Consider the following 69278-nt stretch of genomic DNA (forward strand, 5'->3'; position numbering starts at 1 on the left):
CTAATATAAGTACATTACTAAATCAGAATACCGCAAAGTCTTTATTATTTATTATTAATTTTTCATTCTATTAAGAATGTAGAGCTAATTAAATGATCTTAAAGTGGTTCCAGTTTCACTCGATGGCCAACCTGCTGAAACTGTGGCAGATTTTAAATACCTTGGCTCGTTCCTGGACAGTCAGCTCAACTTTGCTGAAAACACTGACTATATCTTTAAGGTAACGGTTCTCAGACTCTACCTTTTAAGAAGACCCAGTGATCTTGGGGTGACCCAACTAGACTCTAGTTGGGTCTAGTTGGGTCCCAACTAGACCCAACTAGTCTAGTTGGGTCTAGTTGGTGAACTAGACTCACCAACTAGAGTCTAGTTGGTGACCCAACTAGACTCTAGTTGGTGACCCAACTAGAGTCTAGTTGGTGACCCAACTAGACTCTAGTTGGGTCACCCCAATGTCGGTGACCCAACTAGACTCTAGTTGGGTCACCCCAATGTCGGTGACCCAACTAGACTCTAGTTGGGTCACCCCAATGTCGGTGACCCAACTAGACTCTAGTTGGGTCACCCCAATGTCGGTGACCCAACTAGACTCTAGTTGGGTCACCCCAATGTCTTGAATTTGGGGGGGAAAAATCATATTTTATTTATCACTACAGAAGGGTTCAGTGAACGCGCATATGAAACTGGTGGGTTCGGTACCTAAAAAAGGTTAAGAACCACTGATCTAAACATTTAATTTCCTGTAATATTGTCAATTTATTTTCAAGCAGCATAGGGTTTATTAGTTACACTTATTAGTTTTTTTGTTTTGTTTTTAATTTTTCAGGTTTGCTTCGCAACACCTCATGATGTGTTTCTGAGCCATGATTGAGCCGCTGTGCCGATTACCTTTCCATTGGATCCAAGCACCTGGACCTGCTGACCAGTACGGCGTCCATCAGTCCACAGTCTGCCAGATCATCACAACATGGACTAACTTTTTATTTACAGTACTCAGTTAGATTAGGATCTGGAAACCGGAGCACCAGATATGCAGAAATCTACCTGCAGACTTTGTTGGCTACCCTGACTGACATCCTGGACGGGGCTGCCGCTCTTCCTCTCTCCTCTTCCTCTCCTCCAGAGTGACGAGTTTTCATCACTAGTAAAGACAAACAAGTCTGATGTCTGATTAGCTGCTAGGAGGTATTCACTGTTCATTTTGTTATCCTGTTTGTACCAACAATAAAATGTTATCTCATTTGTAATAATCTACATTTCACAAACCTTTTTTCCCCATTTCTCAGTGTTTACATTATATCAAGTATTTGAATGTAGATCAGAAATTCAAGTGGGATATTAAAATGCAACACTTCTATGTAATACCAGCAAAGTAATGTGGATTTCAAGTAACATGCAGTTAGTCACATAATTCAATATACTGAATAAGGCTGGATGATATGACTTACAAGATTTTTTTTCATACCAGATTTGATTTTGATCGATTCCTCTCGTCCTCAATTTCTATTATAAAAGTATGGAAAATACTTTCAAAAAGTGCCTTTATTTTAATCAGCTCTTCTGTAAATAGTATAAGGGAGTGTTATGGCCAGGCTACAAGAATTTTTAATTACAAGAATGGATTCATCGTTACAGCAGAATAAAGACGCAATTTTACAACAAAGTCTTAATCATCAGTGCGAGCACTCAACAGTACACCCCCAGGCTGAGAATCAGTCACTGAACCATGGTGGTGGACCAGGGCGTCCTCAGCCCAGCACATCAGGCCTGCTTCTGGCTGGGAACAGATCCAGCCTGGATGAACTTGCAGGCGACGTGTTACTGGTTACACAGCAGAACGCTGGGTCCAAACCGACGGGCACACGTTAGGCAGGCCCCTTTTAAATTGCTTCAGGAATTTAATATGTCTAGTATTACAAATAAAATCTATTGCTTTAAAAGAAATTATGAAAGTATTGAATTATAAAACATAAATCTAAAAAACAATGTAGTCGAATATCTTAGAACAAAAAGCTTTTTTTAAATAATCAGATTAAAAGGTTCAAAACAAAATGCTCAAAAACATGTAATACAAGAGAAAAAAAATAAGCTCCTTAAATTTAATTGAATTGAGCCCCGATTATATGGTGGCAGGAAACTGACTGGATTAGAACCAAGAACAAACACAGCCGAAGTCCAAATATTTGATGAAGTCCTGTTGATCCAGACAGTTTTAACTGATCACACAAAATAAAATGAGACTGAATTGGGGGTTTGAAAAGATTAATTAGTTTATAAATAAAAGTCAATATCTGTGTGTATATCTGAGATACTCAACCAGTGACAAAAAGCCATTAGCTGAAATGTTCGTAGAATAAAATCAGTTTAATTTGATGTGTTCTTTATTCATTTGTGTACTTTAGTATTTTATGTCCGCTCAGTCTGTAATTTGAACTACTTTAACAAGTATGATTTAAATTTTCCCTTACTAAACAGTCTGGATATTTTTTACTTTTGTGTGAATCTGTATTCTAGTGGTACGTTTAGCCCGGCTCTGGGTCACCCAGATTTCCACAATAAAAACCTAAATAATAATCATAATAAAAAGTCTGACTCCGTCCAGCCGGTGGCAGTGCAGCACCGGAAACATTCGAACATCCGAGAGAAGCGGAACAGGAGCCGCTGCGCCTCCTACTGGCTGGCAGCGGAGATGAAGATCAAACGGAATAAATGGAGTCAACAAACTGCACGTGAGGCGTTATTTCGGCGCAACTGAGTTGTCAACAGGTAATAGCGATACACCTGTACCCTCCTGACACGTCACATCATCTGCACAACTCACCTGGGAGCGCGCTGGAACTTAAGCTGGGAGTTAGCAACAGTTGGATCAGGCTAGCATTATCTGCTAGCACTGAGCTAGTTAGCTCTGAGCTAACAGCTGCGTTCAAACATATTGGAGAACCGTTAGCTGGTTGGGTTAGCACCCCGTTCATTTTCAATGGTTAGTCGCTAACCCTGAGCTAGCAGCAGTTCTACGTTAGGTATGAAGGTCCACAGAGCGGGTCACAGAGTTCGGTTCGGTCCGCTGCAGCTGCTCCAGGTTCTGCCTGCAGCTGGCAGAAACTGTCCGTCTGTTAGCAGATGAATCCAAACACCGGTTCTGTCAGGCTGGACCGTCGGCTCCGAACAATAACAAACCGGCCGGTTCGACTCAGGTTTGTTCCGACCGTTTTCAGACTCCAGTTACCCTGGGTTCCTCAGCTGTGTACAGAAGAACTCGGAGTGGTTCCTTCGGTCTGGCGAACGGGTACTGACCCGAACCCGGTCAGGCTTACCCAGAACCGGTTTTTAAAGTTCACACTATTTAAAAGGAAATAGTTCATGTTCATAGTTCAGCAGCTACATTCACAGTCCCAATATAAATCGGTTCTTGTTAATTTATATATAACATAATTAATGATTGGTTCTAGCTCCCTCAGGTGTGTTGGCTGTGGTGAGGGTCTCATTCCTGACCTTTGACCTGTCTGTGTTACAGTGGCGGTGGGTGGAGCCTCTTGGCAGCCATGATGACGGACCCTCAGGACGACCTTTCCCCTGCCCGCTCTGAGCAGAACAGCCCCTCCCTCTCCGTTTGCTCCTCCCCTTCCCAGTCCCTGCCCTCCACCCCCTCCTCATGCTGCCCCCCCCGCCCCGCCTCGCCACCTTTGGGCGTCATCAACGAGGGGGGCGGCGAGCTGAGCCTGGTCATAGACCCCGAGGTGGCGCAGCGGGCGTGTCACGAGGTCCTACAGAAGGTGAAGCTGCGTCAGGTGGACGCCTCTGCCGGTCCCGCCCCCGGCTCGCAGCACAATGGACCGTCCCCGGACCGCGGCGTCCCCGCCATCAAACCGCCGCAGATCCGTGAAGAGGACGACCCAGAGGGCCCGGCGCCCAGCTCGGTTAAGAGCGCCCGGCGGCACCAGAGACACAACCCGTCCAAGCAGTCGTGGCTGCTGCGGCTGTTTGAGTCGAAGCTGTTCGACGTCTCCATGGCGATCTCCTACCTGCACAGCTCCAAGGAGCCGGGCGTGCAGGCGTACATCGGGAACCGGCTGTTCAGCTTCCCGCACGATGACGTGGACTTCTACCTGCCGCAGCTGCTCAACATGTACATCCACATGGACGAGGACGTCGGCGACGCCATCAAGCCTTACCTGGTGGGTGTGGCCTGCAGTCAGCTGACCTGCTTGGGGCCAGGCTGCTTACTGTGGTGGTTGCCATGGCGAAGGTCAGAGTTCAGCCTTTGTCCATGAGGAAGTGATGGTTGTCATGGAAAACAGCTTGAGCTGCACAAACCGGACACAGGAAGTTTACCTTTTATGGATAAAATCAAAATTTTTGCTATGATTGCCATGGATACAGCTGGACAATATTTAGCAAATAAATCTTGGTTGTAATCTCAGTTTAGACAATTTTCCTGTTTGTTGGTTATATTCCACATTAAGGTGGTGCAAAGTTACTCTATCGGATCAAAATCTGTTCAGAACATGAAAGCACACCCAGCAGTGGATAGGTTCTGAGGCCTAGAATGGACCCAGCCCAGTTCTGATGAGCGTTGACAAATTGCTGCCCAACTAGCAGGATGACCAGCAGTATGCTAATGGGCTAGCTGCAGTACAAGCAGCATGCTAATGGGCTAGCTGCAGTACCTGCAGCATGCTAATGGGCTAGCTGCAGTACCAGCAGCATGCTAATGGGCTAGCTGCAGTACCAGCAGCATGCTAATGGGTTAGCTGCAGTACCAGCAGCATGCTAATGGGCTAGCTGCAGGACCAGCAGTATGCTAATGGGCTAGCTACAGGACCAACAGTATGCTAATGGGCTAGCTGCAAGACCAACAGTATGGTAATGGGCTACCTGCAGGACCAACAGTATGCTAATGGGCTAGCTGCAGGACCAACAGTATGCTAATGGGCTAGCTGCAGGACCAACAGTATGCTAATGGGCTAGCTGCAGGACCAGCAGTATGCTAATGCTAATGGGCTGGCTGCAGTACCAGCAGCATGCTAATGGGCTAGCTGCAGTACCAGCAGCATCCTAATGGGCTAGCTGCAGTACCAGCAGCATCCTAATGGGCTAGCTGCAGTACCAGCAGCATCCTAATGGGCTAGCTGCAGTACCAGCAGCATCCTAATGGGCTAGCTGCAGTACCAGCAGCATGCTAATGGCTAGCTGCAGTACCAGCAGCATGCTAATGGGCTACCTGTTACAGGATGAAAGATCAGCAGGAAAAATAGATCCTGCAAGGTTCTGACAGGAACACACCAGTTCTTTACCAGTTTAAACACAGCAGCAGATTCTGAGATGATGTTTAAATGAATCCGTTTGCTGATCTACTCTCGTCAGATTATAATTACAGATATTTTCTGGTAATTTAAATAATTGGTGATATTTGGTATTCTGATGTTATTCTCACAATTAAAACAGAAAATCTCAAACTGGCCCTGATTCTCCATCGTACTCGCTTTACTGGCGCCATTTTTCTTTTTACAAACTCTCTTCTGTCAGTTCTGTTTATTGCAGAGTGTGTGTGTGTGTGTGTGTGTGTGTGTGTGTGTGTGTGTGTGAGCGTGTCATACCTTGTGGGGACCATTTTCCTGGTCCCCCTACATTGTGGGGACCCGCTGCTCTTTGTGGTCCCCACAAGGGGAAATGTTGGTTTTGGGTCGGGGGTCAGATTTAGGACTAAGGTGAGAATTTAGTTTTGGTTAGAGAAAGGGTTAGGGCTGGCTGTAAAAATGAATGAAAGTCAATGGAAAGTCCCCACAAAGACAGCCACACAAATGTGCGTGTGTGTGTGCGGTTCCTCTAGTACAGAAGTCTTCAGGTGAGTGAGGTGCTCAGCAGCAGCAGGCGCCTCACCTGGCCAGGTGATGCAGTGAGATGCTGCGGCTCTCACTGCATCACCTGGGTTAGTACTGTGGCCTGTGTGTGGACTCCCTGCGGCCATGTTAGTGATCTGTTCCTGTGGGTTAATGTGCCCTGTGTGTGACCTTGCAGGTGCACCGCTGCAGACAGAGCATCTCCTTCAGCCTGCAGTGCGCCTGGCTGCTGGGCGCCTACTCCTCCGATATGCACATCTCCACGCAGCGCCACTCCCGGGGCTCTAAGCTCAGGAAGCTCATCCTGTCCGACGAGCTGAAGCCGTCGGGCCCGCGGGCGCGCAGGGAGCTGACGCTGACGCCGTTCTGCCTAGCAGCGGCCCCTGGGGGCCCAGCGGCGGACCACGGCCTGTCTCCGTCCAAACGGACCCATCAGCGCTCCAAATCAGACGCCACGGTCAGCATTAGCCTGAGCAGCAACCTGAAGAGAACGGCCAGCAACCCCAAGGTGGAGAGCAGCCAGGACGAGGTGAGGTCACTGTGGGGTCATTGTAGGGTCAATCCATCTCAGGGAGCTTCGAGAAAATGTTCTCATGGGTCCTAGAGAGTCTGGGTCACTGGGATTAGAACCAGTGTGTGTTCTTATGATGAACAACAGACAGGAAGTAGATTTCCTTCCAGACAGGAAGTGGTTTTTCCTCCTTTGTTCAGAGATTTGGAGTCAGTCAGAAAGGAAAACCTGTAAGAGTGGAACCGGTATCTGGGTCTGAACACTGTGGCTCCTTCCTCACAACCTCGGATGTTGATCTGGTCGTTTGGGACGCTGTAAAAGCAGCTCAGGTTTCCCAGCAGGGCCATGAAGGCATCGTGAGGTGTTCAATGAATCCAGAACCTGCAGGAACTTTCTGAATGAAACCAACCAGAAGTTCTGCTCTGACCCCCAGGACAGCGGCTCCAGCTCCGACAGTCTGGAGTTGGATTCTGGTCCCGTAAGTTCAGCCCAAAACTCTTCCAGCCTGCGGGCAATTCTGGGAAAGGCACTCTGCCAGGGAGTCTCTGGTTTCTGGTTCTGGTTCTGGTTCGGTCCATGCATCGCCCTGACCTGTGGACTCGGACTGTGTGATTGTGTCTCTATGTTCTGTTGATGCTTCTGGGTTAACCAATCAGAATCTGACCTGTCCTCATGTCTCCTTCTGCTGGTCCCTCAGCCAATTGGTGGGTTGGTTCTGTGCGTCAGGTTTTCCTCAGTGGAACTATGAATAGTTGTGGTTCTGATCCAGATGTTTAAACCTGACCCACAGACAGACTGTGCTGGCTCACCTGAGCCCAGGCTCTGGCCCTGTGTCACCTGTCCTGTGTGCCTGCAGCCGGTGCGCCTGGCTCCGCAGCGGGAGTTCATGAAGTCCCTGATGGGCATCGGGAAGCGTCTGGCCACGCTGCCCACCAAGGAGCAGAAGACGCAGCGGCTGATCTCAGAGCTGTCGCTGCTCAACCACAAGCTGCCGGCGCGCGTCTGGCTGCCCACCGCCGCCTTCGACCACCACGTGGTCCGCGTGCCGCACACCCAGGCCGTGGTGCTCAACTCCAAGGACAAGGTGAGGCCCCGCAGCCCCCAGGGCTACATGGGGACGCAGAGGTCCTGACTTCATCCTGCTGGCCCCCCAGGCTCCCTACCTGATCTACGTGGAGGTTCTGGAGTGTGAGAACTTTGAGACGTCCAGCGTTCCGATGCGGATCCCAGAGAACCGGATCAGGAGCACGCGGTCGGTGGAGAACCTGCCGGACTGTGGCATGATGGCGGAGCAGCGAGCCGGGAGCTTCTCTGTCGTCCCGAACTACGACAACGACGACGAAGCCTGGTCTGTGGACGACATCGGAGAGCTGCAGGTGGAGGTGAGGCCACGCCCACAGGAAGTGATGTGACATTGGAAATGTTTGATCCAGTCAGAATGAGGACCAATCAGGAGGGTGAGGTCGCTCTCAGGAGCTAATACACATTATCAGCTGCTAATATCCATTAGCAAGAGGTAGTGTGATAGCAGGAGCTACCGTCCTTTATCTAAAGCTAACTCCACTAGCTGGAGCTAATGTACCTTAGCTAGAGCTAACATCATTTCAAGGCGTTGTTCCAGATGGAGCTAGCGCTGTAGCATCTGGCTACTATTATTAAGCTACTAATATTTAACCTCTGCTGCTCTGACCGAACCCCCAGCTCCCAGAAGGCCACACCAACAGCTGCGATAACATCAGCCAGTTTTCGGTGGACAGCATCACCAGCCTGGACAGCAAGGAGCCCGTCTTCATCGCCGCCGGGGACATCAGGTCAGGACACGTTCTGACACTCTCTGGCCGTCCAGACGACCTCTGACCCTGTCCCCTCTGATTCCAGGCGGCGCCTATCGGAGCAGCTGGCGCAGGCCCCCACCACCTTCAGGCGGGACCCGGAGGACCCGTCTGCCGTGGCCCTCAAGGAGCCCTGGGAGGAGAAAGTCCGGTAGGCTAATCCCCGTGTCCGGACCGCCGGGCCGTCCCGCCTGGTGCTGAGCCGTCTCTGTCTCCGTCCCCCAGGAGGATCAGGGAGGGCTCGCCCTACGGACACTTCCCCACCTGGAGGCTGCTGTCCGTCATCGTCAAGTGTGGAGACGACCTGCGACAGGAGCTGCTGGCCTTCCAGGTGCTGCAGCAGCTCAAGGTAACGCCATGATGTCACCGACTGGCCGTCCTCCCTGCAGGCATGTTAGCCAGCATTTTATTTAGCATGTTAGCCAATATCTTAACCAGTATGCTGTCCAGCATGTTAAGATGGGAATTTCAAAGGCGATTTGCTCTTTAAATGCTTGCTAATTGATGGCTGGTCTTGACCTTTGACCTGTTGCTGCCAGAGCCAGCGCCATTCTAAAGGAACAGTGAGGGCAGATGTGAATTTAACTAGACCTTCACATCAGCCTTGATCTGGAAGCTGATTAGGTGAAGCTGGGAGTTTGTTCCCCACCAGCGGCGCTCACACCGGTTTCCTTCCCATCATGCATCTCTCTGTCCCCCAGTCGATCTGGGAGCAGGAGCGTGTGCCACTGTGGATCCGGCCCTACAAGATCGTGGTTCTGTCGGCGGACAGTGGGATGATCGAGCCGGTGGTCAACGCCGTGTCCATCCACCAGGTGAAGAAGCAGAGCCAGCTGTCGCTGCTGGACTACTTCCTGCAGGAGCACGGCACCCCCACCACCGAGAACTTCCTGTCCGCTCAGAGGAACTTTGTTCGCAGCTGCGCTGGCTACAGCCTCATCTGCTACCTGCTGCAGGTCAAGGACAGGTGAGGCCCCGCCCCCAAACGCTCCACGCGCTCACCCCGCCCTGCTGACGCTGCTTCCCCCCCAGGCACAACGGGAACATCCTGCTGGACGCTGACGGACACATCATCCACATCGACTTCGGCTTCATCCTGTCCAGCTCGCCCAGGAACCTCGGCTTCGAGACGTCCGCCTTCAAACTCACCGCAGAGTTCGTGGAGGTGGGTTGGTTCTGGTTCTGGTTCTGGTTCTGGGTGCAGTTCAGGTTAAGACCTGTTTCCTGTTTATAAGGTTTCCACTTTCATTCAGGAAGGCGAGATGAAGTTTGTTAAAGCTGAGGGTTAAATTCACCCCGTGTCTTACCTGAAAGGAGGAGATCATGTTAGCTCCTTTGGCAGGGTGTTTTGTTGAACCCTGTGCGTTGTCTGCCAGGTGATGGGCGGTCCAGATGGAGACATGTTTAACTACTACAGGATGCTGATGCTTCAGGGTCTGATTGCAGCCAGGAAGCACATGGACCGGGTTCTGCAGATAGTGGAGATCATGCAGCAAGGTGAGTGAGAGTCCTGCCCACAGCGCCCCCCTCTGGCCGCTGACTGACCGCCCGTGTCCCCCTGTACCCCCCAGGCTCCCAGCTGCCCTGCTTCCACGGCTCCAGCACCATGCGGGGCCTGAAGGAGCGTTTCCACATGAGCCTGACGGAGGAGCAGCTGCAGCTGCTGGTGGACCAGCTGGTGGACGGCTCCATGCGCTCGCTCACCACCAAGCTGTACGACGGCTTCCAGTACCTCACCAACGGCATCATGTGACCCCGTGTGACCCCGGCATCATGTGACCCCGGCCACCCTTCTTTGTCTTCTGTTTTTTCAGATTTTTGTTCGTGTTTCCTTTAAAAGTTTTCTTTCCTCCTCATCATCTGTGTGTCTTCCTCTTCCTCCTTGTTTCCATATTTGGGCAGAGGCTCCTCATTGGCTGTTCAGCAGGACTTTTAGCCAATCACAGAGCAGCCCAGTTTTAGTTGAACTGTGAAATGTGAGCAGGTGGTTTCCAGGTATGAAGGTCAATAAAAGCAGACGGTGTCCACCTGCAGCGCTGCCGCGTCCTGATTCACCTGGACGCACCGGGACCAGGTGACCTCTGACCTCCAGAGTAAATGAACTTCCTGTCGTCTCGGCTGGATGGAGGAAATGATTCATTCATGAACTGGAATCATCTGAACTGCAGAAGAGAATCAAAGCACTGAATCAGTTCACTGATCCGGTTCATGACTGAGCAAACAGTTCTGGTGTCGATTTTGTTAGTAACCGGGTTAGCAGAATAAAGGTTTCCATAGCAACGCATCCTTAGTGAAGTGGCTCCACCTTTTCCTCATTGGAATAAGGTCATTTCCTCCTCAGCCTCACCTGTTCAGGTATGCTGGGTTCAGACTGACCCGCAGCATGATACCATCACAACCAAACCACCTGCAGCTGATGGACCCAAAAGGACCGGTTCTGGTTCCATGAGCCCCGATCCATCGGATCGCTGGGCTTCATTCTGGTTCTGGTTCTGATTATAAATTGCTTCCTGCTCTGCTCAAGCTGCAACCCGATTCTGATGTGACCCAGTTGTTGATGGGTCAAGCGGAACCAGCACCGTTCAGGTCCAGGCTCCTGGTTCTGGTTGTTCTGACTCCACGAAATGATTCTCCATCCAGAGCCGAACTCTGACGGTTCTGGTTCCTGTTGCTGCTCTTCCGGTTTGGACCACCGGGTGGCAGCAGAGCGTCACCACGCAGCGCTGAGACTCAATTACCCAGAGTTCCCCGGGGCTGGAAGGGGCGGAGCCTACCTGTCCACACCTGCAGAGAATCTGAAGACTGAAGGAAGAAACGGCGGACCGCGGGAGGAGGCGGCATGCTGAGAGGGAACTGAACTGAACCGAGCAGAACCGAACCGAACCGGAGGGTTCCGACCCGCAGCGAGCCGGTCCAAGTCCTGCCTGGTTCCACCTGAAACCACCTGGACCCTCCAAGATCCAGTCGGATCCCTCTGGACCCAGATTTCTCAATTCTGATCTGAAGCAGGAAGTGGAGAAGCAGAAACATGGTGAGTTCACGGACCAAAGGCAGATCCAGGAAAATAGAACCTCAAAGAGGTTCTGGTTCTGACTCCAGTTGGCTTGGATGAACTGATCCTTGATCAGAACCAAACAAATTTCCAGAAAAAAGATTATTCTGTTGGTTCTGGAAAACAACTGGATTCTGGAAAGAAATTTTTTTAATGAAGATTAAAATAAAGTTTAAATAATTCATATCAGAAACTGGGCTGAATAAAATATGTTTACAGTTTGAATTGTAAACTAGTTTTATATCCAAACTGACCAATCAGAGAGCAGCTGGCAGGCGGTGGGCGTCGGCTTATCGGCCAGGTTCATTTGGGAAGATTTGAGAAAAATGTCTGCTGCTGATTGTCCCTGTAAACATGATGGTTTACCTGGGCAGTAAACATGTAAACAATCAGGCCTCACATTTCCTGCTTAATCTCAGCTGATCCTGTGTTATTTCTCACACACACACACACACACACACGCAGCAGCTCTGCATGTCCTCGCAGGACGCTGGAATGCTGGAATGCAGCAGGGATGTGTCTGCAGCCTGCGGGGCCCTGGGGACGTCTGAGGCCCCGGGGCAGGCGGGGCTGGTGACATCACGCTTTACTTGCATATTAAGCAGTCAGAGAGTGATGGTTGTGGACAGGTGGCTCATCTCCATGGAAACGGGTCACAGCAACGCTGCAGAGGAATAGAAACTAAAACCGAACCTGTCCATGTGACTCTCAGCTAATCAGAGTCTAGATCCTCCGGAAGCACCAGGTTTCTTATTGGTGACATCATCAGTCAGCCTCAGGAGGCCGGCTGCGTGTGGATGCTGCTGAACCCGTTGCTTGGACCGCTCAGCACCAGAACCTTTAGCTGAGCTCCTTGATCTCTGGATGTTTCTGTCCTCCAGAGAACAAGGCAAACAAAGACAAACAAAAATGAAATCCTGAGAGTCTCAGCATCACCAGGGCACACGGTGGGTATCATGGTTCAGCTCGGCGCATTAGCTTTAGCTTCCCCTAAATACTGTGTTGGTGTTAGCAATGCTAAAGTTTATGATTAGAACCTCCTGGTTGGTAAAGCTAATGGCGCCCTCCTCTGCATTCCTGGTAAAGTTTTGCTGACCTTTGACCCATCCAGGGCAGCAAAGAGCGGTACCACTGGCAGGCCCAGAACGTGAAGGTGAGCGGAGTGGACGACATGGTTCTGCTGTCCAAGATCAGTGAGGACGCCATCACCGACAACTTGAAGAAGAGATACATGGACGACTACATCTTCGTATCCTCCGTCCACACACACACACACACACACACATTTGTGTTGCTATCTTTGTGGGGACTTCCCATTGACTTCCATTCATTTCTACTCATTTCTACAGCCTAAACCTGACTGACCTTTACCCTTTTCCTAACCCTAACCACCCAAAACTCAATTCATACCTTAGCCCTAACTCTGACCCCTGACCCTAAAACAGGGTTTCCCCTCGTGGGGATCAGGCTCCGGTCCCCACGAGGAGCAATTGGTCCCCACAACGTAGTATATGTCAGGAACATCGTCCCCACAAGGTATTACAAACAAACGCACACACACACACACACATACACACACACACTCTAACAGGTTCTGGTTCAGGTCCTTGACCCAGCTGTGTCAGACTTACATCGGGCCGGTTCTGATCTCAGTGAACCCGTTCAAACAGCTGCCATACTTCACAGAGAGAGAAGTGGAGATGTACCAGGGAGCGGTGAGACAGAGAGAGACATGGAGACACGGAGACACGGAGACATGGAGCCAGACTGGAAGCCTCTAACCCTCCTCTGTCCACAGGCGCAGTACGAGAATCCGCCCCACATCTACGCCCTGGCCGACTGCATGTACCGGAACATGATGATCGACAGCGAGAACCAGTGTGTCATCATCAGGTGGGCAGAGCCTCTCAAACGGCTCCAACCAGAGAGACGGCTGAATGTGAAACTACTTCCTGTCTCCTCAGCGGCGAGAGTGGAGCTGGGAAAACCGTCGCTGCCAAGTACATCATGAGCTATGTCTCCAAAGTGTCCGGAGGAGGAGAGAAAGTACAGGTGTGTCCTGCTGTTGCCATGGTTACAGTCACTAGAGGCAGGTATGGAGTCCAGACCGAAACCAAATGTTTAGAAGTTTACTTTGGTGCAGCACAGAAAGGAAACATGCCTCATAACTCAGCCAAAGCTCCTCAGGTAGTTTATTCTGATTGTTATTAATTTACTGACTCAGATGATGCAGCAGCGCCGACGGCTGATTGCTGCATTCCTTTGGCTCGGCTTGCTCTGTGTCTGCAAGTGACGATGGAACCAATTTAGGTTTTTATAATTTTCACAAAATCTCTTGAGTCTGGAATCGATCTGGACGGTCAGTCAGATTCCTGGAGGAAACGGGTGCAGACAGGTGCGGTCTGGGTCTCTGTTGCTGCTGTTTAGGCAGGCCGTTACCATGGTAACCATGTTTGCTTGTCACTGCACAGCGGGTCAAAGACATCATCCTGCAGTCCAACCCCCTGCTGGAGGCTTTTGGTAACGCAAAGACAGTCCGCAACAACAACTCCAGCAGATTTGTGAGTACTATACTACTACACGGCAGTACTACACTTTAGCAGTACCACCAGCAGGCCTTTTGTCTGTCCAGGGAAAGTACTTTGAGATCCAGTTCAGCCGGGGCGGAGCACCAGACGGAGGGAAAATCTCCAACTTCCTGCTAGAGAAAAGCCGAGTCGTCTCCCAGAACCCCGGAGAGAGGAACTTCCACATCTACTACCAGGTACTTAATGGTACTTCAGTGTACTGGGACGCGGGGGCGTTTATCTGTTTCCCTGTGATGATGTCAGCTTCTGGGCGGAGCCAGCGGGGAGCAGAGGGAGAACCTGGGGGTCACGACCCCGGACTACTACTTCTACCTGAACCAGTCAGGAACGTACACGGTGGAGGACATGGATGACAGGAAGGACTTCTTGGATACCATGGTAACCACATGGCCCCCTTGGTCCCCAAGTCTGTCTCCCCGTCTCCAGGGTAACCATCCCTCTGTCCCCAGGCCGCCATGTCCGTCGTGGGTCTGTCTCTGGACGATCAGGACTCGGTTCTGCAGCTGGTCGCAGGAATCCTTCACCTGGGGAACATCAGCTTCCGGGAGGAGAATAACTACGCCGTGGTGGAGAGCCAGGACTGTAGGTGGCACAACACAACCAAAAGGAACCAAGTAGAACCCATCAGAACCCAGATTCTCCTGTCCTCAGTTTGCTCTCATATTGCCGTTTCTCTTCCTCCTCTGTCCCCTCCAGTCCTGGCGTTCCCATCCTTCCTGCTGGGAATCCCTCAGGACGGACTCTGCAACAAGCTCACCAGCCGGGTCATGGACAGCAAGTGGGGCGGCAAGACTGAGTCCATCTCCGTCACCCTGAACACGGAGCAGGCCTGCTTCTCCAGGGACGCCCTGTCCAAAGCGCTCTACACCCGCCTCTTTGACTACCTGGTGGACGTGAGTCCCAGCATCTGTCCCCGTCTCTGGTTGTCCCTGTCCGTCTCAGCTGGTGTCTCCTGTGTCTCAGTGCGTGAACAAGGCCATGCAGAAGGAGACAGAGGAGCTCAATGTTGGAGTCCTGGATATCTACGGCTTTGAGATCTTCCAGGTAAACCCATGGGACAAATGTTCCGGATTCGTCAGGTGAGCAGGTGTTCTGGAAGAACAATTAACCCCACCCCCCTCCAAGTCGCAGAGCATCCCATGCTAATCCCATCGGCCATTTTTGTAGTTCTAACAGCAGAGATACCATTAGCCAGCGGTACAGAAATGTTTTATTCCCAAATGTTCCAGCCACAGTATGAAAGAACTCGTTTCCCAACTAAAGCCTCAACACAGTTAGTGAGCTAGCTGATGCTAGTGCCAAGAATGTTACTGAAAGTGTTAGGATCATGTGTTCCCCAAAAAGAAGGAGTGACGCTGAGCTGTTGATCAATATTCTGAATAACAGCGAGGCCGTCGCATCGTTAGCAGCTTAGCGCTGTGCTGTCCGTCTTTTCCGTAGAGAAGGAACCGACCATCGGTCAGACTTTCTTGGTGCTACCAGAGGCTGTTGCAGCGCTCATCCTTTAACAGAACTTTCCCCTCTAATGTGAAAAATCAGCAGCTCAATCAGGTGCTGCTTCTTCTTCTGCTTTCAGAAAAACGGTTTTGAGCAATTCTGTATCAACTTTGTGAACGAGAAGCTGCAGCAGATCTTCATCGAGCTGACGCTGAAGGCCGAGCAGGTGAGCTAGAGAGCCGGGCACAACCGGGCACAGCCGGGCCCGATTCAGGTTCTGATCCCGGTTCTGGTTCTGCAGGAGGAGTACGTCCAGGAGGGGATCCGTTGGACCCCCATCGAGTATTTCAACAACAAGGTGGTCTGTGACCTCATCGAGTCCAAACTGGTGAGTGGACTGACCCACGGGCCAGCTGGGGGCGGAGCTTCCCACGCATCACTCCCTCTGTCCGTCTGGTCATTTCCCAGAATCCTCCTGGGGTGATGAGCGTCCTGGACGATGTCTGCGCCACAATGCACGCCAAGGGAGAGGGGGCGGACCAGACGCTGCTGCAGAAGCTGCAGGGACAGATCGGGACGCACGAGCATTTCAGCAGCTGGAACCGCGGCTTCATCATCCACCACTACGCTGGCAAGGTCTGACCTGACCTGACCTCACCTGACCTCACCTGACCTCACCTGACCTCACCTGTTGCTTGCCTATCCCTCTCTCTCTCAGGTGTCGTATGACGTCGGCGGGTTCTGTGAGCGGAACCGGGATGTCCTCTTCAATGACATCATCGAGTTGATGCAGAGCAGCGAGTTGTGAGTGTTCGGCTCCGTCTTTCTGAGGACATTTCAGGTTTACACCACAGCGCCTCCAGATGGACAACTGCTGTAACTGCAGGTCCAAGTGCTTTGGTTACAGGTCTTAGTTCTGTCCTGCCTGGTATGAATAGATCTGACCCTCTGTCAGCTGTTGACCCTTTAATGTTTAAATCAACTTCCTGTTCTCTAACTTGGTCAGTGTCACTTTAACCTGTGGTGCAGGAAGCTGTGACCCTTCACAATAAGAGGTAGTTTAACCTGTGATGTGTTCATGGTCAGTCCGTTCATCAGAGCGCTGTTCCCGGAGAACCTGGAGGCGGAAAAACGAGGCCGGCCGACCACGGCCAGCAGCAAGATCAAGGTGAGTTGGGACCTGAGCAGGTTCTTATGATCAGACACCAGACTGGTCCTTGAGCTTTGACCTCCACTCCTCCAGAAACAAGCCAACAGTCTGGTCCAGACCCTGATGAAGTGCACGCCCCATTACATCCGGTGCATCAAACCCAATGAGACCAAGCGGCCACGAGACTGGGAGGACACCCGGGTGCGGCACCAGGTGGAGTACCTGGGCCTGCGGGAGAACATCCGGGTCCGCCGGGCAGGATATGCTTACCGCCGCGTCTTCAACAAGTTCTTGCACAGGTTCTGCATCAAGCCCCACACAATCAGAACCTGCTGCTGACTCGGACACTCTAACGGGTCTGGCGGTCTGCAGGTACGCCATCCTGACCAGAGAGACCTGGCCCGAGTGGCGGGGTGAGCAGCGCCAGGGCGTCCTGCACCTGCTGCGCTCCGTTAATATGGACCAGGACCAGTTCCAGCTGGGGACAGCCAAGGTCTTCATCAAAGCTCCAGAGTCGGTAAGAGACCCCTGGAGGTCCATGGAACGGTTCCTGGGGAGGTTCTGGTTCTGCAGCAGTACTTCCTCATCCAACACCAGCTAAAAGGTTCTGCTCTCTGTGTCTGTGCAGCTCTTCCTGCTGGAGGAAATGCGCGAGAGGAAATTCAATGGCTATGCCCGCGTCATTCAGAAAGCGTGGCGCAAACACATCGCCGTCCGCAAATATGTCAGGATGAGGGAGGAAGGTCAGAAGTTCTACCTCAGACAGAGGAGTCCTGGTCCAGTTTGAGTCCTCACAGATCCTTCTTTTTCCAGCCTCAGACATTCTGCTGAACAAGAAGGAACGCCGCAAGAATAGCATCAACAGGAACTTTGTGGGCGACTACATCGGAACCGACAACCACCCTGAGATCCGGCAGTTTGTGGGCCGCCGAGAGAGGATCGACTTTGCTGACGTGGTCGTCAAGTTCGACCGACGGTTCAAAGTACGAACAGCAAAAACTGAAGGTTCTTCATCTCCTAAGGGTTGTCATGTCCTGCGGGGCGTCATCTGCTAGGAATAATCTTCCCTCTGTTGAGTGATGGACTTCCAGGAGTTCGGAGATGACCTTTGACCTGATTACTGCTGTTGGGTCCGTTCTTGTGGTGTTAAGTCACACCTCTCCTGAAGCTCTCAGGACTTGTGTGGTCCAGATGTGCTGGTTCTGTCCCAGTTCTGCTCTTGGAAACCAGATATTCTCCGACCCATTTTTGTCGCTGCTGTTTTGCAGACGACGAAGCGTGACCTCATCCTGACCCCAAAGTTCCTGTATCTGGTTGGCCGAGAGAAAGTGAAGCAAGGTCCAGATAAGGGTCAGATCCATGAGGTCCTTAAGAGGAAGATCCAGCTCAACCGGATCCAATCAGTTTCTCTCAGGTAAGTGACCAGAACCAGAGGGGGATCCACCCGAGCCCAGCGCCGTTCTGACGGCTCTGGCCCGCCTGTCTGTCCGGCAGCACTCTGCAGGACGACTTCTTCATTGTCCATGAAGAAGAGTACGACAGCGTCCTGCAGAGCGTCTTCAAGACCGAGTTCCTCAGTTTGCTGGTGAAGCGGTACCAGGAGAACACGGATCGCAAGCTGGCGCTGAAGTTCAACAACCTGTGAGTACCAGAACCCCACCTGAACCTGAGTAGAACCCAAACGGAACTTGATCAGAACCCGTCCTGAACCTCTCCTCCATCCAGCCTGGAGTTCAAGGTGAAGAAGGGCCGCCATCTGTTCAGCTCGTCCGGGTCCAGGCAGATCCAGTTCCAGGCAGGCCAGGGAGATGAGGTGGTTCTGAAGCCCAGTGGTAAGGTTCTGCACGTCTCCATCGGGCCGGGCCTCCCAAAGAACTCCAGTAAGTTCTGACCCAGTTCATCCCCCATGACAGAACCTTCATGTCTCCTCCTGATCACTTCCTGTGTCTGACCTGTAGGACCGACCCGGAAGGATAACCGCAAGAGCCGCTACATGGGTGGCCAGGCTCCACCCACATACCAGAACCACTCAGGTATCAGCTGGTCTCACTCTGGACCAGAACCTCTCTGAAATGGGTTCTGGAATGTCTCTGAAGGTTTTGGTTCATCACTTCTATATTCTGCTGCAGTGCCTCACAGCAGAGGGGGCGGGGCTTCCAGAGGAGGCCCCGCCCCCTCCAGAGGGCCCACCCTAAGGCAGCAGTCCAGCATGGACCAACCCACCCTGCCCCGCCTCCAGAACCAGCACCGGCCCAGCAACCAGCCGCCCCAGAACCAGGACATGGGCTTTATGAACGTCCCTGACCAGGGAGCGGCGGGGTGAGGTCCAGAACCCTCGGCGGTCAAAGGTCACCTCCAGGTAGCTGCTCTGGTGCCCCCAGTGGTGACATGTGTCGGTACTCCTGGCCTGCAGGTTCCACAGGCGCCTCTCCAAGGAGGTGAAGCCGGTTCCGGGAGCGGGTCGGCCTAAACCTAAACCTCGGTCCCCCCAGTGCAAAGCTCTGTACGCCTACGACGCCCAGGACACCGACGAGCTGAGCTTCAACGCCAACGACGTCATCGAGATCCTCACTGAAGGTACAGCTGCAACCGGGCTGGGTCCAGTGGAACCCCTGGTACCGGGTCCGGGCCGGGTTTACATGGTTACCTATGATCAGGTCCTGTTGTTTCTAGCCCTCATAAGGCCATGCTTGAATTATGGGTATGACTTCAACCGCGAACCATTTGTTTACATGCTAGCAACGCGCTAACGGCTAGCAGCTAACATCTTTCATCTGAGGCTTTGTAGTACGCCGGAACATCAGCTGCTAACTACAGGGAGGATGACTTGAAGAAGTGGCTCCTACGCGAGCATCATTGGCGTCATTTCTTCAGATGGCGAAGCGTCGAGTCATCAGAAAAGCCATGAAGCTCTTCAGTATCTTCATAGTAATGAGGTTGGCTGCATTTTATTCAGAGAGGTGGAACACAAGTTTGTTGAGCTTAAGGCAGAGCCTAGTCAAAGCCTTAGAATTCCACCTCACTGAGTCTGGGTTTGGGTTTCAGTGCAGGTGAAGTGAACAGCAGGAGACTAAAGCTAGCAGGAGGCTAAAGCTAAAGCTGAGGGTTTAATCTGGAGCCACCAACAGCTGCTTGGTTTCTCTTTTCAAGTGTTTTTGTTTCCTCGATGGAAACGGCTCCGCTCATCACAGGAACTCTCCACAATAACCGAAAACAGAGATTAACGTTGACAATGAATAAAAACCGCAGATTATCCAGAGCAGCTTCCACGGTAGTCGTTTCCATGGTAACCTCCCAGTGCCTGGCTGCGGCTCCCTAAGTGCGTGAAGGAAAGATACCGCAGGTCTTTCCTTCCGGCCGCCGTCAGACTGTACAACACCTGCTGCTCTCAGTAGTTCACTATTCTTTACTATAGGCGATAAACCTGGAATTTATTTTATATTTCAAACAATACTGTTTCAGTACTTTCTATATTCACCCGAATTTACTGTGTATGTATAGATTTTTATATTGGTTCTGCTCTGTCCTTTATACTGCTGGAACAATGTAAATTTCCCCACTGTGGGATTAATAAAGGAATATTTTATCTTAACTCGTAGCTATGAAATGTAATTAAGTTATTGCGGCCTCTAGCGCCCCCACAGTTCCTCAGGGTGTACTACAGCCAGTCGCTGTGGTTCTGTAGATTCTACATAAAGCTGTTCATGGACCCGATGGTACCGACTCTGTGGTTCTGATAGTTCTGGCGAGCTGCCAGGTAGCCACGCCCTTCTGCTGCACCTTTCTGCTGCTTCTCTGTCAGCGGTGAGGACCAGGTGGAATCAATCGGTCAGGGTGTCAAACTGATTTCCGTTTTGGGCCAAATCAAGAGCCTGAAGGCTCTTAAAGGGCCGGTTGTGCCAGAATGTATTGATAAAACCCGCCGTCCACAAACTGCTAACATATCAATGCTTAAATTTAAATCATATTATTGAACATCTTTTCAGACCCTCCAGGATTTAATGATACTTTTAATGTTTTTACACTAAAATCAAAGTGTTTGTGATATTAATTTGGAAATTTGAAAAATTTGCACTTATTTATGACGACTTTTTATTACTCGCCACATAGATCGGGGACTACAATCTGCCTCAACAAAGGCCGAGGCAGCTGTTTAGTACAAGTAAGAAAGTTTTTGACAATTTTTGAGAAAAATCTGCAGTGAATCCTAATTATGTAAAGTTTGGCGATTTGGTGATTTTATGTCAATTTCCACTGTAATTCTCAAGAAACTGGAGGGACTGATTGATATAATTCAGCAGTAAACAGATAAAACCTGCATTGACTTGATTGATAACATAATATTTCAGCACACTTGGAGTTTAGTCCCATAAAAAGCTGCGGGGGGCCGGATTTAGCCCCAGGCCCATCAGTTGAACCACAGCAGCTCATGTAAAATCAGACCTGAAAAGGTTAAAGGTCAAAGGTAAGCCCCCCGCTGATGTTTATTGTTGTAAAATAAAAAGCGAGATAAAAATGAAAAAAACAGAAACAAAAGTTGGACAGAATGTTTTGACTACAAAAATAAAGTTTTGATAAACATGCCAATTTATTTGTGTTGAATTTTATTAAGAAAATATTTGCTATGTATTTATAATATTTTTGGAACATAACTGGTTTAACGGGTGGAATCTGATTATTTCACAGTGTTAGTTTAAGTGTAATGGATCGCTCCTGTTTCTTCTCCACCCAAATGACCGTCGTCCATAAACACAGACGGTCGACTCAGATTAAGGTTCTTCAGTGAATCCAGTTGAAAACTCAGCACAGAGATTTTCCCTGTCAAGCGGGGAACTGCACAAGAAAACAAAACCTACAAACTTGACAGCTGTGCTTCTGATTTTGTTCTGCAATAAATATGAAACTGTGGTTCCGACCCATTCCTCTGGTTCCTGTCTCGTAGATCCGTCAGGTTGGTGGTTCGGCCGGCTGCGGGGCAAAGAGGGGATGTTCCCTGGGAACTACGTGGAGAAGATCTAGACCTGGAGCCGGGGTCAGAGGTCAGCCATCAGGAGACACGTGGAGTCAAACACACGATGTTTTGGTCTGTTTTGTCGGTCTGGGTCGGTTCTGAAGGGTTCCTGGTCTTGATGGAGCGGTTCTGTGAAAGAGTCGTTCTATCAATATTGACATCAGTATTAGTAGCTAGCGCCTCCTTCAGGCCACAAAGGGTTTTATCCTCATCACAGTTTTTCTGTCTGATTAAATCATGAATTTAACTGAACTAAGTTCTGGTTCCGGTCCGGCTGATCCAGCATCAATTTAGAAACATGTTTAACGATCAGATTTATAGTCTCCTCTGTTTCATCCTTCAGTTTCGGTCTGATTTCAGCCATTAATGCAGGCGGAGGTGGCACTACATTACCCAGAGTTCCTGTTGGAAAGAGCGCTGCCTTCAAGTGCTGCTGGAAATTAGACTTCTGATCAGTCCGTGATTTTTATACACTATTTCATATTAGCTCATATGTTGTAAATTAATCCTTTAAAACTCAGAACAGATTTTATAGTAGAATGGGTTTTTCTGCCCAACTAATTAAATGAAATCTGATAAAATTCTATCGACTTCTGTTTTCATTTGTTTCTCTGTGAAACTAAAGAAAAATATTTAACAGAATTTACTGGACGGATGTAGTCCCTGGTGCTGTCCGCAGGGGGCGCTGTGGTTCTGCAGCAGCTGGATTTGATGGTAGTCGGAGCGTTAAGACAAAATATAAGAGTAGACCCCTCATGGAGCGGGTCGGCCTGCTGCTGCGATACGTCACAGCGTCCGCCATATTGAATGTGGAATATGTGCCAGTAAGGTAATACAAGTAAATGGACCGAACTTCACAAAGTGCCGTTCTACAAAGTATTTTAAGTTAATTCCTGCCATTGACACATTTTCTCACACATTAATATTTTTGGCAATCAAAGAAATGACTAAAGAGAGTTTCTAACTTTTGATGTGATTAATTATTTGGGGCATTTCTGAATAAAGAGTACAATGTTTTTATTTGATAGAAATTATTCTGATCATTTTTATATTCACATTGATGAACAGACACTTTTATTAAAGAACATATTTACATAATTCCATAATTTAGTGTACATTTAACGTTTCAAGACAAGAAACAAATTATTTTTTGTATTTATTTTTTATACATTATTGAGAAATGACTTTTTATTTATAAATCAGTCATTGTCAAACATTAAACTACATATTTTTCTTACTTTTTTCCAGAGAACAAATATTTCAGTCAATAGCAGAGTATGTCAACTCTGCTGTTGACAGCAGAGTGAAAATAATTCTAACAGAGTAAATTATTTTTATTTCATTACATAAGCTGCATTAATACACTAATACTTCAGACTGAGATATTTAAAAACACACAAAAAGTGGAAGAATAAAACATTTATTTATTATACTGGGAGCACTGGTCACAGGCTTCAGTCTGCTGGTCACACTGGGAGAACTCAATGACTTCTGAGACGTCCTGGTTCACAGGCTGAAGCCAAGGATAAAAGAGAAATTATCCAAAAGTGAAAATACATATATGTTTCCTTGACATTCATAACAAGCCATTTTCAGCATGTTGGGCTCTGACTCGTAGCATCTTTATAGCTAAATACCGACATGGAGAAGCTGAGCTGGAAACAGACTGAAGAGCAGCAGCTCCAGCTCTGATCCTGACTGATCTTTCCTCACTAAATCCTCTGGTTTCTAATGAACTTCTCCTCTAACAGCGGTTTCTCATCAGCTCTCCCACATCCGTCTTTAGGTCATGAGCTTTGGGTCATGACCTAAAGAACGAGATCACGGATACAAGCGGCTGAAATGGGTTTCCTCCTCAGGGTGGCTGGACTCTCCCTTAGAGAGAGAAGCTCGGTCATCCAGGAGGGACTCAGAGTAGAGCCGCTGCTCCTCCACGTCGAGAGGAGCCAGTTGAGGCTCGGCCATCTGGTCAGGATGCCTCCTGGACGCCTCCCTGGTGAGGAGTTCAGGTCCCACCGGGAGGAGGGGAGACCCAGGACACGCTGAGGGACGATGACTCTCTGCTGGCCTGGGAACGGCTTGGGGTTCCTGGAGGAGCTGGAAGAGGCTGGAGAGGGAAGACTGGGCCTCCCTTCTTAGGCTGCTGACCCCACAACCCGACCCCGGATAAGATGGATGGATGGATGGATGGATGGATGGATGGATGGATGGATGGATCTCCCTCATTATAAAACACAGTATGAAAACTTTAGCTGCTAAGCTAACAATCAGCGGTTACTTTGGGCCGCTTAAGCTACATAGGAAATATTTTTCGGTTGTTTAGAAGCGAATTTCTGGCTGCAAAGTAATTCTGATCTTTCATCCTTACCTGTGAAAGGTAATGCCAATGAATCCAGTTTGTTTCATAAAACGGTTGAAACACACAGCACAGGACTTAAGGAGCTCCGATCCCTGCTTATTTATATTCTTTCACTCTGTCAAAGTAAGATACATCCTAAATCTTCAGTTTTTGTTTTGAAAGTTTCCTAAAGACACGATGTGAGGAAGAAGAGGGAGAAATCTATAAAGAGAGACGGATTCACTGCAGGATGGATCTCACTGGATTTTGGACTCAATCAGCTGCTGAATCTCTGGAGCTGGAAATCAGCCGATGATTAATATATATTAGACTATCCATGTTTATATGAAGACATAAACATGGATCCAATATATATTATTCAGTATTAATCATTATTTGTTTGTATATAAATATATATTGATATTACTAAAAAACTTATTAAATACATTATGAACGGCTGTGTGCTTTGTAATATGCTCTTCATTCATCGATATCAGAATATTCCATTCCTATTCTATTGTTATAGCCACTAAGCAGTGTTGTGTTCAAGACCACCTAACCTGAGACCGAGTCAAGACCAAGACCAGCGCCCCACGCTACATGATACTATAAAATGTGAAATATGATCAAAATTACTTCTCAAATTGATATGAAAGATCCGTATTCACATAAAAACACCTAGATATTAAATACTTAATAAAATTAATCAATATTAATTTTGCTTCCATCTCTGTGCTACAATCCTCGGTGGTCTTGTGCCATCCTTAAAAAGATAACGCCCTGGGTGTTTGTCCATGTTGCTCATGTCAGAAACCACCACTGTCTGCACCATTAAACATAGCAATTGAGGCAATGCCCTGATGGTAAATAACACTCAACTATGAACACTGACCAAGGAGCAACAAGCAAGAAGTAACCATGCACAAGGCGCACATCGTGACTGTTCTCACCCTCTCTCCTACTACATGAAGACAGGTAGTCTGACACCATGGCAGACATTACAGCTGCCACTTTGAACGAAAACAATCAAAGAGCAATGTGCATTCTCTGCATGCTCTTTCATTCTTGTGTTTTATTTATTTGTTAATTTAAAAAAAATATCAATGTACATAATTAAATAAAATAATGATAGCTGCTGCAGTGTACGCAGGGGATTACAATAACAAAGAAGAGTGTTCTGTCAGGTCAGCATATGCTGTCAGATCGTCTTACGCTTGGCACAAACTCACGGCTATATCTGTCAGACACGTCTTTACTATACAATTTTATTTAATTAGCAACATAGAATCATGACGTAGATCATTATACACTTTATTAACAGTTGTATGGCATCTTGACTTAGCGGTTAAGTAGGTTAATGAATTTTACACGGGTGTGTGTTGTAGCTGACTCCAGCTGCAGCCAGACCTGCTTTAAATACAATTTGAAAAAACAATGCATGTATATCTACATAGTTATCATGGAAAACAATTTTTTTTACTTATTTTCATCATAACTTGTTGTGTATGGTGAGCTGACAACTCCTCTGACTGTCGGACTTCTTAATGCGCATGCAGGCCTGGCCTCACTGCATGTATGCTATTCTGACAGCGTATGGTAATCTAATGGGCTCTTTGCACCTACGGTGTTGACGTCACATCTCCAGGAGCTAATGCGGCTCACTTGTTTCCGCTTTGAGTTACCATCACTGGTAGAAAAGACTAAGTTGTATTTCAGATGCAAAAAAACAATACTATTAACATTGTTGTCTTCCTAATGGGCTTTTAAGTTTTCATTAATTTCCAAGCGATCCTGAATTAAGAAGATGGCTGGTAAATATCTGTTGCTACCAGCTAACGCCGCACAGCAAAGTTTGCAGCCTTCACTTCACTCCGGATCAGCCTAAAACTACCGGGGATACGGATGGTAAATAAAGGAGCCTCCCTGAGTTATTTCCATGGAATCACTTCTATATTCAGCCTGAAAGAGTTTATGGGAACCAGAGAGCAGACCAGAGCCAGACAGCCGAGCAACTGATCCGCCTGTACATCCTGCTGTAAACACCGTCCTATCTGAGCTCTTCACAAGAAACATGCAAAGGTAATAAAACGAAATAACACGGAGACATGAAGCAACACGGTCATATTTTTCTAAAAGCAGCAACTTTGAACCTGAACAGCTGAACCAGATCTCTGACACCAGAGCTGCGCTACTGTCAAGCTATGAGGCTTGTTGAGCTCCGTCAGGCTTCGGAAGCTAAAAGCCCGAACCGGAACCGAACCCCGTTAGTCTGTGACACTAACGACAATAAACACACATGATATACTTGAAAATAAGGTAAAAACATTGTCCGTTAGAATGTTTAGATACTTAAATAGCACATTTTACAAGAACAATGTCCGAGAATATTGCCTACTAGCATAAGCTAACGTTAATGTTAGCCACAAAGTTTAAGTAAAACTCACTTTCGTGTCAGTGAATGTATAACGAGGCGAACATCTTAAAACCTTTCTCCAGCTGACTTGTTGGGGCTTCGGATCGATGTACAAACCTTGGCCAAGCCCTGAAAGCACCTAATGTAAATGATATTTGTATTGGATCGGAAACAATCGAGCCGCTTTACCCCGAACGCGGAAGCTGAGGTGCAAAGAGTCCATAGAACGACTCTTAGCGACACTCCAGTCCTATCTAATAAGCACAGAGACGATCAGATGAATCGTACTGTTCCTGAATGTCACATCACTATATTGCAGACTTTTGGACACAGCGTTGTCCCATATTTGCGACAAGTCAGTCAACACCTCCGCACAATAATTCAGTGCAGTGAGTGACAACTTTTTTCATCACAAATGCTTATGTGTCTCTATACAGCTAGCTTTGCTAACATCACGTTAACGGAGCTTACCTTCTTTGAGCTACTTTTCTAATAGAGTATATGCCACGGACTTCCGTTTTAGCACTTCCGCATTTTTTTTCCACATAGCCTGCTTCCGGTGCACAGGTCACTCTGTGTTAGAGATGGAGTTTTTCACTTGGTCCTTGCTGGGTTTGTCCACAGTAACCGTTAACCATTTTAAAAACAAAAAGCAGCAGGAGGATGTAACTTCATAACCTCATTTTCTAAGCAGAATCTCAGAGGGAAAAAAAGAGAAATTACATTGTGTAACGCAAGAACAGATTATAGCAGCCAAGTGGAAAAATTCACTCTAACGTGGATAATAATGATGAAACAGCAAAGGTAGATAATCATATATTAGGGATTCGGGAAATATGTGATTTGCACCATTTGTTCTGTGGGTTTTTTATGTGGGTCGGTGCCACTTAAGGTTTTGGACCTTAATCTGACTGACTTCTTGTGTGGTTTGGAGCATTGCTGCTCTCGGCTGTTTTTAAATTACCGTGCTCGGTATCGCTCCGACTGCATGTTAAATGTATTTTATATATGTCATATAAACAAAAGCTAAGGAGCTGCCTAAGAATAATTTCATACTCCATATAACATAAACGCATCAACACACATATTGACTTACCTTGTGCCGAATCGCTGCCTCTGTTCTCAGCCTGTTCCCGTAGCAGTAGATTTCCTCCGGCATTATTTTCCTCCAACAAATTATTCCACTAAACGAACCACGTACAACTCCCTTTACATCCCCCATCTTCCCATTTCTGACGCTGGATCTTCAATATCCTCAAGCTTTGAAATAGCAGGCAGCTACAAACCGCGTGTTAGCTGTAGTGGCTAAGTTTTGGCTACAGTCCGCTGTCGCCTTGATATCAGCTGGAAAATTAAAAAACTAAGCACAGGATGGTACTGGCTAATTACTGGACACAACGGCACACCACAAAACTCAGTCATTGTACCAGCAGCTCACAGATATTTTAAGTTTTGCGTCTTTTTCATGGTACAGATCTTGCAGCTTCGGCCAAGAACAATAGGAGCAAGCAGGACCCGGAACCAACCTATGTGGAATAAATTCAAACGGAAATACGTCACCACCTCTCGTGGCATATACCCCATTGACGAAAATAGTAAGACGTTGTCCCCACCGTCTGTGAAACTGCCTGGATATTGAGTTGGCTGTGGCCATCGGATGTCTTATTATTTATGCAGCGCTATTACATTACTGATGATTAAACATCTTGTGCCGCTGAGAGGAGACCACTGCGCCTGTCTCAGAGCGCCGCGTACGAGCGAAAAGTGGGGAGGGGAGAGAAACAGAAACACGTATTTGGCAAGTCACGTTATTACTTGGATTTTAATCGGTGCGTTTTGCATCCACTGAAAACAAAGATGTTAACAAATAAACTAGATAGTGTGCTGTATGTTTAGTGATATTTTAACAGTTGCGGTCTCGACTGGTCTTGAAATAAAATGCCGAGTCCTCAGCGTCCGAGTCCGAGACAAGACCGAGACCATCAATAAATGGTCTCGAGACCAAGACCGTTCTCGAGTACTACGACACTGCCACTAAGCATATTTAAATATGATGAACTATGTATTAAAAACATACTTAAAAAAATACAATTGTTTATAAATGTAGCTTTGATAGATGTTTGAATATGGTTTACAGTAACAAAGTGTGTTATGATCATTAAATGCGCTGATACGTCATTGTGCTGCTAAACACATAACGCTGAGTGGAGTGGTGGACCGCTCCAAGATGGCCGCCCTAAATCTCGTCAGCTCCAATAGGCGAGAGCGGTCCATGAGGGTAAGCTTCATGTAGCACCGATGGTTAAATACAATTTCTTAATGTAGTATAGTTAATTATCTTTACGTCTTTCATACTCCTGCTAATTGATATGCATTACTGGACTGGACAGAGCCTATTGGTCGCTATGTGATTCATTGTGTCCAGAAAACAATTTTATCCCAATACAGGACAAGGAGAAATCTGACACGAAAATATTAGTAGCTCCATCATTTGTTATCAGATATATCTATTAAATACGACTTAAAATACTGACTGATGTTTGATAAATTCTCCATGATACAAATCTATAAACAGTTTAGTTTCTGTTAGTTCTGTCAAGATGCAAGAAGGGGCGAATTTCTATTTATATTGGTCAATCGTTTTATTTTAAATGCTGTAGGAGCCGTAGTTTGACGACTGTTATAAATATCTCCACGTTTTGTGAACACAGGGGATTAGCTCAGTTTTTGTCGCTTGTTTTTAGGAATTGCAGTGGCTGCAGGGCGCCACAATAAAGGTACAATAAAACTGATAAACAGGTGAAGAACCAAACTAGACAGAACCACTTATGACTGTTTGCCAAGCCAAGCATCCAATAAAAGTTCCACCAAGCCACTACTGAGGCACTGGGGTCGAGTTTCTCGACACGGGCAGAAGAAGGTTTAATTTCCAAACTTATTGATTGTTCTTGATTATTTATTTTCCTCTTTCACCAAACAATTACAGAGATCAAACTTTCCTCTGTTCTCATGCTACCTCTCTTGCTCTGGTAAAAACCATCGGCCCCAAACCCAAATCCCTGCTGGTCCTTCACCAGGCCCCTGCACTTATAGAAAGTGGACTGACCCACATTACTTCCTGTCTAAATTTAGAAAATACATAAGAAAAATAATAAAACAAAAAATAAATAAAATCAACAATTATCAACCTACAAATAAACTCTGTAAATAATACAAAAAATAGACATTTAAGAATAAAGTAACAAAATTCAAATGGACAAAGAAATAAAGAAAAAATAGCTCCAACAACTTCTATTCCGCCTTTTCTCTGTAGGTCGGCATTACACGACCCGTTGCCATGGCAACCGACAGACAACAGCTCAACGAGCAGATAGAGCAGAGATTACCGATCAGGGGAATCAACACCAAAAACAAACATTTCCCAGACAAAAAATTAGCAAAAACACTAAAACAGAACATCCAGTCTGTTACATTATGTTGTCAGGCTTAATGTCTATATTGTGATTATTAATAAGTTTTCGCCTGAACACCGCGGTGGTTGATTAGCTGATTTAAACAGCTGCTCTACTGATGACTTGGTGGGCGGGTTGTTTAGTGCTAACGGAACCAAAACACACCGAACTGCGCAGCACATGCTAAGGCTATCAATGTCAATAGCAGGCTAACAGTTAGGCTAGTATAACTGACCCACTGCTGACTTGTTCAATGTTTTCTTTAAATTAAAACGTTTTCTTCACCTGTGAAATCTGAAGCCCTTATTACCATTATCTATGGTTGAATTAACTGCTAAACATTGCGTCCATTGTTCTGATTCTTTGCGTGATTGTAGTATTTTCCTGACCACCGATATTCCTGACTCAATGGACAGCAATGGCGATAAATCACTAATGTCCAGTCCAGTAATATATAAAAAAAAAAAATTCCCTTCTCACCCTCCGCGGGTGGTCTCTTTCATCCTCTGAGCTCGGGTCCTCTACCAGAGGCCTGGGAGCTTCAGGTTCTCCTCCAGTATCTTGGCTGTGCCTAGAACTGCACATTTCAATCCCTACCAACACCATAACAGAAACCAATGAGCCGATATACAACTCAGCATCAGTGATCCTTGAAATGCTCGGCTATAAGAGCAACCATGAGACCCAATATCCATCATGGAAAAGACGGTTAGAGGCTAAGATCAAGATAACAAGGAGGGAAGTGAGCCAACTGTCAGAGCTCCAAAGAGGTGCAATGAAAAGACCAGTACCTAAGAAGTACAGCCAGATGCCCATACCTGAAGCACTCGAAACTGCCAAACAAAGGCTCCAAGCCTTGGCCAGCCGCCTAAAGAGATACACAAGAGAGAATGAAGCCAGGAGGATCAACCGGCTCTTCTCCACCCAACCAGCTAAAGTGTACTCTCAATGGCAGGGTAATAACAACAGAGCAGACCCACCAAGGCTGGAGACTGAACAATACTGGAAAGGCATATGGGAAAGGGAGGCGTCCCACAACAGCAATGCACAGTGGCTAACCTCTCTACGAGAGGACCACAGCAACCTCCCTGAACAAGCCCCGGTAACCATCACTGTGGCAGATGTCCAAGAAAGAGTCTCGGGTATGAAAAACTGGACAGCACCAGGGCCTGACATGATCCATGCCTACTGGCTAAAGAAACTCACTGCCCTCCATGAGCGACTGGCAGCTCAACTGAACCAACTGCTACAGAATGGGACTCACCCTGAATGGCTAACTGAAGGGCGCACAATCCTGATCCAGAAGGATCCCTCACAGGGTTCAGTCCCATCCAACTATCGGCCGATAACCTGTCTCTCTACAACATGGAAGCTCATGTCAGGCATCATAGCGGCTAAGATAAGCGGGCACATGGATAAATACATGAGCACGGCACAGAAGGGCATCGGCATAAATAGCAGAGGAGCCAAACACCAACTCCTTGTAGACCGAGACTGCAAAACCCGACACACCAACCTGTGCACCGATTGATTACAAGAAAGCCTATGACTCAATGCCACACACCTGGATCATTGAATGCTTAGAGATGTACAACATCAACAGGACTCTGAGAGCCTTCATTGCAAACTCGATTTGAAGCCAACTGCAAACCACTTGCACAAGTGTCCATCAAATGTGGCATATACCAAGGAGATGCTCTGTCCCCACTGCTGTTCTGCATAGGCCTGAACCCCCTCAGCCAAATCATCAAAAAGACTGGCTACGGATACCGACTTAAGAATGGGGCCACAATCAGTCACCTCCTCTACATGGATGACATCAAGCTGTACGCCAAGAGCGAGCGAGACATCGACTCACTGATCCACACCACCAGGATCTACAGCACTGACATTGGGATGTCATTCGGACTAGAGAAGTGTGGCCGGATGGTTACAAAGAGAGGGAAGGTCGTCCGCACAGAAGGGGTCTCACTCCCAGAGGGAACAATAGCAGACATAGAGCACAGCTACAAGTACCTGGGAATACCACAAGCAAATGGCAACCTCGATGAGGTCACAAGGAAAGGAGCCACAGCCAAATACCTCCAACGAATAAAGCAAGTCCTGAGAAGCCAGCTCAATGGCAAGAACAAGATCCGTGCAATAAACAGCTATGCCTTACCAGTAATCAGATACCCTGCCGGAATAATTAGCTGGCCAATGGAAGAGATGAAGGCCACGGATGTTAAGACTCGGAAGCTACTAACCATGCATGGAGGGTTCCACCCCAAATCCAGCACCCTGAGACTGTACACAAGCCGTAAGGAAGGAGGCAGAGGACTAGTGAGTGTGAGAGCCACTGTCCAGGATAAAACATCCAAGATCCATAAATACATCAAGGACAAAGCCTCAAAGGACGATGCGCTCAGCGAATGTCTCAGGCAATGGGGAACAGAGGACGAGGTGCTGGAGGAACCATCATGGGAAGACAAGCCCCTACATGGGATGTACCACCGACAAATAACTGAAGTGGCAGATATCAGGAAATCCTACCAATGGCTGGAGAAAGCTGGACTCAAGGACAGCACGGAGGCCCTCATCCTGGCCGCCCAGGAACAGGCCCTAAACACCAGAGCAATAGAGGCTCAGATCTACCACATCAGACAAGACCCAAGGTGTAGGTTGTGCAAGGAGGCCTCTGAGACAGTCCAGCACATAACAGCAGGGTGCAAGATGCTGGCAGGGAAAGTGTACATGGAACGACATAACCAAGTGGCGGGCATAGTGTACAGGAACATCTGTGCCGAATATGGACTGGAAGCCCCGAGGTGAAAGTGGGGAACACCCCCAAAGGTGGTGGAGAATGACCGAGCTAAGATCCTGTGGGACTTCCAGATCCAGACAGACAAGATGGTAATGGAGAACCAACCGGACATTGTGGTGGTGGATAAAGAACAGAGGAAAGCCGTTGTGGTGGATGTAGTGTAACATAGTTAATATTGTATAGAATTCCACTTGTCATTACTTCCCAGTTTGGGTTCATGTGTAAAGGGTGAAACAGCACCCCCTCCTGGTGGTTGGCAGGGTTAAATATAGTGAACACAAACATCTCGTTGCCAGTTCATGAGAGATGGGCGCGAGGTAGGTTCACTGAGTTTAACGCTCCAGTAAAATGCTATGTTAGCTTGTTGCTAACATGAAATGCTATCCCTCGTAAGGTGCTGAACCCGCTGTGATGAACCCGATTCCTGATCAGTCCATATTCTGTTTCGCACAGGTACATGTTGTTTTATTTCTTTGTAGTTTCTGTCCAATATTAATGTGTTAAATACGGCTGTTGGCCAGTTCATGAGAGATGGGCGCGAGGTGCTGAACCCGCTGTGATGAACCCGATTCCTGATCAGTCCATATTCTGTTTCGCACAGATAAACGACGTTTCATCTCATCCTGTCTCCTGGCCCTTTTATTCACACAACGCAGAACTGACTTATGCTGGTCGATCAAAAATTACCGAGGTTACATTGGTGCCGTGACCCGTTCAACTACGCCAGCGCGGGTGGGTGCGTCTACTTCCTGGAACGCGGGCTGCGACTACTTCCCGGCGCCTCGGCGGATTGGTTCGGTTATCAGACACGGTGCTGATAACGTTCCGTGTGGACTCTTTGCCACTTCGGTAGTGTAGCGGTGGTCATTTAGTTTTTAAAAAAAAAATATTATTTTACCCGTTTTGTGTCGTTGTGCAGAGCTAATGTGTGGCTGCGCTGTAGTCATAACCGGAGTTTTTTTTTTCTTTCTTTCTTTTCTTTCTTTGCTCTCTCTGTGAGGGAGGGGCACTTTGAGACGAAATTAGTTTGAATGTTTTTAACAGCTTTTTCACTCGGGTTTACTAATTGATTTGTTGAAAGTGCACTTGGCCCCTGTGTTTAATTTATAAGTGCTCAAGATTTTTATTTTTTTGCTTTTGATCAGTAAGTACCGAGTTATGGCTAGCAACAATTCTTTTGGAAGGGGAAGGGGGCTTGGAATGTTTACTCCTATGCCTTCAGTTGCTAGAGGTAGGGGTTTGTTTTTGAATACCCCAGAAGCATCCACACCAAAACCAAATTTTGTTCATTTGGGTGAAAGAGTTAACAACACTGTTGATGCTCCACAATGTGATGTTGATGACAGGCTTTTGAGTGACATAGCTTCAAGAATTGGAGTATCTATAGGTGAAAGTATTGCATCTTGCATTGAGACCCGGTTGAGTAGTACAGTGGGTCCAGGGATGGTTGGAGCTACAACTAACGATTCTGCCATGTTAAATGTTATTGTTCACCCTGATGTGAAAGAACCCGTGAGTTTTAAAGGGGATCATGACACATGTTCAGTCCAAGAGTGGGAGGTTATGATGTTATCTTATATGAGAAAGAAAAACACTCCTGTGGCTGAACAGGCTGATGAGGTTATGTCTAAGCTGATGGGGAGGGCACATGAAGTGGTTAGAGTTGGCATACGCAGTAAGCCAGTTTTGAATCTGACTGCAGGACCTGAGCCCATTTTTGAGATACTGAAGCAGCACTTCAGTGATACCAGGTCCTCTAGTTTGCCCTTAGCGGACTTTTATGCTACTGTGCCCCACCCTGACGAACATCCCTTTGACTATTGGCTGAGACTCAACAAAGCTTTGGATGTGACAGAGGACTGTTTAAAGAGACAAAATAAGGCTTTTGACTCTCTGTCCTGTGATCTAGCTGCCATGTTTATCCAGAACTGCCCTGATCCTGAACTGTCGCTCATATTCAAATGTCGGCAGCTGAAAGACTGGACGGTGGCTGACATTCACGAGAAGCTTGTAGAACACAGCAGAAATCGCAAGCGGCTAACCAAACACAGTATGTCAAGTTTCCTGTCTTCCCAGCACCAGGAAGTCACCTCCTCTGTGCAAAGTGCGACACTCAGTACTGAAGTACTACCTCCAGCTGCTGGTGTTGCACCGCCTATTGGAAAGTCAGCTGAGAGCTCGCCAGATCGACTGGACCGGGTCATCGCTCTACTCGAACGTGTTCTGGAGCAGCAGCCACAACAGCATAAGTTACAAAGTAGGTTCAGTGTACACACCCAGAGGAACCAGCTGACGAAAGTAAAGCCTGCTGTACCTTGTGCTGTGTGCAGCGATGGTGGACACACTACTCAGTACCACTGCAGATCCAACCATTTGTGCTTTGGTTGTTTTGCACCTGACCACATCCGAGCAGAGTGTCCAGGGACTGTGGTGAGGAAGCCTAGGAGCGATAAGCAGGTGGTGCAGTCTCAGGAAAACTGACTGGCCTACATGTGGTGGGGGCAAGTGTTGGGCCTAAAAGTGATCCCCCCGTTCCAAATGTTGAAGATGACATGGAGTCTGTATGTCAAAGTGCATGTGAAGTGAGAGAAATGGGATATACACCAATATTCCAAAACATTCAGAGACTCAAACAGCATGAGAACTTGTTTTATGAAGATGTGACACTGGGAGGAGTGGTTACAGTTAGAGCCTTGCTGGATAGCGGGTCGATGGCGTGCACACTGAGCTCTAAAGTAATACCTCAGCTGTTACATCGGGATGTTTTAAGGAGCCCCGCCCTTGAGCCGACAGCCACTGTGTTGATTGGGTGTGGGGGGTCCAGGACCTTACCTTCTGGCATGTGCGATCTGGAGATGGGTCTTTATGACTGCAAAGTGATTGTCCCTACATTGATTGTTGAGAACCAAAATGAAGAACTGATTGTTGGCAGTAACCTGTTGAGATACATTATTAACAGGTTTAAGATGAGTCAGGATCACCAGGACCCCACAGCACTCTGTGACAGTAGTGATGCACAGCAGAAACTGCTAGGCTTGTTGGCAAAGGTGGAAGCTGCCGATGAAGACATCTGTGATGCAGTTGGAACTGTCAAAATCAAGCGAGCTGTTACTCTTGAACCCATGACAGAGCATCTGATTTGGGGCAAGTTGCCACAAGTGAATAATCTGTTGGCTGGGTGTGCTGTTGTGGTGGAGCCAACAACAGCAAGATCAAAACCGAGAACAGTCTTGGTGGGGAGGTCAGTGTCAATTCTAAGAGCAGACGGGTGGCTCCCACTAAAGGTCATTAATCCATCAGACAAGCCGGTTACTTTGAGACGTAATGCTAAATTGGCTGATGTGTGTACTTGTGATTCAGTGGAGATGTTTGCTGGTTCCCAACTCGGCATCCATCAACAAATACAAGTGCCGTTGGACAACAGTACAAAACACAGCCTCGTCTCAGAGGACTCCACCTTGCCAGATCATCCTCACCTTGTGACACCATGCACAGTTGACACCCCTCAGGCAAGGCTAAGAGAACTGGGACTGTCAGATGTGGATATTGAGTCATGTGACGTCTCCCCTGAATATAAGGCTAAACTGGGTGAGCTCATTGTTCAGTACCAGTCGATCTTCTCAAGGGACAAGCTGGATTGTGGTAAAGCCACTGGTTTTCTACATCGCATCAGAATCATGGATGAGAAACCATTCCGATTACCATGTAGGCGTATACCACCAACCCAGTATGAAAAATTGAGAGAGGCATTGGATGAGATGGAGGAGCGTGACATCATACGAAAGTCTAGCAGTGAGTTTGCATCTCCCTTGGTGATCGTGTGGAAGAAGTCTGGTGACTTACGGATCTGTAATGATTTCCGATGGATCAATGCACGCACTGTCAAGGATGCACACCCACTTCCTCATCCAGCTGATGCTCTAGCAGCCTTGGGGGGCAATGCCTTTTTCTCAACCATGGATTTGACCTCTGGCTATTACAATGTCGAAGTGCATGAGGCTGACCGAAAATACACTGCCTTTTCATCGCCATTTGGATTGTATGAGTATAATCGGATGCCTCAGGGACTGTGTAATAGTCCAGCAACATTCATGAGAATGATGCTAAACATCTTCGGAGACCAGAACTTCATGAGCTTGTTGTGCTATCTGGATGATGTCTTGGTGTTTGCTCCAACAGAAGACCTAGCGCTGGAGCGTCTACACATGGTCTTCCAGAGACTCCAGAACCATAACCTCAAGCTCGCCCCAAAGAAATGTCATTTTCTGAGGAGGTCAGTGAAGTTCCTCGGTCATGTCATCAGCATAGATGGGATCCAGTCTGACCCTGATAAAGTGACTGCCATCACCACTATTACTGAGTCAGACCTTATGGAGGTTGGCACGAATATTCCCTCACAGAGAAGGATCCGTTCCTTCCTTGGCATGGTAGTTTACTACCAGCAATTTATTGAGGGGTGTTCGGCTATGGCCAAACCATTGTTTCGGCTAATCTCATGCTCTAAAGGTCCGCGTGGAGGAGGGAGAAAACGCCGCCAAATCCGCAAACAGCTCCGTGCTGAGGATTGGACTGAAGATTGTCGGCAGGCGTTCCATCAACTGAAGCAGGGTTTGCTAGATTGTGTGGTGCTGGCCCACCCAAACTTCAGTGAGCCCTTCCTCCTGTCTGTGGATGCTTCTACTGACGGACTTGGTGCAGTCCTGTCACAAGTACCTGCTGGTGGTTCAACAGCCAGACCGATTGCTTTTGCAAGTAAATCGCTAAGTTATGCCCAATCTAAGTATCCTGCACACCGACTGGAATTCTTCGCATTAAAATGGGCGGTGTGTGACAAGTTCCATCACTGGTTGAGAGGTCACCAATTCACCGTGTGGACAGACAATAATCCGCTAACCTACATCCTGTCCAAGGCTCGGCTGGACGCGTGTGAGCAAAGGTGGATCGCTAAGTTGGCGCCATTCCAGTTCGACATCAAGTACATTCCTGGATCGAAGAACGTAGTGGCTGACGCCCTTAGCAGAGAGCCCTTCGTGAAGTCTAGTACATCTCACCGCTTGACGAGAGTACCTTATGATGATCTACTGGCAGAGGCTGCAGCAGTTGGTGCTAACGGGGTCCAGGAGGTGTTTCGCTGGTCAGCTAACCCGCCTGAAGTATCTGAGTGCAACCAACAGATATCTCAGGGTGTGGCGGTTGTTGAGACCGGAGCAGTATCATCACTGGAGGTTGTTGCTGTACTCCAGGGATGCAGAGAAAGTGATCCTGTGGTGTGCCCACATGCCCTTCTCCTGCCACAGTTTTCACAGACTGTTCTAACACCACCACAGGTCAACTCTGAGGTGCTCTCGCTTGAAGTGTTGCAGGAAATGCAGAGAACTGACACAGTTCTAAGTAGAGTGATCTTCTTTGTAGAGAGAAAGCGGAGACCTTCCAGGAGGGAACGTGTCAAGGAGTCGTCAGAAGTCCTCAAGCTTTTGAAAAGCTGGGAAAAGCTTGCGTTGAGAGATGGAGTTCTGTACCGGGTAGCTAAAAACCCTGTCACAAAGAAAAAGTCTTACCTTTTTGTTGTCCCCCGCTCACTGCGCCAGAAGGTGTTACAAGGTGTTCACGATGAGACTGGTCACCAGGGTCAGCAGCGGACTCTGTACCTGACAAGGCAGAGGTTTTATTGGATTGGCCTAGTGCATGATGTTACTGAGTATGTACAACACTGCAGACGGTGTGTTGTCAGCAAGTCACCAGAGCCGGAAGCCAGAGCTCCTTTGAAAAACATAAGGACCTCTGAACCTCTCGAACTCGTCAGTATTGATTTCTGGACTGCTGAGGACTCTTCCAACAGTTCACTGGATGTGCTAGTAGCTACTGACCACTTCACAAAGATGGCACATGCTTTCTTGTGTCCCAATCAGTCAGCTAAAGCAGTCGCACACCAGCTGTGGAACAACTACTTCTGCATCTATGGGTTTCCCAAGCGACTACATTCCGATCAGGGGGCCAGTTTTGAGAGTTCGCTTATTGCAGAGTTACTGAATGTGGCGGGCGTGCAAAAGTCCCACACTACGCCTTATCACCCTATGGGGAATGGCTCGTGTGAGAGAATGAACCGGACTCTAGGCAACATGATTCGAGCACTGCCACCAAGAGCTAAACATCGTTGGCCGGAGGCCCTGAAATCTCTGACGTTTGCCTACAATTGTACAGTGCATGAGACGACAGGATATGCACCATTCCTGCTCATGTTTGGGAGGGTGCCACGTCTTCCGGTGGACGTCATCTTTGGTTCGGTGCTCAGTGATTCAGAGGTGGTGGACTATGATCGCTATGTTGAATCCCTGCGAAAGGACTTGAAAGAAGCTATGGCCGTCGCCCAGTCGACAGCAACTACACAGCTCCAGCGTCACACTGAGCTATACAACCGGAGAGTGCGTGGCGTACCGGTGGAAGTGAACGACAGAGTGCTGCTGGCCAACAAAGGGGAACGTGGAAAAAGGAAGCTTGCTGACCGCTGGGACAGCACGGTGTATGTGGTGGTTGGAAAGAATGATGAAAACCACACTTTTAGGATCCAGAATCCCACTACAGGCCAAGTAAAAGTGGTCCACCGCAATCTGATAATGCCAATAAACTTTCTGCCTTTACCTGCAGATGACCCTGATGATAGGGAGGAGGTTGTTCTGTCTCCAACCTCAAGTTCACTTGACCTAAGTGTTGGGAGGTCAGCAATCAGTGATGTTGTTTCTGACTCAGCAGAGTTTAGAACAAGAGTGTGGGTATCTGACCTACCTTTGGGAGCAGGCAGTGAGACAGATGCAGAAGATACTGAGCAGGTGGAGGGCACCATGCTGGAGGGAGCCACAGAACCTAATAATGTCCTATCAGAGGACAGGGTGTTGCCTCTACCCCAGCCAGTCCTTGATCAGTTACAAACCTCTGATGGAGCTGCTTTGATGGACAGCAGTTCAGCAGACTCTGGTTGCTCAGCAGTCCTAATGGCTTGCCCTGAGACCTTTCCAGCTCCTGCTACTGACATTCTCACTGACGTACCTGCTGTTAGCAGTGCGACAGTAGTTGATGGTGCGACTGACCGTAGATCTAGAGCTGGGCGGTTGTTGAGACCAGTGACGAGACTTATTGAAATGATGCACCAAAGAACAGCTTTAGTTTGAATTCTTAATTGTAAAACTACAGTTTTATTTGTTTCAATTTTGACCTTGAGGTTTTGTAAAAATATTGATATTTCATGTTTGTTTTGCTATTCGGGAGGTGAGTTTGCAGTTACATTTTAACAGGATATGTATATGGGCATATTTTTTTTCCCTATGTGTGTAGATGGGGTCTGGCCAACCTTTTCTCATACTGATCCTCATGGGATAGTCTAAGTGACTGGGTATTTGTAACTGTGAATTTAATGTGATTGTACCTCACAAGCGACTTTGGAAACGGCGGTTGTGTGTTGGTTTCCTGTGCATTTGAATAGTGGTCTTACTCCATTTTGTGTGTTTGTACCTGTGGTGTTACTGTACTTTTTTTTTATTATTTTTTATTTTTCTTGCTTTTTCTATTGTTGTTTTGTTTTGCTTGTTGTAATGGGGCAAGTGGAATTCAGCAGGAGGGAGTGTAACATAGTTAATATTGTATAGAATTCCACTTGTCATTACTTCCCAGTTTGGGTTCATGTGTAAAGGGTGAAACAGCACCCCCTCCTGGTGGTTGGCAGGGTTAAATATAGTGAACGCAAACATCTCGTTGCCAGTTCATGAGAGATGGGCGCGAGGTAGGTTCACTGAGTTTAACGCTCCAGTAAAATGCTATGTTAGCTTGTTGCTAACATGAAATGCTATCCCTCGTAAGGTGCTGAACCCGCTGTGATGAACCCGATTCCTGATCAGTCCATATTCTGTTTCGCACAGGTACATGTTGTTTTATTTCTTTGTAGTTTCTGTCCAATATTAATGTGTTAAATACGGCTGTTGGCCAGTTCATGAGAGATGGGCGCGAGGTGCTGAACCCGCTGTGATGAACCCGATTCCTGATCAGTCCATATTCTGTTTCGCACAGATAAACGACGTTTCATCTCATCCTGTCTCCTGGCCCTTTTATTCACACAACGCAGAACTGACTTATGCTGGTCGATCAAAAATTACCGAGGTTACAGACAGACAAGATGGTAATGGAGAACCAACCGGACATTGTGGTGGTGGATAAAGAACAGAGGAAAGCCGTTGTGGTGGATGTAGCAATACCAAGTGACCACAACATCAGGAAAAAGGAGAAACTGGAGAAATACCAGGGCCCCAGAGAGGAACTGGAGAAGGCCTGGAAGGTGAAGACCACAGTGGTGCCTGTGGTCATCGGGGCCCTCGGGGCAGTCACCCCCAAACTGGAGCAGTGGCTCAAACAGATCCCAGGAACAACATCAGACATCTCAGTCCAGAAATGTGCAGTTCTAGGCACAGCCAAGATACTGGAGGAGAACCTGAAGCTCCCAGGCCTCTGGTAGAGGACCCGAGCTCAGAGGATGAAAGAGACCAGCCGCGGAGGGTGAGAAGGGAATTTATATATATATATATATATATATATATATATATCCACCAATGCTGCTCGCGCTCTCTCCTTCTCTCGCACTTCCCGCCACTTAGCAGTGGGTGTCAGGTTACATTGTGTTGCATTCAAAGTTGTCGGAAAAAAGAGTTTCATGAGCTTAATTTCCGATTTGCCATAACTATTTATTGAATTCATTGTCACCAGCTGGGGTGGCAACAGGGGTGGCAAGGCCACCCTAGTAGATCCGCCCCTGGTCTATGGTTAGCCTCACCTGCCGCGGCTCTGATGTAGCTCACATGGAGCTACATCATACACTGACACTCCTTTTTATTGTGTTAATATGATTTCAGAAGAAGAATTAAAATCTTTTGACTCGTTTTTATTCTCTCTTCTTCCCGGATTCCTTGATGTTGTCATTGTATCAGCTGAGCCACAAAGACAAACGCTTTCCAAGTACAATCATAACATTTATTAGACGAACAAACTAATGAAGCTGAGATAACTCATAATAAAATCACAAACCAGAATCCAATCACTACACAGACATTAACACACCAAGACAAACTGACAGGGAAGTATTTCACCGATGCACCGTTCCCCGGAGACAGCATCAGGGGTAAGCCCGGAGCGATCTGAAGTTAAGGTTCCGGGTCCTATACTTTTAAAGGAGGGCGTGTTTCCCTTCTCTGCTGTATTCAAATTAGGGTAGTGTCCTTAGCTTGTTCATTTAAATCTAATTCACTATGTTCCAGTAAAAACCTGTTTTTGTTATTTTCTTATGAGTGGAGACAGATGTTTTTTATAAACCTACCTGGGAGGAAACTGGTCAGCGACAAGACCAGATTGTTTTACACCAGCTGTTAAATCTTATCAAGGTGGTCAAAAGGTTAAACTCACACACAGAGCCACGACCCCCTGTGAATGCCTGTGTAACCGGGTTCTGCTTCACTCCACTGGACCAGCCCGGCCCAAGTGACCCCTCCACTCTGCGTTGTGTAGTTTTAAAGAAGACCAGGAGTTTCTGGGTGATCTGCAGTTTATTTCCTGAATGAGAAAATATCGGGTTGGAATCAGTGCAAGGCTCAGCTTCAATCAGCTCACTGCAACAGAGCGTTAAGTTAGCTTTTTAACGAGCACATGAAGTGTTTTATAACGAAATTAAAAGAACAGAAATTAGTGCCAGGCACGTATCTAGTAAATATTAATTGCACTCTATTTATCTAAGTTAATAAAAATGATGTTTTATCGATTGCTAACATTTTTCTACTCGGTGTGCTGAAGAATGAAACTCACCTCTCGTGCAGCTTTCAGACTGGCACTGAGTGCAGGAGCCAGCAGCATATAACCAGCCACACAGAGAGGGGGCGCTATTTCCCCGTTGCACTGATACATAAAGCAAGTGGGATTCTACAACCTGAACACTGTTACACCTGGTCAGTCCACAGAGAGACTAACTGTGTTTTAAATTATAGAGAACTACAAGCTAAATTATTTTAATTCAGCTTAGAGTTATGTTTCAATAAAAATATCCTACATAAGAGATTACGCTGATTGAACCATGAATATAATTTGGAACCAAATTTTCTTATTTATAACACTATTAACTTGATCTAATATTTGAACATATTATCGAGTCTAAAAACTAGCATATTTTAGATTTATTTTCTTAACAATTGCTTAGAGATTTAGGAGTCAGTTCAAAATGGAGCCATCCAGAAAGCATCCGTCTTCATGACACTCCTGCTGCTGGTCTCATCTCAGACCAGCAGCAACACCACAGGAAAACCAAAATGTTTTCTGTTCTGTGGGAAGAGGAGGTTTCTTTTGTCGTTTTCAGGTGTTGGTACATTTGCACTGTTTCTGGGAGATTCTATCATTTTTTTTTTGTTTAAAATATACAATCTTTGTAAATTCTCTGTGGACTGAGATTCTTATTTGAAAAGTAATGGTTTGTCTGTGTTTGCTCTTGTGTCGTCTCTGTGTCAGAGGGAAACTCTTCAGTGATGAATTTTGTGGTATTCACCCCTGGGCTCTGGAGGAATCTAATGTTTATATGTTTCACCTCTGACCTTTTGTGTTCTGGTTCTGACCACTTTATGTTTTGAACATATTTTATGTGATAAATATTAATTTGTGTACAAATATTAATGCGAGGCGACTTCCTGTTCTGAGCAGCTCGGGTTCTGGGTCGGTCCAGTAGTTCTCCAGAATGTTCTGGTTCCTCAGAGTAAAATTGAGTGTTTCTGTTTTCCGAGCCTGGAGCGAGTCAGTGAAGCCGCCCTGACCTTTCACCCTGTTCTGTGCTAACGGTCCCCTCCTGAAGCGGACTGTTTATCCGCTCACGCTCCGGTTCGGACCTGCCGCCAGGTGAGCTCGCGGTGCCTGTTAACGGCTCGGTTCGGTCGCTTCAGCAGAACCGGGGCGGTACCGTCTGGAAGCTAACGGCTAACTGCCACAGATGGAGGAGTTTCTGCGGAGCTGCCGGCGGACCCTACAGGTACCGGAACCGTCCTCCGACCCGGTCCCGCTCAGGTTTGGCTGAAGCTGTCCAGCAGCTGTAACGGGTCGCAGAGGCTGTTTTTGTTTGATTTATTGAAATAAACCGATACGCTGGGGTCACTTCCGCCTACACAGGTCACTTTCAAAATAAAAGTCCCGGTCATGGTTTAAAAATTAACTGCGGGGATCCCAGAACTGAAAACTTCATGAACGTTTTCCTGGAGCTGCAACAGGATTCAGAGTATTTAATAAAACGAACATTAATACACAAAGTTTGTTTGCAGTATTTTACTTCATAGAAACGTTATACAGTCAAACTAGAATTTTTATTTATCTTGATAGATTGGTCTTATAACATTTCATTCCGTTTTGTTTTTTATTTATGTTGCTGTAAAGTTCAGTGTTTCATTCTTCTTCTGTGGTTTGCTCTAATAAGATAACTGTCCCTTTGATAAGTCACCAATAAATGCAACCAATCACCTGATCGGTCCAGGTCAGCCACACCTGGAGAATCAAGAAGTCACTTCAACGGAACCTTTAGACTGCATGAAGTAGGCCAGAAGTTTCTAAAACCCAGAGATCCCATCCGGACCAGAACCAGATTCCGGCCTGGTCCTGGTTCTGAATGCTGCGTCTCGGTTCTGCAGGAGAACCTGGACCGGGCCGGTCCAGATGTCCACGTGGTTCTGGGGAACGAAGCCTGTGATGTGGACTCCATGGTGTCGGCCATGGCCTTTGCCTACTTCCTGTTCAAGGTGAGGAGTCGCCCAATCAGCTGCCAGGCCTCAGTGAACCGAGGTCACGCTGTGTGTGTGTGTGTCAGACTGCAGGCAGTGACTCGCTGGTTCTGCCCCTGATGAACATCCGGCAGTCAGACCTGGTGCTGCGGTCCGACATCGTGTTCCTGCTGCGCCGCGCTGCTCTGCCGCAACACCTGCTGCTGTTCCGGGACCAGCTGGATCTGCGGGCGCTGTGGCGCGCCGGCCGCCTGCGGCTCAGCCTGGTGGACCACAACGTCCTGCCCAGGTGAGCAGGGCCCTGAATGCCTCGCCTCCACAACTGTGTTCTGACCCTCTCTCTCCTGCAGTTCAGATGCTGACCTGGAGGGGGCAGTAGTGGAGGTGCTTGACCACCATCAGGCTGAGAGGAAATCCTCCCCTACCTGCCCCGTTACTGTGGAGATGGTGGGATCCTGTGCTACCTTGGTAACCGAACGCATCATCAAGGAAGCTCCACAGATCCTGGACCAGCAAATCGCCCTCCTACTCTACGGTACACATCTGGATACACACACACCTGGATACACACCTACTGGATACACACACACCTGGATACAACTGCCTGACCAGATTCTGAGGGTCTATCTGATTAGCACCTGTTCTGAACTGTGTGTGTGTGAGCAGCCACAGTGGTGCTGGACTGCGTCAATATGGCTGCCGCTGCAGGTAAAGTGACTCCTAAAGACAGCTGCTACGTTGCTGAGCTAGAGGCGCGATTCCCCTCTCTGCCACCAAGGGGCGCTCTGTTCCAGGAGCTGCAGAAGGCCAAGTTGGACGTCTCAGGTGAGCCTCCGTGTTAGCTAGTACTCACAGTGCTTGCTAGTACTTAGAGCAGTGTTCTGTCTGCAGGTCTGAACATGGAGCAGATGTTGTTAAAAGACATGAAAGCTGTTTCAGGAAGTTTCAACATCGCCATTCCTGTCATCTACCTCACTCTGGAGGTAACACCTGAACTGTACACACAGAAGTACCTCCAATACACATCAGCAGTACCGTGTGTGTGCCAGCAGGGGGTCCTGTTGCAGCACTTTCCCTCCCTTGTGTTCCAGGAGCTGCTGCAGACGGCGGAGTTGGAGGAGCAGCTTTCAGCTTTCTGTCACAAGTCTGGATTTGATTTGCTGCTTATGATGACGATCTCCTTCACTGAGAGAGAGGAGCCAATCAGAGAGCTCGCTGTGTTCAGCCACAGCAGCACCTGCAGGGAGCAGGTACCTCACATACCACACACTGGAAGTATCATAGTATCGTAGTACAGCGTTTCCCCCAGAAAACTTGTTAAGCCTGGTGGTGGGGGGGTCGAGGCGATCCACCGACGGTCTACGGTGTTTTTGTATTAAAAGATGTTAAGTTGACAGAAAATATTAAAGTATTACTGTGTAATTATATGTTACAGGAAAACATCTCCAGTGAAATGCTATTTAAACCTGCAACTAGTCTAAAAACAACAAATTTGCACTTCTGTTTAATCCAAATTAAGTCAGGAGCTCCGTCAGGCCCCCAGGATCTCAGGGGCCCCATAAACGCTAATATTTTAAAACAGACCACAGATACATAAATGTAACACTTGTTTATTGAGATGATCAATGCTGCTAAACTTGATCCAATTGTTTAGGCATACATAAATTATTTTAAATTGATTAACATTTAAACGCAAGATTTTAAGGAGCTGGCAAGTTTACTTTGTAAAACGTCAAAGAACAAAATTCATAGGTAGATTGTTTTGTTACCATAGCAACAATCTGATGCTGATAATCTTTGAATTTACAACTCCAAATTAGTAAACTGCGATTATAACTTATTGCTTTTTAGGCTGGCCAATTAAACTACTCCCTTCTCCCATATTTCACTAAATCTAACACAGAAGCTGCTAGAGGTGCTGATCAGGGCCGTGCAGAGACCACTAAGGGGCAGGTGCTCAAAAGAAAAAAAGGGCCCATCTAACCTCCTTCTAGGACAGAATATGAACAAAGCCTCTCAGCTTTCAGAGTTTAATAAACAATGATAAATTACAAAATTGTGAAATATACAATCAAAGCTAAGGTAAATATTTATACAGAGCATAACACTATGCATATGTAAGATATTTGATTAGTAATTTCTTTCTGCAGGTCTATTTTGTTATAAGAGTATTGCGATATTCAAACCTGCAATTTAGCAAGAAATGTAAATCAGAGCTGGTGGTTTAGCTCTGATTTACATATTCTGTCTTTACAGAATTACACTATTAAAGATATAAACAAGGCCCAATGCAGCCTTTTAGTGACTGTAATCTATAAAACAGAGCTGCCTGGTTGCTGCAGTGGAGATGAAGATGGTCCATTCAGGAAAGCAGAGCTGCATCAAACTTTAAGGTGGAAATGCAGAAAAAAAAAGCAAAAATTGAATTGTTAATGCATGTCACTATGGGAAAAGCCTGCTGAGTTTTGCTTTAAACTTTTCAAACATTTAAATCACACATTTGTCTCATGAAGTGAATCTTTTTTGCAAAACAAACTTATTTGTGCATGTCAGAAATCTTTTCTTGATATTCTAAGTTTTTGTTTGACTCAAAGTTTTGCTTGTGATTTTCACATGACGTCATGGGCAGGAGCCAAAATCACAACAAGATTTCTGATGTGTGCAAATAAAAGTTTGTTTGGCAAATAACTTTTTAAGTTCACAAGACAAAAATTAGTTATTTAATTAAAAAAAAGTTTTTTACACAAAAGAATTTGTTTTTAAAAAAGAAATCATTACAATTCCAAAAGTTTCGATTACAATTTTATTTTACTTTGAGGTTAGTTTATTTTTTCCCATTGAATAATTGGGGAAAAAATTTAACTTCATACTCTGCGAACCAGAACCTAAACTTAAAGTCTGGTTGAGTTTTTTCCCCTTCATCAATGACACATTATATCTATCATGGTAATTCAGGGTGAGTTATTTTTAATTCTAAATGAATATCCTTGTTGGACTTTTATTTAAGTGCTATTCTCTTTCAAGACACATTTACCTAACGCCAGAATAAATGCAATGTACATTATGCAGCAAATGAAATTAGAAGATCCAACATATATTCATTACGGAGATGATACGTTTTGGACGGGCGATGTGCCTCGTACACAGGGAAGAAGCTTTTTATTTATCTAGCTTTGCAAACAAAGTCGTTAGCTAGCAGCTAGCTAATAGCACAACAGCCTAATGTCTGTATGATAAAAATCCTGAATGATAGATCAGAACAGTTTCTCCTCCCCTCAGTAGTTCTTCAGAGAAAGGCAGACAGAGGCCTGTCAGTGTCTGTTGCATTTCATTACCTCTCTGCTTAAACCGCTGAAGCAGAAACGAGACTTCAACGTTTTCTGTCATCTGACAAGCAGCAGGTCTGCTCCACTTTATTCACCAAAACGTTTTAATTCACCAAAAACTGATCTGTAATCTGGATCGTTCAGCTCCAGTTAGCCGCCTTATCTCACTGCGCGAGAGGCAACTGGGTCACGGGCAAAAGGTCAAAGGTAACAAGGTGACCGGAGGGCTTATTATGTTGTACAAAAAAATAAAATAAAATAATTTTAGTACATGTTATTATGTGTCAGAAGAGGGCTTAGGAAATAATAATACCAAAAAAAAAAAAAAAAAAAAAAAAAAAAACATTGACCAAAAGGGCAGGTGCTCAAGCCCCCCTAGCCCCCCCCCCCCTCTGCACGTGCCTGGTGCTGATGATTGTAGCAGCTAGAGGGGCCCCTAAGTCAAAGTCTGTGCAAGGCCTCATGCAGCCTTGGACCGGCCCTGCATGATGCGGTTAGCGCTGCTCGTTATCCACAAACGCTCCGGCCAACAGGGACCACAGACATGAACTCTACAGGGAAAACAGACACAGAGCCACACGCTGGGCAGCGTGTTGAGATGTAAACGCCGAATATAATTGTTCGTTCACAGAGATAAATCATTCTCACCGCTCCACAACGCGCCTCTGAATTCGCTACAACTTATTCCTGCTGTTCACATTGAGCTGCAACCAGAGCTACGCGGCGGGTTTTAAACTCTTACCCAGAGTTTCTCCAGAGGATCATAATTCCTCACAGTAAGTTTATGTAAATATCCATACAGGTCAGCCTGAGTCCAGTTTGAGTGAAAGGAGGCGGCAGTGCGCGATCCCGCTGAGGTAAAGCAGCGGCAGCGCGAGGCGCCAGCTGTGATTGGTCCGCGCTGTGGGTTTAAATGCATTTATAAACCTATTATAAACCTGTCCTTTAGGATAAATCTGCTCTGCTAGTGAAATGCTAAGAGCAACAGAGACGCTTGCAGCCCGGCTTTACAAAAAAAAAAAAAATTTTTTTTTTTTTCCTTTCCTAGTAACGTAAACAAGCAACGCTTAGCCTGGCGGCGGGGCTAGTAAAGCATGGCGGGCCACCAGGCTTATAATACACTGGGGGAAACCCTGTAGTAGTATCACTATTAGAACATGGTAGTTGTAGTTCTCCATCAATACTGTTGTAGTCTCTGCCAGTTGTGGCTGCCATGCCAACCATGAGCCTCTCCTCCAGGTGAGCAGCTACCTGCAGCGGGCCCAGAGCCCCACCCTTGGCCTCAGCCCCGCCCCCTGCCCCCACCCTCTGATCTCAGCGTTCCATCAAGGTGAGGCCTTCACTTGGCTCCCCAGGCGGGGGCGGAGCTTGAGGTGCGTAACATCTGTGCATGGTTGCCAGGTAACGCGCTGGCGTCCAGGAAGAAGCTCCTCCCCCTGGTCCAGGACTTCCTGAGGGAGTGTGATGGCGCTGGTTGCCTAGGAGACGCGGAGGAGGAGCCGGCGGTGCCGCCCACGCCCACGAACAGCCTGGTGGACGGCTGCCCTCTGGACGGCGGCCTGCCGCGCATCACCGTTGAGGAGCTGCGGAGCAAGTTTGATAACCTCTGACCTCACCTCTGTTACCACGGCAACATCTCTGGAAAATGGAGATGCAGCATCAGAACACAAATTATGGTCAAGACCTTTTTTAATCTCTCATCAATCTGGCGAGTCCAACAGAACCTACTGGATCTGCCAAAGAGCAGCGGAGAGACGTTCTATCCCAAACCTCCAGAATAAAAGCCATTATTTTAGGAATTAAAGAAACTTTTCAAAATAAAAGCCTTTATTTCTTGTTTTTAAAACGTTTATTTTTCAGGAAGTTCCATTCAAATACGACTGGAAGTTCGAGTTCATCTCAGAACTCTGGTCACAACAATAAAAGCATGCCAGGTTGGTTCTCAACCCTTGTGTGTGCAAATGATACAAGTTTTACTGTGTGGGGTCAGCTGGACCGCATTTCTAAACACAAGGACTAAGAAAACCTGCCACAATAAAAGTCTGAGATCAGTTCCTTCACAATAAACGCCTGCCACATGTTAGAAGTTCTAAAGCAGTATGTGGGTGGTTCTGTTTGACCTCTACCCGAGAAGAACCTTGGTTCTGGTTTTGGCTCATCTCAGAGAAACGTCTTTTTATTGGATCATAGTTTCTCTGCAGCTCCAGATCTGCACTCTGATTGGCCAGTTTGGTTTCAATAAATGAGCTGGTTCACCACCAGAACCACCAGCCAGAACCGGGTCTTTCTGGGTTCTGTGGAGGATCGTTGTGTCTCAGTGAGAGCTACTTCCTGTTCCTGTCCAGAACCGCAGAACGTTTCACAATGAGGCAGGAGGCTTTTATTGTGAAACACAAAGAGGAAGCTATGACAAGAAGTGGCCCCTTTCCCTCCAGTGATCTGCAGCAGTTCGACCTGCTGACCTCTGAGCCCCAGAACCACCTGACCCGATAAGAACCAATCAGGTGAAAGCTCTGCTTCACCTGCAGACCCAGGACCAGGTCCAAACCCCCAGCTGAGTCAACATTCGACCTCAGTCCACCTGATCTGGCTGCAGAACCTCACCAGACCCAATCTCAGTGGCTCAGAACCAACCAGGACTGCAGCAGAATGTTCTGACCCGGATCCGGTTGACCTGCAGCAGAAACCAGAACCTTCGGACCAGAACATGTGCTGGTTCTTTCTGGTCATTGCTCTTGATGTTCTGGACCGGACATTCTGGGTCTGGAATCCAACCAGAACCAGAACATCTGAACAGGAAGTTTCTGGACCCAGCTGGAGAACGGAACCGGTGCCAGCAGGCTTTAGGGCCCTGCAGCTCCTCCTGCAGCGCCCCACCTCACCTGTCTGCACCGACCAGGTGAGCCTGAACCAATCAGAGAGCAGCTCTGCCCTGTGATGCAGTCGGACCTGCTGGGCGAGTCAGACAGGAGAGAGAGAGAAGGAGGAACACACACACACACACACACGCACACACACACACACACACACACATCGGCAGCCGGTCATACATGCAGAGCAGAACACTCCGTGACATCACTGTGACATCATGAGCTCCCCCACTGGGCAGATGGACGGGACCACCGAGGACAGGTGAGCCCGGTTCTGACCGGACCGCAGCAGAACCTCAGTGTGTGTGTGTGTGTGTGTGTGTGTGTGTGTGCTTCCTGTTCCTGCTCACAGAGGAAGTCATGTTTCTGTCCAGCGCCGGTTCTTCCCGTCTGTCAGCAAAGGCTTCACTGCCTCAGTTCTGATCCGGTTCTGGTTCAGAGACAGGACCAGGCTGAGGAAAGATCCGGTTCTGGTCCTCAGCAGAAGGACCGGGTCGGGGTAGATGATGTCACTGTTTGGAAAGTCAGCTCCTGATTGGTTCAGGTCCGGTTTACACCGCGATCAGAACTGTGGTTCTGGACCCGGCGCTCTAGGTGTCGGGTCAGAGCGGAATCGGGTCATTGTTTCCTCGACTCTAGAACCTGCAGAGCCTTTCCAGTCCAGTGAAATCCTCCACAAGTCCCTGACGGTCCAGAGCAGTTTCCCCTCACACCTGAGGACGACTCGTCCTCTGGGACACCTGGACATGAGCCGACAGGTGCATCTAGTCCAGGTCCACCTGTCCTCTGACTGACTCGTTTCTATTGTTTTGACTGTCTCAGGTGTTAAGCCCCGCCCCCTTAACACGTGGGTTTTTCCCAGCCGGACCCTGAAGGCAGCGTGACGGAAACATGAAGCTCTCACCTGGCTGGGCCTCACAGGAACAATAGGCCCCGCCCTCACCTGCTCAGGTGTGTCAGTGTGAGCAGTCAGGCCGGTTCCTGCTGGGTGACGTTTCACCTGAGCCAGAAAAGCTTCTCACCTGGAGAACCGGACTGGGTCGGTTCCACAGAACCATCAGGTCAGGAGTGAGTCCTGGTACCGGTGGTCCAGTGGATCGCATGTGGGGACACCAGTTCCTCTGGGGATAAATGTCCTTGATGGACAGATGGAGGGACAGCTGGATCAGGTCGGGTCGGTCAGTGAGCTGGGTTACTGGGTCCGGTCCGGTCCAGCCCGGTCAGCTTAGGTCCAGTTACTCAGATGTTGCTTCCTTCCTGGTTTCATGCTTTTTATTTTCTGTGGTTCTGGTTCTGGGTTTACTGGACAAGTAGAACCTGCCTGGTTCTGAACATGTTGACCCAGTTATCCAATCAGAGAAGGGACTCGGTGACTAGATTGTTTCTTAGGAAATGGACCAATCAGAGAGCTTTCTCTGTGACATCATCAGCTGCACGTTAACTGTGTGTTCGGCCCCTGCAGGGCGGCTGAGGAAACCCCACAGCCCGGCAGCATCCAGGACATGGAGCTGAGGGAGGAGTGGCTGGACGACGGCTTCCCCAGGTAAGCCCCGCCTCCAGCAGAACCAGAACCGGCCTGCTTACTCAGCTTCAGGCCAGATGACTGCCACAAGCTGAGCAAGCATGTGGTGACAGTGGGCAGGAAGAACCTTCCAGCAGAACCAGAATTAAGGACGGTTCTGAAGGTTCTGATCAGCATTATCACATGAAACCCTCCAGAACCTTCACTGGTTTTACTGAACCGGGTTCTGCTGCTGTTCTGTTCTGTCCTGGTCTTCAGGCCGCTCCCGGAGGATACTGAGGGTCAAGCAGGAGGCGCTGCAGACTCAGGTGAGTCTCTGGTTACGGTCCAAATGGACGCCATCAATCCATTGAACCGAACCTAATCAAACCCGATCAAACCTCTCTTTAGCCACACCCATCAGCCTGGCCCCGTCGGGCGGGGGAGGGGCCAGGAAGCGGCTGACGGCGCCGGCCCTCAGCGACCCGAACAGCGACAGCTTTTCGGCAGCGGCGCTTTCCGGGACGCCGGACGACTCGCCGTCGCTGGACATCAACCTGGAGGCGCTGGAGACGCCGTCCGGCAGCGAGTCGGGGACGCTGCCGGACGGCGTGCACGACCTGGAGTGGGAAGGTGAGGTGGCGGGGAGGCGGAGCTAAAGGATCCGCTGCTCAGATGGTGACTTCTGACCTCTTCCTGACAGACGACCTGCCTGAGATGGGGCGGGGGCGGTCCGTGGGCGTGGCGGAGCCCAGCGAGGGTCTGATGGAGCTGGACCAGGTGGACCAACATGGCCGCCGGTGGAGGCGGTTCTCCATATCTGGACAGGAGTACCAGGTCAACATGAGCGTCCTGGAGCCATACCTGCAGGTCCTGTCACATGGAGGTCAGAGGTCACACATGAACACCTGCAACACACCTGGAACAACCATGGAGCACACCTGTAGAAGCCTTAAGCATCAGATCAATTTCTGTGTTCACCGTGACGATAAGGGAAATTACCTGTCATTGGCAGGTTACTATGGAGACGGGATGAACGCCATAATTCTGTTCACTTCCTGTTACCTGCCGGAGAACACAGTGGAGGACTATGAGTATGTCATGGAGAACCTGTTCAGGTTTGTTTGGGTGTGGAGTCACGGAGCAGCGCATGACAGAAGCCCACCTGGATGGACAGGTGACCCGGCTCTCGTTCTCCTGCAGGTACATCGTGGGAACGCTGGATCTGATGGTTTCAGAGAACTACCTGCTGGTCTACCTGTGCGCCATGGCTCCCAGGAACAAGCTGCCAGCCATCAAGTGGCTCCACCAGTGCTACACCTCCATCGACAGGAGGTAGGATGGATTCCTCTATCAGGGCGGTGCGGGCGGGTGGAGCTAGCTGCTCAGCAGGTGTTTCTGTGCAGGTTGAAGAAGGACCTGAAGGGCCTGCTGGTGGTGCATCCGGCCTGGTACATCAAGGCTCTGATCACACTGGTCAAACCCTTCATCAGGTCTGCAGCGCACACACTGGTCCCACACACACACTGGTCCCACACACACACTGGTCCCACACACCGGTCTCACACACTGGTCCCACACACCGGTCTCACACACTGGTCCCACACACAGACTGGCCCCACACACCGGTCTCACACACTGGTCCCACACACACATTGGTCCCACACACACACTGGTCCCACACACTGGTCCCACAAACACACTGGTCCCACAAACACACTGGTCCCACATACACACTGGTCCCACACACTGGTCCCACAAACACACCGGTCCCACAGGCTGGTCCACACACACATTGATCCCAAACACACTGGTACCACAGGCTGGTCCCACATACACACTGGTCCCACAGGCTGGTCCCACACACACTGGTCCCACACACACACACACTGGTCCCACACACTCTGGTCCCACAGGCTGGTCCCAAAAACTGGTCACACACACACTGGTCCCACACACACCGGTCCCACACACTCTGGTCCCACAGGCTGGTCCCAAAAACTGGTCACACACAATGGTCCCACACAAACACTGGTCCCACACACACACTGATCCCACAGACTGGCCCCACACACTGGTCCCACAAACACACTGGTCCGACAGACTGGCCCCACACACTGGTCCCACAAACACACTGGTCCCACAGGCTGGTCCCAAAAACTGGTCCCACACACACACACACTGGTCCCACAAACACACTGGTCCCACAGGCTGGTCCCAAAAACTGGTCCCACACACACACACACTGGTCCCACAAACACACCGGTCCCACAGGCTGGTCCACACACACATTGATCCCAAACACACTGGTACCACAGGCTGGTCCCACATACACACTGGTCCCAAAAACTGGTCCCACACACACCGGTCCCACACACTCTGGTCCCACAGGCTGGTCCCAAAAACTGGTCACACACACAATGGTCCCACACAAACACTGGTCCCACACACACACTGATCCCACAGACTGGCCCCACAGACTGGTCCCACATACACACTGGTCCCACAGACTGGCCCCACACACTGGTCCCACACACACACACTGGTCCCACAAACACACCGGTCCCACAGGCTGGTCCACACACACATTGATCCCAAACACACTTGTCCCACAGGCTGGTCCCAAAAACTGGTCCCACACACACTGGTCCCACACACACACACACTGGTCCCACACACACTGGTCCCACACGCACACTGGTAACACACGCACACTGGTCCCACAGGCTGGTCCCAAAAACTGGTCCCACACACACTGGTCCGACACACACACTGGTCCCACACGCACACTGGTCCCACACACTCTGGTCCCACAGGCTGGTCCCAAAAACTGGTCCCACACACACTGGTCCCACACACACTGGTCCCACAAACACACCGGTCCCACAGGCTGGTCCCAAAAACTGGTCACACACACTGGTCCCACACAAACACTGGTCCCACACACTGGTCCCACACAGACACGCAGTAAATCAGGCCAAACGCTAAGAATTTCTTCAGTGAGCCAAAACGTGTCTATTACCATCCTGGCACCATGATCAGAGAACTTTCTGTGACCTCTGACCTCACCTGTTTTCCATAGTGACAAATTTAGCAGGAAGATTCGCTTCGTTCAGAACCTGGAGCAGCTGTCGCAGTTCGTCCCCACAGACAGGCTGCAGATCCCAGAGGCAATCCGACAGTAAGAGCTGAAACATTCCTGAGCTAACGCTGAGCTGTCGCTGAGCTGTCGCTGAGCTAACGCTGAACTGTCGCTGAGCTAACGCTGAGCTGTCGCTGAGCTAACGCTGAACTGTCGCTGAGCTAACGCTGATCTGTCGCTGAGCTAACGCTGAACTGTCGCTGAGCTAACGCTGAGCTGTCGCTGAGCTAACGCTGAACTGTCGCTGAGCTAACGCTGAGCTGTCGCTGAGCTGTCGCTGAGCTAACACTGAACTGTCGCTGAGCTAACGCTGAGCTGTCGCTGAGCTAACGCTGAACTGTCGCTGAGCTAACGCTGAGCTGTCGCTGAGCTAACGCTGAATTGTCACAGAGCTGTCGCTGAGCTATCGCTGAGCTAACACTGAACTGTCGCTGAGCTAACGCTGAGCTGTCGCTGAGCTAACGCTGAGCTGTCGCTGAGCTAACGCTGAACTGTCGCTGAGCTAACGCTGATCTGTCGCTGAACTATTACTGAGCTGTCGCTGAGCTAACGCTGAGCTGTCGGTGAGCTATCGCTGAGCTGTCTCTGAGCTAACGCTGAACTGTCTCTGAGCTAACGCTGAACTGTTGCTGAGCTAATGCTGAGCTAACGCTAAGCTTATCACTGAGCTGTCGCTGAGCTAATGCTGAGCTGTCGCTGAGCTAACGCTGAGCTGTCGCTGAGCTAACGCTGAGCTGTCGCTGAGCTAACGCTGAGCTGTCGGTGAGCTATCGCTGAGCTGTCGGTGAGCTATCGCTGAGCTGTCTCTGAGCTAACGCTGAACTGTCTCTGAGCTAACGCTGAACTGTCGCTGAGCTAACACTGAACTGTCGCTGAACTGTTGCTGAGCTAATGCTGAGCTAACGCTGAGCTGTCGCTGAGCTAACGCTGAGCTGTCGGTGAGCTATCGCTGAGCTGTCTCTGAGCTAACGCTGAACTGTCGCTGAACTGTTGCTGAGCTAATGCTGAGCTAACGCTAAGCTATCACTGAGCTAACGCTGAACTGTCGCTGAACTATTGCTGAGCTAATGCTGAGCTAACGCTAAGCTATCACTGAGCTGTCGCTGAGCTGTTGCTGTTACTGTTATTCCTTGCTCTGCTCCTGTTCTACTTTACTCTCATTCTGCAGATCCTGAACTGTTTTGCTATTGAACTGTTTAGCTACACTCTACTGTTTAGCGTGTAGCTCAGTTTATCTCTTCTGTATGCGTACTGTCCCTGTCTGCTGTTCATGTGTTTACGTATTCCTCCAGTTGCTGAAGTTTTTCCAGATCTTTGTTTTAGATCAGTGGTTCTTAACGTTTTTTGAGGTGCCGAACCCCCCAGTTTCATATGCGCATTCACTGAACCCTTCTGATAAATACAATCTCACCTGCGCTGCTGGAAACTTTTGGCCCGGGGGGGGGGGTGGGGGGGGTTGCGTGCTCCTTCCGCAGCACTGATTGGCTGAGCAATGTAACGTTATTGATATTGTATTAAGTGATGCATTAAGTGACGGCGAAGCGGGGTGTCATCACGACTTTACACAGGTGTGTCTTTACCTCTGCGGCAGAGGCTCCGCCGAACCCCTGGGGTTCGATCGAACCCAGGTTAAGAACCACTGATTTACTGTTTTGGATGTTTTATTATTTGACTGCTCTCTCTCTCAGTCTGATGTTTCTTCTGATGCTTAAATCACCAATGAATCGATTTAAACTCAATGAATCGTCTGTCTCCATCTGTCTCTAGTTCCTGTCTCATGTCTCTGTCCTTTGCAGGTATGATGAGAAACTGAGAAGATGACGACCTCAGATGACCTCTGACGGATCAGACCGGGTGAATGTGGAGGCCAAAGCTGTCAACCTGCTGACCTTTGACCTGCTGGATGTACAGACCTACAGACTGTGGTTTATTTATGCTGCTTTGATTATGTTGGGAGTTTTTAAGGAACTCTTCCTGGGTCGGTTTTCCGGCTCATCTCCATGGAATCACGTTCAGGGCTGCCTTCACTTTCTTCTCCATGCCTAACATCAACTCACTGTTTCCATGGCAATGTTTGGTCTCAGCACCATCCATAAACCGTAGCAGCGCCAACATGTGTAATCTGGTTGATGTGGTTGGTTCTGGTCTGGGTGTAGATTGGGTTTCATGCTGCAGGGGCGGGGCATCTGTGTACGAGGTTCCTGATTGGTTGTTCACCTGCTGCAGTAATAAAATATTTACAAGATGGCTTTGAGTTCTGTCATGTTTTACAGTGTACGTCATGTAGGGGGCGTGGCTCCATCCGTGTGATGAGAGAGGGTTAGGGTTACAGAGGCTTATGGAGGAGATGAGTTATAAGCCGTTTCTCCCCTCCGTTACTATGGGCAACGTTAGATCAATGGCTAATAAGATGGATGGATTAACCTTACTGTCCAGGGGCAAGAAGGAATACCGGAAATGTAGTTTAATGTGTTTTAAGGAGACGTGGCTGCACTCGGACATTGCTGATGCCATTGTTTCCATCAAGGGATATCGGACTGTTCAGGCTGACAGGGATTGCACAGAGAGCGGTAAGCAGAAAGGAGGCAGGCCTCCCGTTCCAGTCAACAACTGTTGGTGCAGTTCTGCTCATATAACGGTGAAGAAGGGAATCTGCTGCCCGGACGTTGAACTGTTGGTGGTTGGTCTTCGTCCCACGAATATTCCCATGTTGTTGTGACTGTTAACATGTCTCCCTCTGCAGACCCCATGTGACCTGTGACATCATCCACTCCACTCGTTTGCAGACTGAACATCCGGCTGCATTCATTAGTGATGGCCAAATGAAGCCTCGTGAAGCAGTGAAGCTTCCCAGCCCATTGCTTTGCCCAAAGGTTCATCACTCGGTGGTTCATTCATTTCTCACTAGTGACATCTGCTGTTGAAACTGTGACAGCCTTGTCTCTTAGATAGACATACTTAAAAAAATTAGTAAATGCAATTTTGTCACAAAGTTTTTGTCAAACTCATGCTTAGTAACGAGAGTCAATAAAATACTACTTAACTAATCTTTTTTAGTCATTAAAATTATTTGTAGCCAATCCTGGTGTATGCTGACTGTCAGTAGATGTTTTGTCATTGACTGACTAGACAATAGACATTTGTTTTAGTGTATTCGGAGTGCAGTGCTTGTTGGGGCAGACAGTATTCTTTGAGTTTTGATTTGTCTCCTGAAAAACTAAAATTCTTCAAAAATTCTCTTTTGACTCTCCGATCCCCTATATTTTGACTCATCAGGCCAGAATTTTACTCTTCCAACAACTTTAAGTCTGTTTCTGCTGTTCAAGACGGATATATCTTTGCAGAACAAAGAAATATTGGAAATTTCAAGAGTGAATTTTGGAGGTGAAGGGGTTAATTATTTTTATTTAAGAATCTTGTGAGGATCATCTCAAAGTATCCCCAGATGTCAGATATTTTCTTCTTGCTGACTCCATGTCAATCAAGTTTATTTGTGTAACACATTTCAGCAACAATGCAGTTTCAAAGTGCTTTACATAATAAAAAAACACACAAATATAAAGTCACAAAATATACCATATCAACAGTTGAGAAAACTGGTAACAAACATTACATTTTGATGAGTGACATCATCAAAATCGTTAATACACATGAACTATAAAATGTTTCTTTTATTTCTGCCACTGTTGAAGACAAATACTCCTTTGATGCGCGATCAAATTCAATAACCCATGCCATGAAGCAGCACGGCTCATCACGCTTTTATTTTGAAAACCGACACACAAAATGAAGCAGTCATGTGACCCATGCAATGCGAGGCATCGTTTGTTGCGTGGTTTTCAGCAAGCTGACACACACGGGGCTTCAGATCATAGACACAAAATAAGAGTAGACGCCTCATGGATCGCTCCGGCGCAGGAAATACGGCGGCCATCTTGGAGCGGTATACCCTCCTACTTTGCTCAACCAAAACAGCAGAAGATGCCTCAGCACTGAGGGATATTGTTGTTCTGGTCGATGGATTATTGATGTGAGGGCTCCACAGACAACATTTCACAAGTAAGATGGACATATTATTGTGTATATATTGTGATTAGAATATTACTTTACTGTATTTATGTCCACCGAGATACCAGCTAATATTAGCTACAGTGCTTGGTGTGATACGGGTTCAGCCCCGCTATGAAGGCTAACTGAGATTCTGTTAATATAAAGAAATTAATTATTCTCTAACATTGACTTAGATTATCTGACACAAGGGCCTACATTAGAAATGAAACAATATAACACATATTATAAAACTTATATTATGTGTTATAACATTCACCGGCAAAGTTTACACAGGTAGTAAAGACTATTATTTATATTCTTTCACTCTGTCAAAGTAAGATACATCCTAAATCTTCTGCTTTTGTTTTGAAAGTTTCCTAAAGACACGATGTGAGGAAGAAGAGGGAGAAATCTATAAAGAGAGACGGATTCACTGCAGGATGGATGGATCTCACTGGATTTTGGAATCGTCGGCTGAAAAACATATATATATATATATATATATATATATATATATATATATATATGTACACACATACTAAACATGTATTCAATATATATAATTCAGTATTAATCATTATTTTTTGTGCCATTATTAATCTTTATTTATTAGTGTTTGTATAGTTATATAAATATGTATTGATATTACTAAATAATTTATTAAATAAACTATGAACGGCTGTGTGCTTTGTAATATGCTCTTCATTCATCGATATCAGAATATTCCATTCCTATTCTATTGTTATAGCCACTAAGCATATTTAAATATGATGAACTATGTATTAAAAACATACTTAAAAATACAATTGTTTATAAATGTAGCTTTGATAGATGTTTGAATATGGTTTACAGTAACAAAAAGTGTGTTATGATGGATTAAATCCGCTGATACGTCATTGTGCTGCTAAACACATAACGCTGAGTGGAGTGGTGGACCGCTCCAAGATGGCCGCCCTAAATCTCGTCAGCGACAATAGGCGAGAGCGGTCCATGAGGGTCTATGCTTATATTATGTCTATGCCCATCACTAGCATCATGGTTGTCTCGGGTGATTTTAACCCTCTGATGCATAAGTGGGACCTTTTGGACTCGGTGAGGTCATCTTTTTGCAATATCTTTGTAATGAAAAGTTTCCATCACTTCATATTTCAGGTATTCCTCAACAAATATATTATTGATATCATGCAATTAAAATTTTTTATTTACCTTTTACACATTTTAAGAAATGCCATGTTTTACATCTGTAACATGGGACAGCAGTCATGCAGCCTGATGGAAAAACATTTTACAATCTCAAACATTTAGAAGTTTAAATTATTGTTATCAAACGTTATGAAGCCAAAAAATCCGCAGAAACATTTCGAGCCGACCAGGAGAATCTACTCACTTAAAGTCAAAACTCAGTTTCACACAAAGACGCTAGCTTAAACGTTTGGCCGTTGAACCGGACCGGTCATGTCGCTGCCAGGCTAAGTTTCTGTTAGCAGCTCCACTCTAATCTTTCTGATAAACATTATCAAGAGAAAACAAACCTTTATCTTGAAGTCTTCCTCCTCCCTTTCTCTCTCCGTGAAGGACAAGAACTTTTTTTGTGACATTGTTTTGCTAACTTTTCTTCCACCGGAGCTTTGAAGGTGACCGGTGAAGCGAGACCTGCCGCGGCCACCAGGGGGAACCCGAGAAAAATTATTTTTTTATTTCTAAAGAATGATTTATACATGATCAAATATGTTATTGTAAAAAATAAAATAAAATAAAAACTTTATTATTAAATTGTGTGTTGTTTTTAATATAATCATACAGAAATCATTACTAAAAAATATTAATGAAAAATAATAATTTAGTCATCTTTACTCCTGGGTTTACTGGCCAGGAGGATTTATTCATTTTTGCTCCTTCAGTCAGTTCGCTCCTTTGTCCGTTTCTCTCGCTGGACGATTAAAAAGCAGTCTGATCAATTTGACTGGCACTCGATCAGACAGCAAGAGAAACATGTAAATCATATTTCAATTAATTATTTTAACTTTTGTTTTATAATAACGATTGAAAAACTACGGAGGCCCTAAGGGAACATGAAGAAAAAAAAACAGACATCCTGACTTACTTTCTCGAGATCCAAAAGATCAGAGACATAATGTAATAATCACGGCGATGGAGGAGATTCATAGGCTTTCATTTCGAGCTAAGTATAAACATCAAATCAAAGCTTGTCAGAAGGTTTCCATGTAAGTGAGAGGCGTGTTAGGTGCTAACCCTAACCCAACAATCACTCCTGGTGGCAGACAAGTCCAGCTCGCTGCAGCAAACAGGAAGGGCCGGGACGGACCACTCAGTCTCATCCCTTATTTGGAAATGGAACCATTGCACTCCAGGGGGCGCTATTTCCTATATTATCCGCGGCCTCCCATTTTTATTTTCTTTTGAAATCTGTGATATATTTTCAGCTTTAGGAAGGAGTTTCCCTCTCAGCATGTATTTGAACTTCTCTCTTTTATTTACTTCAGCGCAGCTCACAGTTTTTAACAAGTTCTGTAGCTTTCGGTGTACTTCTAAATCTGCTCCTTTGTCACGTCTTTTCGGGCCTACTGCTGCCTCTAGTGGTGTGGGGGTGGTAGAACAACTAATCTAATAATACTAAATCAGAATACCAAAGTCTTTATTATTTACTATTAATTCTGGCATTACTGGAACAGTAAAAGATAAAGTCCCTCACAAAAGAACATACCTTTTCATTTTCTTAAGGAAGTAGAGCTAATTAAATGACATAAACAAGACCTGGAAGTGATTCCAGTTTCACTCGATGGCCAACCTGCTGAAACTGGCAAATTTTAAATACCTCGAGTCGTTCCTGGACAGTCAGCTCAACTTTGCTGAAAACACTGACTATATCTTTAAGGTAACGGTTCTCAGAGACTCTACCTTTTAAGAAGACCCAGTGATCTTGGGGTGACCCAACTTAAGGTTGTGTACAACTTCTAGTTTAACACAACTAGAGGTTGTTGAGTTAAAATGTTAAAAGTTAACATTTTAACTTGAGTTTTAACTTTTCATCTCCTTGGCTGGTTTGGTCACATGAGCTGCAGACCAACAGACAATCTATAATACTGTGAATGGCAGGTATAACAGCAGGTAAATGGTGGTGAAACCAAAACCATCTCTGTCTCAACTGTTTGCTGAAAGAACATGAAAGATGGCAGGAATATTTCAGCAGAGATCATCCATCCTCTTTATTTATCAGTGTGAACCTCTGAGCTCATGAAGGTGTTGCTGTGTTCCTCTGGCAATAAGAACATTTATTAGACATTTATTGATGGTGCAGTAATTATTCTTAACCAAACTAAATGATAACATTTACCTACAGCGTGCTAAGGGTTTTACTCTATTCACAAATTGTTGACAATGTGATTTTATGAATATGATTTATCTTTTTAGAGTTGAAGGAAAATGTCCACGTTGATAGACTAAATAGTTTCATCTTATTTTTTCCTATATATTTATAGGATATATATAGAAGACTCTTCGGGGCAAATTGTTAGTCGCAATTTGCCCCGAAGTAAGCGCCCCTTCCTCGGAGGACAAAGCTGTCGGGTCCATAATGCGAAGCGCTCTGCTGCATGTGGTAAACCGTTGGGTGAGCGTTATGATCTGGAGCCTTTTGGTCCAGATCTCAGTGCTGTAGGTTTTATCTGTACCTCTGTCTGCATATAAACACAGAAAGATGTCAGCGGGACCAGCGGACGGGCAGAGCAGGCCGTAAAGTGGCGCCGATGAACCTGAGTTGTTGAAAATTTGCTAGAAAAAACAATTCTCCACTGTCTTTATTTTTTTTATTTCCCACCGTGAGTCAGAACCAGATGTGCGAAGTTGATAGTCGTCAGTCCGATACGGGATACTTACCTGGCAAGTTTCACCCAACAACTTTATAGGGTTAGAGGTTAGAGGTTAGAGGTTAGCGGGGGTTCGCAGTACCTGCAAGAGACGGAGCGGCTGTCTGCTGTAAGAAGTGCACCCATCAGCCGTGACTGATTAGTTTTTCAAGAACAATCTAAAACACGACTTAATCAGTTAATAAATAACGTTTTTCCCATTTCATATAGTTTCTGAACTGTTCTTTACCATAGCAGGGCAGCAACACGTCGATCTCGGCATCAGGAGACAAACTGAACGCCGACAGGAGGCTGAGACCAGCAGGTCCTCCTCTGACTGGCTTAAAACGTTCATAGCTTTATTAAAGAACAACAAAATAAATAAATCAATAAAATGTGTTCAAATTAATGACCCAACAAAAATAATAATCTCAGTAATTGTTGTTTCTACAAGGTGTTGCCCAATTCTGTGTGTTTCGGTTCCTTTACCAAAACAACGAGCAGAGCAGGAGTTTAAATGAACTCATCATCCACCGCTGAGTTCAGGGAGGATTATTAATGATCACAAAATAAATATCAAGCCTGAATGTTTTTATCGTAATCTCTGGTTGGCTTGTGGAGCACAGGAGGTTTCCATGGTAACAGGTGTGTTTAGATGACGGAGAGTAAAGAGGTGGAGTGGTTTAGAGTTGATCACCTGTTCAGTTATTTTACCTTTCTTTACCTTTGCTGTGGCTCTTCACAGCCACTGTAGCTTCTGAACTTTAATAAACGACAAACTTGGACTAATTACCTCGTTAGTCTGTTACTGTACAACATTCACAACAAACATGAAGCACGGTAAATATGTTTCATTAAGTATTTAACAGACAAATGGCTTCTACCATGATAATTATGTGAAATTAAATTATTTGTCTAATTTTTTTTTAAAAATAGTTTGGGCATCTCGCTTTGAGCTCAGAGTCTGAGAGGCTTTTCCTCTATCAAACTTTTATTTTTGCCTCTTATTTAGAGGAAACAGGGTATGATAAGGTAGTGATAACCTATTTCAACCTTTATAGCTCCACTGTTGAAAATGAGAAGCTAACATTCACAAATGACATAGACTGGATCTGTGTTAATGCAGTTTTGTGTGTGTGTACCATTTGATTTGTGTGTACTTTTTCAACATTTATAGGCATAGGAGAAGATTTATTTTATTTTTAAGGTTTACAAATCCAGTATTACATATGCACAGATAGTTTTACACACACACACACACACACACACACACACACACACACACACACACACACACATATATTTTGAGACTGTTTTCACTCCATAATCACTTCCTAATATCACAGAATGGAAATTCAGAAACATAAATCTGCAAGACAGAATGTTAAGTTTGGTGTTTTTCGTGCGTTTTTGTGTTAATTTCTGATGCTCTTGAACGTAATCTGCTCTTCGCTCTGTGGCTGCTGTTTATAGGTTGCCATGGCAACGAGTCTGCGTGTTATGTCGAGCTGACGGTTGATAAAAATAATACAGTCACCCGTTTTTCTACATTTTTGCCTGGACTAATTGCATCACTTGTTCGTAGAACGTGGAAATATTCAGATCAGTCATCAAATGGGATGAAATATTTCATAAAGCATAAAGAACCAAAGTTTGTTAAATTTTAAACCATGGCTCCTACAGCGACAATTAAGTAAAATTCAATTATTGGACAATATAAAAGAGAAATTCGCTTTGTTCTCTCTTGTATCTTTACAGAACTGACAGAAACCAAACTATAGATTTATCAGCAGAGACAATATATATTTTTACATATCCAAATATCAGCCTCATTTTAATAACTTTACTCCCCAAATGCCCCAACCAGACATGAAAAAGGTTTTGTGTCTTTAATATTTGCTATATTAAAGTCACATCATATCGTCTGCTGTGTGTAAGTCAGCAGGACAAAAGGTTTATTCCAGCTGTGGAGTCAGAATCACAAGAAAAATACAAAGTTTGATTCATTTGGTTACGCAGAAGTTACTTATTCTGCTTTTGAAATGTTTAATAACATTTTGATTGTTACAGAATCTCATGTTGTTGATGATTTTAGCACTTGATAAAATCAGGCAATAAAAGATAACAATGTGATAATTCTTCACAAAAAATATTACTGAGTTGTGAAACTGTTTTCAAGCATTGAGCAAATATACAGACTGATTCCAGAAACTAGAATGACTGAAAAGTTCCTTTGTCAGCAGTTCCATCACCAAGTGAAAGACATTATAGATTAACTAGAAAATTCCGCAGAAATTTTAAGGGGCATGCCAAAGTGTGCCCGTCGGTTTTTAATCAAGCGTTCTGATGCCAAAAATTAGCATTAATGCTAAAGAAAGCTTCAATGTAGTCAATAACCTGTGGAGAGTCAGAAGCATGTGGACTAAGCTGTACTTGTACCATTCAGTATGTTGCATACGGTAAAATTAGCCAAAATGCTAATAATAGCATGAATGGTATCAGTAGAATGTGGGGTATCACCACCATGATGTCACCCATTGACTCAGTCCAATCAGTATTCTAAACATGGCTAATAAGTAAATAAATTGGCTAAAAGCTTATTTTAGGTAAAATGCTAATGTGTGCAAGGAAGTGCACTAGTGGGTGGCAATGAAATGCTAATGTTTGTGCTGATGTTAATGAACTGCCTTGCTGCGCAAGGCAGTTCACTATCCTGAGAAAAAAAAAACATAAAAGAAGAATAATATTTTTGCACCGCCTGCGGCGGTGCACTGATGTGAGGGGAGTATGCAGGCTTTTATTTTGAAACTTTCAGTAAGCTTCATTTGAAATGGCAACACTAATCCCATGTGTAACAGTGGTTTGGTTAAAACAGTTATCTAACACAAAAAAGAGCAATTACATGATGTAAAAATTGTCAAGGCTTTTATTTTGAAAATTTTCAATAAGTTTAATTTGAAATGGTCACACTAATTTCATGTGTAATAGTGATCAGGTTAAATCAGTTATATAATGCTCAAAGCACAAGTAGTTTATAATACCAGCCAACTCCTCCTCTGTAATAATTGAGTGTTCCGCCATGTTGTAGTTCTGACATGCTGCTCAGGCCTCTGTTTTAACTGAGTCTTAATTTTCATAACCACACTAATCCAATGTGTAACAGTTGTTTGGTTAATCCACCTGTATAATACCAAAAACGGCAAGTTGTTCTAACTGCCAGCTCAGCCCTCCTCTGTAATAATTGAGTGTTCCGCCATGTTGTAGTTCTGACCTTCTGCTCTGCCCTCTGCATTAAAGTGTTCCGCCATGTTTAGAACTACAGAGTCTTTGTAGTCCAAACCAGCTGCCAGCCTTCCTCAGTATTCTGTTGCTATAGCGATTAATCTGCTGTGTGTGTGTCAGAGACTTTATCTAACTTTATGAGACACCCGGTCAGTTTTAATGAAAAAAGCAGTCCGAACGACTGCTTCCCGTTCAGGATCCGTAAGGCCGATCCAAAAACCGTTTGAAGCATATGAGAGGGCTATTTGTCGTCTCATTTAGTACCGCGATTCATATCTGTAGCTCATTCACAGTAATTGCAGTGATGAGAGAAAAATGGTGTGCGCTGAGCTCAGCGATTTTTCAGAAATGTATGTAAAACACTGGGGAGGAGCGTCAGTTATCCTGTCCCAAAACTTTGCTCTGAAGCACCTTGACCGAAAACCATAAGCCCTAGGGAAATTTTGAAAACATTTTACCGGAGCAGGCATTCGTATCAATGTCATGACTGAGTTTCATACCGATAGACCAATTTTTGCACCCATGAGAGCGATTTCAAAATTATTTTTGGGTCAAAAATCCACTCTTTTTCTCACTCTAAAAAAGCGGCAGTTGGTTTCAGTTACACTCTAAGGTTTCGGCAGTTGGAAATTTCGCTCGTTTTTCGCTTTTTACATCGCCGTCATAACTCCGATCCCCAATAAAAATAATAGCTCCAATGCCGGGATCAAGCCGCACGTTTTGATACCATTTTTGTGGGTGGGCACGCAGCGGTACGAGCCGCATTAACGGTAATGGAAGAATAATAAATAAGCTATAATAAAGAGACATTCTATTGGGTGTAGAACAATAGGTGCCTGCCATGCAATGCATAAGGAGAGCAGTGACTGACCTGCTTCGCAGGTCAGTCACTGCTCTCCTTATGCATTGCTAATGGCATGCCCCAATTAGATTACTTCCGTTTTAACATATTTATATTTCATAGTGTGTTTATAGCTGCTAAAAGGTTATTTTGCAAAAGTACTATTAATCTGACCAGCCTGATCAGGACACATATCCTAATTTATTGGCATTCACATGTCAGTTTAGCTTTATTGTTAGCACTAAAAAACAAAAGGCCTCCAGTAACTGTGGGTACATCAGCCCCCCCCCCCCTCGCCCCACCAACTGGCAACCCAAAGTTACACCCTTGCACAGATCGTCAGATTTTCATACTATAGTGCATCTAGACATTTATGTTGGTGTTTTCAGAAATCACTAGAAAACCATAGCAGTTAGTAAATATAATCAGAAATCATTCTTTAAGTGGCACTTAGCAGCTTTACGTATAAAAAATATTGATGAATGACAAAAACGTTTGTAAAACCACCAGATTCCTTCATTTGGATATCTTGGTAAACTACAGGCTGTTCTCTGACCTCTGCATGAAGTGATGCACTAATTATTTCAGTCTGGGTTTCGTTCTGCTCACAGTACTGAGTCCGCTTTGCTGAGAGTTACTAATGATGTCCTCATGGCAGCTGATACTGGTCCTACTTCTCTCCTTGTCCTCCTTGACCTTTGACACTGTGGACCATAATATCCTCCTACACCGTCTTCATGTGGAGGTCGGTCTCTGTGACTGTTCTGGACTGGTTTAAATCCTCTCCAATCGGCTGGAATGTGTTAGCCTTGGCAAGGCCAAGTCCCAGGCTGTCTCTGTCTCCTGTGGTGTCCCACAAGGGTCAGTCCTGGGGCCCCTGCTATTTTCCCTCTACATGCTGCCTTTGGGTCAAATCATTAATCAGCACAATATCTCCTTCCACTGCTATGCCGACGATATACAACTTTACATTAGAACTGGAGCATCATCACCATTTTCACTCACTGCCTTCACCACTTGCCTGGAGGAGATGAGGACGTGGATGAATCAGGACTTCAGTTAAACTGCTCCAAACTGAGGCCATGTTGACCAGAACACCTCACCAGGTTCAATCTTCAACCTTGACGACAATCTTCTTCTCTGGACAAGACATCCCCCTTTCCACCACTGTTACAGATCTTGGAGTTAGAATGGATCCTCATCTTACATTTGAAAATCACATTAAGCATCTATTTAAAACCAGTTTCTTTCATCTTCGCAATATCTCCAAAATTCGTCCATCTCTCTCTTTCTCTGATGCCTTTGTCTCCTCCAGGCTCGACTACTGCAACTCTCTGTTCATTGGAATCCATAGAAAACACCTTCAGAAGCTCCAATACATTCAAACCAGAGCAGCCAGGATTCATTGAGGGCCTAAATCTGCCCATATTACATCTAATCTGCATGACCTTCACTGGCTTCCTGTCACCTGCAGAATTCAGTACAAAATCTCTCATTACACATCAGTGTTTAACTTCACCTGATTATCTGAAGGACCTTCTCATTCCACATTCATCCACCAGATCTCTGCGATCACAAGACAGCAACTTCCTCCACCTTCCTCGCTCCAGATTAAGGACCATGGGAGATTCGCTCTCCAGGATTGTTTGAGCTCAGCAACCACTGGTTCACTTCAAAAGAGGCTTAAAGACTTTTTATTTAAGCAGCCTGTTCTGCCTCCACATGATTTTTATGATGTTGATTTTATCTATGATTTTAGTTGCACTGTGCAGCACTTTGAGATTTTTTCTAATACAAATTAAATTGATTATTATTATTATTATTATTTCATCAGAATGTCTGACCTGTTAAATTACATGCAGGTAGTATCATAACTCTACAATATCTGAATTTCTAACAAGTGTTTGTAAGAATGAAACAGTATCAGACATGCAAACAAGTTTTTATTGAACTAAACACTTATTGGTTCTGATGGTTCTGATGCAGGGCGGCAGCAGCTGTTGTTGTTTACAGTAGATCTGTTTCTATTCTCACCCTAATGACTCTCCTGCCATCTTACCCCCCCACCCCCCATCCAGGCCCCGTCCCCTTGGTCCAGCTTCTGTCCATGCGGCCTCTCTGAGCTCTGATTGGCTGAAGGTCGGGGCTGACCAATCACAGCTGCCTGTTTGTGAAGGCTTGGTCTGAACACAC

The 69278-nt window shown here is 46.6% G+C and overlaps 4 protein-coding genes and 1 long non-coding RNA gene across 9 annotated transcripts; all 5 read left to right on the forward strand.

Moving 5' to 3' along the window:
- Nucleotides 1-2612: 2612 nt before the first annotated feature.
- On the forward strand, nucleotides 2613-10210 carry pi4kb (phosphatidylinositol 4-kinase, catalytic, beta). 4 transcript variants are annotated; one of them, XM_088013543.1, is made up of 13 exons: nucleotides 2613-2766; nucleotides 3515-4175; nucleotides 6019-6369; nucleotides 6785-6829; nucleotides 7142-7435; nucleotides 7506-7733; nucleotides 8053-8162; nucleotides 8230-8334; nucleotides 8409-8532; nucleotides 8885-9150; nucleotides 9216-9348; nucleotides 9560-9680; nucleotides 9755-10210. In XM_088013543.1, exons 2-13 carry the CDS (start codon nucleotides 3543-3545, stop codon nucleotides 9934-9936), a joined length of 2592 nt encoding a protein of 863 aa, XP_087869669.1. In that variant the 5' UTR covers nucleotides 2613-2766; nucleotides 3515-3542; the 3' UTR covers nucleotides 9937-10210. The 4 variants fall into 4 exon arrangements, with proteins under 4 accessions (XP_087869669.1, XP_014833890.1, XP_087869670.1 ...); XM_014978404.2 differs by having other exon boundaries at nucleotides 7208-7435; XM_088013544.1 differs by lacking the exon at nucleotides 6785-6829.
- Nucleotides 10211-10344: 134 nt separating this feature from the next.
- On the forward strand, nucleotides 10345-22005 carry myo1eb (myosin IEb). The gene is made up of 27 exons (XM_014978399.2): nucleotides 10345-11214; nucleotides 12347-12484; nucleotides 12861-12950; nucleotides 13034-13128; nucleotides 13200-13287; nucleotides 13707-13796; nucleotides 13868-13999; nucleotides 14067-14201; nucleotides 14273-14405; nucleotides 14520-14716; nucleotides 14787-14867; nucleotides 15400-15486; nucleotides 15562-15648; nucleotides 15729-15896; nucleotides 15979-16064; nucleotides 16347-16428; nucleotides 16504-16709; nucleotides 16783-16927; nucleotides 17039-17153; nucleotides 17224-17393; nucleotides 17679-17824; nucleotides 17905-18051; nucleotides 18136-18290; nucleotides 18369-18443; nucleotides 18540-18729; nucleotides 18824-18987; nucleotides 21353-22005. The coding sequence occupies exons 1-27, from the start codon at nucleotides 11212-11214 to the stop codon at nucleotides 21427-21429; spliced, it is 3282 nt and encodes a 1093-aa protein (XP_014833885.1). The 5' UTR covers nucleotides 10345-11211; the 3' UTR covers nucleotides 21430-22005.
- A 10585-nt stretch (nucleotides 22006-32590) lies between these two features.
- Nucleotides 32591-33048, forward strand: LOC148154935 (uncharacterized). The gene is made up of 2 exons (XR_015765697.1): nucleotides 32591-32744; nucleotides 32822-33048. It is a non-coding gene; the product is annotated as an uncharacterized LOC148154935 (long non-coding RNA).
- A 10186-nt stretch (nucleotides 33049-43234) lies between these two features.
- prune1 (prune exopolyphosphatase 1) lies at nucleotides 43235-49356 on the forward strand. Of its 2 annotated transcripts, none has more exons than XM_088013725.1 (9): nucleotides 43235-43468; nucleotides 44118-44225; nucleotides 44294-44496; nucleotides 44558-44742; nucleotides 44874-45032; nucleotides 45099-45190; nucleotides 45257-45457; nucleotides 48773-48863; nucleotides 48935-49356. In XM_088013725.1, the coding sequence occupies exons 1-9, from the start codon at nucleotides 43430-43432 to the stop codon at nucleotides 49141-49143; spliced, it is 1287 nt and encodes a 428-aa protein (XP_087869851.1). In that variant the 5' UTR covers nucleotides 43235-43429; the 3' UTR covers nucleotides 49144-49356. The 2 variants fall into 2 exon arrangements, with proteins under 2 accessions (XP_087869851.1, XP_014834451.1); XM_014978965.2 differs by having other exon boundaries at nucleotides 43236-43468; nucleotides 45299-45457.
- A 1146-nt stretch (nucleotides 49357-50502) lies between these two features.
- Nucleotides 50503-57294, forward strand: bnipl (BCL2 interacting protein like). Its single transcript, XM_088013726.1, has 10 exons — nucleotides 50503-50665; nucleotides 51866-51946; nucleotides 52184-52233; nucleotides 52316-52537; nucleotides 52608-52790; nucleotides 52920-53022; nucleotides 53108-53239; nucleotides 53311-53397; nucleotides 54987-55085; nucleotides 56843-57294. The coding sequence occupies exons 1-10, from the start codon at nucleotides 50622-50624 to the stop codon at nucleotides 56865-56867; spliced, it is 1026 nt and encodes a 341-aa protein (XP_087869852.1). The 5' UTR covers nucleotides 50503-50621; the 3' UTR covers nucleotides 56868-57294.
- The last annotated feature ends 11984 nt before the right edge of the window (nucleotides 57295-69278 follow it).

This window comes from Poecilia mexicana, unplaced genomic scaffold, assembly GCF_051168715.1.
Source record: "Poecilia mexicana isolate PSO_F unplaced genomic scaffold, ASM5116871v1 scaffold_16, whole genome shotgun sequence".
In the NCBI taxonomy this organism is placed as follows: domain Eukaryota; kingdom Metazoa; phylum Chordata; class Actinopteri; order Cyprinodontiformes; family Poeciliidae; genus Poecilia; species Poecilia mexicana.

Bases quoted from the DNA above. Each gene is read 5' to 3' on its own strand.
- prune1 (XM_088013725.1), top strand. From the start codon at position 43,430: ATGGAGGAGTTTCTGCGGAGCTGCCGGCGGACCCTACAG. The intron at 44,226-44,293 runs GTGAGGAGTCGC...TGTGTGTGTCAG, and splicing joins TTGCCTACTTCCTGTTCAAG to ACTGCAGGCAGTGACTCGCT. The intron at 45,191-45,256 runs GTAACACCTGAA...TGTGTGTGCCAG, and splicing joins TCATCTACCTCACTCTGGAG to CAGGGGGTCCTGTTGCAGCA.
- pi4kb (XM_088013543.1), top strand. From the start codon at position 3,543: ATGATGACGGACCCTCAGGACGACCTTTCCCCTGCCCGCTCTGAGCAG. The intron at 4,176-6,018 runs GTGGGTGTGGCC...GTGACCTTGCAG, and splicing joins ACGCCATCAAGCCTTACCTG to GTGCACCGCTGCAGACAGAG. The intron at 9,151-9,215 runs GTGAGGCCCCGC...CTTCCCCCCCAG, and splicing joins CTGCTGCAGGTCAAGGACAG to GCACAACGGGAACATCCTGC.
- bnipl (XM_088013726.1), top strand. From the start codon at position 50,622: ATGAGCTCCCCCACTGGGCAGATGGACGGGACCACCGAGGACAG. The intron at 52,234-52,315 runs GTGAGTCTCTGG...ACCTCTCTTTAG, and splicing joins AGGAGGCGCTGCAGACTCAG to CCACACCCATCAGCCTGGCC. The intron at 55,086-56,842 runs GTAAGAGCTGAA...TGTCCTTTGCAG, and splicing joins ATCCCAGAGGCAATCCGACA to GTATGATGAGAAACTGAGAA.
- myo1eb (XM_014978399.2), top strand. The intron at 13,129-13,199 runs GTGGGCAGAGCC...CTGTCTCCTCAG, and splicing joins AACCAGTGTGTCATCATCAG to CGGCGAGAGTGGAGCTGGGA. The intron at 18,291-18,368 runs GTAAGTTCTGAC...TCTGACCTGTAG, and splicing joins GGGCCTCCCAAAGAACTCCA to GACCGACCCGGAAGGATAAC.